The following is a 52,326-nucleotide window of genomic DNA, read 5'->3' on the forward strand; positions in this document are numbered from 1 at the left end:
GCCACATCTACCCCTTTCTTACACTTTGATGACAGGTCCCACATCTGTTTAAGCCAATGTGGAAGACTGGATATGAGAAGACAATTAGCCAAGAGTCAGGCAGGAAGGCACATGGTAACTCAGCTCCCCAAGAGTTCACAGAGGAGCCTGAAGAAGAGACCATGACAGGAAGGACCCCGGGTGACTGTCAGAACACTGAAGGTCAGTCGGAACACATGAAAGAATACTCCAGTGGGCAGATGCCCGTTCAGTAGAGCCATGCTGACAGCAGGGTTGCAGCAGCTGCTGTGTGCACTATGAGGTATTGAGTGTGTCCACTCAGTGCAGGCTTCCTGGGGCCATGGACGGTGCAAAGCCGGGCTTCTAGAAAGCAGCTCCAACTGCAGAGGCCTGAGGCCTTGGGTCCTTCCTTCCTGAATTATCACCAGCACACTCAATGCCCACAGGGGAGGAGACGCCTCGGGGGCAGGACTCTGAGTTAGTGGGTATGCTGTTACTTTTCTTGAGGTGAGACCCTTTGAGGGTGCTGCTCTTGGGTGCACACAGCTGGCCACCATCACACTCAATGTTCAGCAAGGTGGATCGCTCACCAGAACAGACACAAAGGCACAGAGAAGCACAAAGTGCAGGGGTTCATGGTCATTATTTTTCCAGGAAATTCAAGTTTCAAAATAAAACCATCATTTTAAAAGTCAGTCAACAAACTAAGAGGGTATCTGTGATGGTTGTGTGTGTGTGCGAGTGCATGTGAGTGTGCATGTGTGTGAAGGTTCACCTTTCACCAGCATCAGATGTGCTTCAAAAGACTCCAGAGCTGGCATGGTGTCGCATGCCCTTAATCCCAGCACTCAGGAGATGGAGGCAGGAGATCAGTTCACAGTCATTCTTGAAATCATAGTGAGTTTGAAGCCAGCCTGGGCTTGGAAACAACCGTTATTCTAGAGACTGGCTTTCGTGACTTGGTGCACAATGAACGGTGAGACTCACTGAAGACCCCTGAAGGACTGTAGAAACACCCAACATGCAACAGTAGAGGATTGTTCTTGCAGACAGCATCCATCCTGAAGACAGGAGGTCACAGATGGTAAACCATGCTTGAATTTTGGTTAAGATGATCATTCCAAACCTCAGGTCCCTTCTTGTTCTGATACCTCCTCGGCTCCCTGTTGCCTCCCGAAGTTGCTGAAACCCAGGCTCCACCCTGCACCCCATTTTCTACCTGAGGATTCCATACATTTTCCTGGGGCCCACCCTTGTTCCTCTTTATGCTCTGCCTTGAATACCAACCCAGAGGCCACACCCTATGTGCGCTTCCTGCCTCTCCCTCCTCTGTGCCCTCCTGTGCCCATGCTGCCTGTTAAAGGGTCCCTCTGAGGAGTATTGATCTCTTCAGTGCCACCCCTGAGCCTGCAGGCAGATGGGTCGTGCAACAGTCAACTTATGGGAAGGAGGGACAGCTGGGAGCCCAGCTCACAGTGTTCCTACAGCGGAGCCCTCAGGCCCATTGAAGCAGCGAGGCTGGGTATGTTTGCCCCAAGTCACAGCAGGGTGAGCCCAACTTGTGGGGTGAATAACGGAGGTTCTGGAGGGGTTTGTGATCACGTGGGATGAGGCTCACACTCCTAAAAATATGCCTCTTCAATCACCAAGCTTCCTAAGTGGCTCCCAGCACCTGCCACTCTGGACTGCTTCCCTACAGCCTGTGTCCCGCTGCGGGAACCTCTGAGTTCCTAGGCTACACGGGCTACCTACACCTCCTCTTCTCTCAGCACTGCAGAGAACTTGGCTGGATTCTCTCTACTCAGCAGGTGACCTCAGTCGGTTAATTGGTGGCTTTCTATCGCCACCAGCCGTAGCTGCCACCTGGCTCTAGATACCCCAAGCGTTTGGGAATCAGTCCCCCACCCCAATCCTAGGCCAGCCTAGCCACTCTTCTGAGGATCTCAGTCCGTTGCAAAATGATAGGTAGCCATAACTTCGCTGAAGTTATGAATTGAATTCGGGGTTATAGCCATTGGAGGGAATCTTGGCAGGGACTCCAGTCCTCATTGAAGGGATCCTCCACCTCTCCAGTTTTCAGCAGCGCAACACAGGCCTGAGACAGCCCACGAATCCTTTCCAACAGCACCCCAGCCTCGCCAGGTATGCACTGGGCCGGGGGCGGACCCTGGAGCGCAGTCCGTTGGGCCCGCCAGAACAAGCTCAAGGACCGCGCTCCACAAAGGCGCATTCCGCCGCACCCCTCCTCCCCGCCCCAAGCTGTCGGTGTCCTGCCTGATTCTCTGGGCCCCTCCTCCCTCTTGTTGGGGGTGTGTCGCGATCAGGGTCCCCTCCTCTCCGCCCTGCCCCCAACCTGGGCGCACCTGGCGGGTGGCGCGCAGGCGCATGCTTGTCTGACCCCCCTTGCTGGAATCTGCCTGTGGCCCTATCCCACTCCCTCTATTCCATCCTGTCAGAGACCTCGCAGAACCTGGATGGCTCAAGGGCTCAGTCGCCACACAGTCTTTCCATTTCCTGGGAAACGTCCTGCACCTAGTGGATCCTTCCAGGCTCCCTTCTTCTCTCTGTCTGTGAGCCCTTGTGCCCTTCTCACCCCTAACCTGAGAACCAAAGGACCCTGAGGAGTTCCTCTCCTCTTCTGAGTTTCCACAAGAAGACATTCTGTTGTGAACATAGGACTCTGACACTCGGTGGTCAGGCAGAAATTGGCAGTAATGAACACCCAGTAGTAATGGGGACCCACTTGGCAGGTAGCCCACAAAAGAAACCAGGACTACCTAGGCCTAGCCCTCCAAGGCTCCAGGCAATGCCAGATGGCTCTGTGTCCGCCAGTATAGCAAAGTCGGGCCATTCAGAAGGATGAAGAAGTCCTAGGCCTACCTCAAGCACCAACAGTGTGGAAATGGGGTGCTCATTACGGTCATTAGAGCCAGCACATGGGGACACTGAGGCAAGTGAACTCTCTAGATGCCCGCGCCATCTCAGGAGCTTCCATAACCTCTGGGGATCACCTCTGGGGAGTCTGAAACTACTGCCCTTGCCTTCCTGGTGCCCCTCGTTCTAGTTAATCGATCCCAGGTTCCAGAATTGGTTGTTGAGGGCGAATGGAGGCAATAGGCAAACTACCACCCGGCTCACAGAGACTACTCGAGACCCGGAGCTAGCCGAGTCTCGGATCTTCTTGTCCAGCTGCAACCCGGCCCAGCACCAGACTGCACACTACGTAGTAAGGGATTACTGTTGGTGATAGAACTCCTGGGTAGATTCAGAACCCGCGGCTCCGGGAACCGGAGTTCGAGAGCCTCGGGAGCTGAGCTAGCCCCGCCCCTAGCTTACTTCTGGGTCAGGCTGGCAGGGTTGGGGCGTGGCCCGCTAGTTTGAGTTGGCCGGGATCAAAGGGCGGAAAGCGGGCCTCCGCCCTCGCCCACTGAGACAGGAATCCGTGGCCCCGGGGGACAGAATCTTTAGGCACATTCCAGGTGCCCCGGGCCTAGCAGTCGAGGGTGGGGCGGAGCTGGAGTGACAAGACTGGCATCACGGAGCGTGGGAACGACCGTGCTACCAGCGCTCAGCCCCAGCTGCCTGGGAGGCAGGCGCCTTTGCCAAGCCCAGTCCGCGGCCTTGCCCCTTCTGGTTGCTAAAGGGGCTCCACATTGCTTGGCCGCTGCAGGGAGAACTTGAAGAAGTTCGATAGGCATTTCCGATGCTGGCAGGGCTATAGTAGGGAGAGGGTGGGCATTCTACAGATCATGGACACAGGATCCTGGTACACTAGGATCTGCTCAGAGGTGCCCACAGCCTACGACAAATTGTTGCCAATATGGAGGTGATTTCATGAAAGCAGCGTCCACCACCACCACCACCACCACCACCACCACCACCACCATTTTGCAGGTAGGAAAGAGGACCAGGCAAGGTCAATTGGCATTCTGACTCACACAGCAAGCTGGAAGAAAACAGCAGGTTCAAGGTGGACTTGGAAAAAAATCTTAGAGACCCAAATCTTCCACTCCTAAGTGTCAGGATCAGTGTGTCTCTTTCACTGTCATGTGTCCTGGGCGGGAGAATGGGATCACAATACTACCTCCCTGAGTTGTGATGCTGGAGACCAGAGCCCTTTCTGACTCTAGGGACCCAACCTTGTCTCTGGATCTGGACGCCCCCTGGTGGCACAGTGTTGACTTGGGTTTTAGGTCTGCTTTCCCTGGCTCTGTCCATGTGCCGGGGGAGGTGGATGGATGAATGAACACATGTACCAATGCCCTACTTTGTCCACACTCTCTGCTGGACACCCTCTGCCCTCAGAGCCCGGAGCATCATGGGGAAGCAGTTGAGCAGGTGCTGAGGGGGCTAGGAACGGGAACTCTGTAAGGTGGCTCCTGTGGACCTTAGGTTTGCTCCCAGAAGCTGAGACTAAGGCAGTTATCAGGCACTATCCAGATCTAGGAACCGTCCTGACATGGAAATAAAACCTTTTGCAGAGATAGGGAGACGCAGACCATTCGGTAAAGTGCCCATGGTAGCTGCCATTCAAGCCCAGGGTCTTGAGGTAAGAGGTGGGCCAGACCTGCCTGTGGCTTTCTCTGGTGACTGTGGGTGAGGTTTAGTAATCCCCACCTGGCATCTTGGCATAGATGAATGCCCTGTTCAGTGAGCACAGGGACTCTGAGGAAACTGGCCCAGGAGAAGGGAAAAGGTTTGTGTACATCTCTTCAGGGCCCCAACCGCCCCCTCCACATGGCAATTCAAGCCGCCTATGCAAACGTGCTCAGAGGGTCTCCAATGAGACCAATGACTTGACAGGCAGAGTTGGATTCCTAGGAGGGAGAGAGTCAAGGCTGCTTCCTGGATCTGGTTGGGTTAAGGGCGTCAGGCTTATCTTTATTCCATCAGAACCCCTTAGCAGGCTCTTCTTTCTTAGGGAGGGGATGGAGAGCCAGTCCCTTGGCGAGTCAATCGGGAATCTCACCTCTTCTTGGTCTTGTTCTGCCCTCTCCTTGCTGCAGATCGGTGAGAACGGACTCTACAGTCTCCAAGGTTACGAAGAACTCGCTTCCTTGCAAAACCCTATGTTGCGAGAGGTGAGAAAGTGTTACATCTGGATTTCTGAATCTGCGAAGTGGGAACAATAGCAATCCGTATTTCGTCGGGTTCCTGGGCAAATACTACTTAGGGAAAGGCTTTGCACGCTCGTGGCAGTCCTGCCTAGATAACTAGCTGCGGTCTGCCAGTCGCGCGCGTGCAGGAACCGCAGGAAGCCAGAGCGGGAAGCGCAGGAAGCCAGAGCGGGTCACGCAGGTTCGCTCCAGACGGCGAAGGCGGAGGCAAGGCTCTGCCCCTACCTGCTGAGGCTCGCTCCAAGGATGCGGACTCCCCCGCTGCCGCCTTGGCAGGCCCCGGCGCGCTCCACTCCCCGCAGGGTGTGGGTGGGAGCGGGGCTCTGGCCCCAGGCTGCCAGACAGCGGCCAAGAGCCTGCCCATGGGGCGGAGGAGGCGAGGAGGTACCAAGCCCGGGGACCTGCCGCATGTGGAGCAGGGAGGAAGTGCGGGAGGGTCGTGAAGCGGACTGTGAAATTCCCAGTGAGAGGGGACTGAACTGTAAGCTCCAGCTCAAAAGGAGGCGTGGGGACGTGGGAGGGGGTGAGTTAAGGTCTCTCTGGATCCGGGCCAGAAGAGGCAGTGAATTTCAGTTCCGGGACTGGAAAGAAAGTGTCCCGAACCGCGGAAGCCTGAAGAGTCCTTTTTATCTGCAAGAAAAAAATTATCCAGGTTATCCAGGTCTGCGTGTGTCTGGTGGGGGATGTTGTGATCCTACGGAAGAGCTGATAGGGGAGCACTGACGTACTGGGTACAGAAGCAAACCTTGGAAGCTGGGTGAGCAGATGTGGGGGCGGGCATAGCTCGCTTCCGGCCCCGCACAAAAGTGCTTCTTACCACTCTTCCTGAGGCCCGCACAGGCTTGGGCAACTAGACGAGCCAATCGGGAACCCTCGGCTAGTCCATGGGGAGATGCAAGGACTGTCGTAGCCACTAGGTGGCAGGCTGGCAGGCCAAGGTTGGAAATCTAAACAGATTAAGTCGTCTGTCCTTTCTGCACCACACCAGCCTCTCGGGATCACAAATGAGGACACAGAGAGTGCTCTGTGGCCGAGGAGCTTCCTGGAGTTGGCGAGGCTGTGTAGCCGACTAGGAGAACAGTTAGTTAATGGAAGACTCTCTGTGTTGTGTCATCAGGCCGGAAAGACCTTTATTACCCAAAGTTCAAACAGTTCCGTCAGAATACTTGCACCTAAGGCTTCAAGACTGAGTTCAGAGTGCCCTTGGCAGGGTCTCTTGGAATCACCTTCCCAGTGTGTGATGTTGAGGATCAAGAGAAGCGGAGACCGCTGAGGCGCTCCCACACCCACGTGACCGCGGGACTGATGGTGGTGTCTGCGGTGGACTTGCAGAGACTGAGTGGCTAGAGGAAACTGAGATGAGACTACACTGCATCAGCAAAGCCTCCAGGGAGTGCTGGTGCTGGCGAACAAGCAGGGCTTGGTAGAGCAAAGGCCGTCTACTCAAGAGCTGGCCGCTACAGTGTTCACTCATGTACAGGGATGCAGAGCTGTGGGTGGGGTGAATCTTCAATCAGACCTGGAGCGTCTGTGTGAAGTGACCCTCTAGAGGAGAAGGCCAGGAGCAACGGTGACCCTGGGACCTCCATACCTATTAGGGGTCAGCACATGTGGATAAGCAGGCAGGATCTGTGACCTCCCAGGCTAAGTTCTGGACCTGTCCCCCTGAAAGAACAGGTGTCACATGAGAGAGGAAGGAAGAGGAGGTGTCCTCATAGCTCTTTCTTGTCCCCTCCAGAGAAGTAGGAGTTACTAGATGAGAGACATACATGCAAATGCTCTCTCCTCTTCCACCCTGGCCTTCCTTTTCCTCCTCTGCCATGCTGGTCCTCCTTTCCCTCCTCCCCACCCTGGTCCTCCTTTTCCTCCTCTGCCATGCTGGTCCTCCTTTTCCTCCTCCATCCTGATCCTCCTTTTCCTCCTCCTCCATCCTGATCCTCCTTTTCCTCCTCCTCCATCCTGATCCTCCTTTCCCTCCTCCCCACCCTGGTCCTCCTTTCCCTCCTCTTTACCCTGGTCCTCCTTTTCCTTCTATGGTGTTTTATTTGGATTTCTCCCCCCAGGATTTGGTGAAGGCATATAGAAAGTTGCTCAGAAGCCGAGTGGTGGTGGCACATGCTTTTAATCCCAGCACTCAGGAGGCAGAGGTAGGTTGATCTCTGTGAGTTCGAGGCTAGCCTGGTATACAGAGCTAGTTCTAGGACAGGCTCCAAAGATACAGAGAAACTTTGTCTTGACAAAACAAACAAGCAAAAGAAAGAAAAGAAAAAAAAAGAAAGAAAGTTACTCAGAAGCCAGGCCTTGTGGCTCATGGCTTTAGTCCCAGGGAGGTAGAGGCAGGTAGATCTCTGTGAGTTTGAGGCCAGCTTGGTCTACACAGTGAATTTCAGGACAGCTAGGGTTATATATTGAAACTCTCTTTAAAGAAATAGTTATTCGAGTGCTGAGGAGTTTCATCCAGACGGAACCTTCATCTGGTGATGGATGGAGATAGAGACAGAGACCCACATTGGGGCACTGGACTGAGCTCCCCAGGTCCTAATGAGGAGCAGAAGGAGGGAGAACATGAGCAAGGAAGTCAGGACCGCGAGGGGTGCGTTCACCCACTGAGGCGGTGGGACAGATCTAATGGGAGATCACCAAGGTCAGTTGGAATGGGCGTGATGGAGCATGTGATCAAACTGGACACTCTGAATGTGGCTGACGGTGGAGGCTGACTGAGAAGCCAAGGACAGTAGCACTGGGCTTTGATTCTACTGCATGGGCAGGCTTTGTGGGAGCCTTGTCTGTTTGGATGCTCACCTTCCTGGACCTGGGGGGAGCGGGGAGGACCTTGGACTTCCCATAGGGTAGGGAACCCTGACTGTTCTTTGGCCTGGAGAAGAAGGGGAAGGGGGAGTAGAGGGAGAGGAGGGAAGGGAAATGGAAGGAGGGGAGGAGGTGGAAATTTTTAATAAAAAAAATAAAACTTAAAAAAAATAAAAAAGAAATAATTTTTGCAGGCTGCATTTAGGATGAATGAGAGATCTTTCCCCATTGTGGTGTGTTGGGGGAGGGCAAGGTAGTGACCCTGCTCTCCTAGGACCCCAGTCACCACAATCTTCATTTGGTGCCTGTGTGAAAGTACCAAAACCCTCTGCAATTTTCAGAAGCCTTGTGGCCTCCATATTATTGATGTGTATTAGCCTTTTCCTGTAAGTTATTAAAGTTGGACGATTCTAGCTCTGAAGATAACACCAAGTATACAGGCAGAGTGGCAAGTGCTCCCCGGCTGCTCACCCTCCTCGTCCCTGGGAGAAGGTGGCAGCCGAAGAAGCTGGCAAGTCTGGACCGAAGAAGAGCTGGCTCGTGGTTGGCCCAGGAAGAAGTTGCATGAGACCAGAGCTCCCCGAGCAAGGGTTGTGGGTATCTCAGCCAGTCAAAGGTCTTTGTGGGCTAAACACTGACTGAGAGGCTACATCCCCCAGCAGGACCTGTTAGGCTTCAGGAATCCCACTGAGCATGCTCAAACAACCATGCCCGGCCGGCAGTCACTCCTATGGATGGGATGTGTCTCCTTGTTCAGGTGCTAGGGCTTGTCAGGAGAGTGGACCAAGAGGTGACCCTGGAGGGATGGGGCAGGAAGCCCAAAGCACAGTGACTGAATATCTCCCTGTACCGGTGGGAAAGGTTTGAACAGAGGGTGTCCAGTCCCTTCTGGCTGCCTTCCTACCCTTGTTGGACACATAAGCCAGGAGCTCTGACACGCCCAGGGGCCTAGAACATGCCAGCTTGGGTTTGGGAGAATTTTTGCCACCATGGCCTGAGAGGCTTTCTGGTTGAGGTCTCTGGTGTCTCTGTATCAAGAAACTATACTAGCCTTGCATGGTGGCATATGCCTATAATGCCAGCACCTGGGAGGTAGAATCAGGAAGATCCTGTGTTCAAAGCCAGCCTGGGCTGCATAGAAAGACCTTCGCTTAAACAAGTGAACAAACAGACCCCCCCACCTACCTCAGGCAGAACCCACATACCTCAGGCTGTTTACCATTTACTAGGGAGAGGGCAAACCAGTATGCCTTTTGCCTCCTCTTTCATGCTGGTTTCCAAGGTTCAGCAGTGAACATTAGCCAAAGTGGGTGCTGCCAGCTACCTGCCTCATTTTCTTCAGCCTGGCAGCACACCCGAACTTAACTCAGGGAGCACAAAATCCTACACAAATGAATGAACTCATCCATGTCAGGGCCCTGGGCACATTCAATGCACTTCAGCATGATCCTGTCCCTCTTCCTGCTGCTGCTGTTGCGGTGGGGGTGGGGTGGGTAGTTTGAGGCAAAGGGTGTGGGAAACAAGGCCTAGAGCCCAGAAGATTGGACAGCTGTTGAGGTCTGGAGGGTTATCAGGCCTGTGTCCTTAGGAAGCTTCCACTCCCTCCTGACTCTCTCCCAGCTTTACTTGCTGAGAAATGGCGGAGTGAGACCAGAGGCCTTGCTTAGCACCAGACACTGAGGTTGCCTTGGGGTTTAATAAATAGAGACAGATGGGACGGGTGGGTGGATGGAGAGAAGGAGTAATAAATATAGAGAGATGTAGGTGGGCAAATAAGAAGAGAGGATAAATATGTGGCTAGAAGGATGCAGGGAGGGAAGGTAGATGGATGTCGAGAGGGATGGGTGGCAGGGTAGGAGGGACAGAGACGTGGGATAGAGAGAGAAAGAGAAGGGCAGAAAATAGACAGAGGGACAGAAGAAGGGTGGATGGTGGAGAGGGGTAAGCGGTGTGCAGAGGAACAGATGGACTAATGGAGAAGGGCTGGAGGGCAAGCATTGTAAGTGGGTACATACAGAACACGAGTGGTCACACTGCACGGTCCTGCACTGACATGTGGTCACACTGCATGGTCCTGCACGGACATGTGGTCACACTGCATGGTCCTGCACGGGCATGTGGTCACACTGCATGGTTCTACACAGACATGTGGTCACACTGCATGGTCCTGCACGGGCATGTGGTCACACTGCATGGTTCTACATGGACATGTGGTCACACTGCACGGTCCTGAACGGGGGTCCTGCACGGGCATGTGGTCACACTGCATGGTCCTGAACGGGCATGTGGTCACACTGCATGGTCCTACACGGACATGTGGTCACACTGCATGGTCCTGCACGGACATGTGGTCACACTGCATGGTCCTGCACGGGCATGTGGTCACACTGCATGGTTCTACACAGACATGTGGTCACACTGCATGGTCCTGCACGGGCATGTGGTCACACTGCATGGTTCTACACAGACATGTGGTCACACTGCACGGTCCTGCACGGGCATGTGGTCACACTGCATGGTCCTGAACGGGCATGTGGTCACACTGCACGGTCCTGCACGGACATGTGGTCACACTGCATGGTCCTGCACGGACATGTGGTCACACTGCATGGTCCTCCACGGACATGCGGTCACACTACATGGTCCTGCACGGGCATGTAGTCACACTGCGTGGTCCTGCACAGGCATGTGGTCACACTACATGGTCTTACATTGGCATGTGGTCACACTGCATGGTCCTGCACGGGCATGTGGTACTGCATGGTCCTGAACGGGCATGTGGTCACACTGCATGGTCCTGCACGGTCATGTGGTCACACTGCATGGCCCTGTTACCATTGCTTCATGTTTGAAAACGCAGACACACTTGTAACATGAGGGCCAGCTTGTTGGGGTTTCTGTCCTGCCCGGTACCCCATAGCCGGCAAGTCCCAAAGAAAATCACACAAAAGACTCCATTAGATTATAAACTGATTGGCCCATTAGCTCAGTCTTCTTATTAACTAATTCTTACATTTTACGGTAACCCTTAATTCTTGTCTGTGTTAGCCATATGGCTTGGTACCTTTTTCAGCTGACAGCTCACATGTTGCTTCTTCAGTGATCTGGGCAGGAATGGTGGAGGGAGTTTCCTGCTTCCCAGAATTCTCCTGTTCTCATTGCATCACTTCTATTTCCTGTCTGGTTTTCCCACCTATACTTCCTGCCTGGCCAATCAGCATTTATTTAAAACATGATTGACAGATTACAGACAATTCTCCCACACCACTTCCCCCTCTTTTTTTTTTTTAACAAAGGAAAATATCCATAGTCCATATTTTGGGAATATGGGCGTAGTTTTCCAGGCTACTTCCTGCTGATTGGGGGTGCTGATAATCTTATGGGGACCTAAAGAAAATTTAGAGTTATAATCAAGTCCTGACTAGAGTATCCTGTGATTCTCGATCATCTCAGGCAACAGTCTTGGATCTGTTCTGGATGTAGAACTCAGACATCCGGGCCATCTGTTCCTACTGGGGATTTCTTGGGTGGTCTTCCTTCATCAAATCTGATTTTTCTTAGCTCAGAATGAATCCACAGCCTCTCATTTCCTGTGGAAACAAAAGCACAATCTCTTCTCCAAAGTAACATACCTTTTGACTTAAATTTTGAAGCCAAGGTATTTTCAAAATACCTATCTTGGGTTAGTTCAGTAGCATTTATAAGCAAATATCTTTTAGAAGCTGTTGCTCCTTCCTCAGCAATCAAACAATTCAAAGAGAGCATAAGAGCAAACAGTATCAAGATTCTCTGTGTATTTTCCATCTTTATTTTAACCTCTATTTTTTTTATTTTTACTTTTACTTTTTGAGGCAGGTTCTCTGTATATCTTTGTCCTGGAATAACTCTGTAGACCAGGCTGTCCTTGAACTCACAGAGATCCTTCTGTCTCTGCCTCCCCAGTGCTGGGATTAAAGGTGTGTGCTACCACACCTTGAACTCAGAGATCTGTCTGTCTCTGCCTCCCAGGCATTGGGATTAAAGGTGCATGCTACCACACCTTGAAGTCTCAGAGGTCAATCTATCTCTGCCTCCCTTGTGTTGGGATTAAAGGTGTGTACCACCACACCCAACTACTCTTTTTCTTTCTTTTTAACTTTAAGAACTTTAACTTTTAGCTTGCATATATTTTTAACACACTGTAAAACATTTAGAGATTTTTCTCATCTTTGAATCTCTCTTTACTGTATCTCTCTCTCTTTTTCTGATCACATGAGTCTAAAACCGTGGCTTTGACGGCTGGATCCAGCCAATTCCTTAGCTTTCCAGCCTCATGGCAGAGGTACTGCTGGAGCCATTTTTTGCCACAACTCTGTGGCTGGTCCCTGCCAGCAAGCAAGCTTCAGCATTCTGCTCACAGACCACACTCAGTTGGACTGCCTGCCTGAAAGAGTTAGAGATTGCCCTGGCGGGACTGCCCAGAAAGCTGTCATTTTAAAACAGCGCAGCATTTTTCCCGCTACAGCTGCAAACCAAAAAGCATGCGTCCAGCTTTTCATCAACATCGTTTAAGTATTTTGTGGCAGGACCTCTTAATGAGCTGCAGGGTTTTGCAGCTAAATCTGAGTCAGGAAGCCTCTCTTAGATGAGAGTGCTTGCTTGCCTCTAGCAAGCAGCGCAGACCTGAGAAACTGCTGCCACCAAGAAAACATGCTTTACTCTATTCTTTCCCAAGCTTTCTCAGGCTTTCTGTGGATGCAATTATCCACGTGGTTGCCATTTGTAACTTGATGGCAGGCTTGTTGGGTGCAGCAAAGACACCGCCTCAGGACTTTGAAGTGTAGTCTCTGCCTTAGGTCTCAAGGGCTGGTGTGGGGGTGGGCTAGAAACTGAATGCATGCCTAGGGCATTTATTCAGCACTGGATGCCTGAAAGGGCTGAACTCCACTATTTAAATTATGCTTCAATCTTTGAAAATCACTTATAGGTCAAAGAAGTAGGTTAGGTCCCAAGAATGTTGAAAAACAAAGATAAAAATCAAGAGTTGAAAAAAAAAAACTTGAAATAAAATGTAGTAGAGATCGGTGTAGTGATTGAAGATTTAAAAGACAATAAGCCACAGTGACAGGGATGGACCTTTATCAGATAAAGGAGTGTTATTCAGGATATGTAAAGGACTCTCAGAACTCAACCATAAACAAATAACCCAATTTTAAAATAGGCTAAAGATCTGAACAAACACAGCACGGAAGAGTGTGCACAGGTGACAAGTGGCAGGAAGCCATCATCACTTACCATCAAGCCAACGCAGGTGGAAACCCCAGGTTTTCCAACTGCACACCCACGAGAATGGCTAAGCCGTTACTAACCAAGCCAACAGACATGTCACATCCAGGCAAACGTGCAGCAAAGAGTGCGCAAATATTGCTGGGGAGACTACGACGCCTCTGGGAAAGAGCACGGAACTGTTTGTGCTGAAAAATCTCACAGCAGTTAACCTTTGCAACCCCGAGTGTGTGTGGGGGGGGGGGGTGGGGAGGTTTGCTAACAGCTCACAGCCATGGGCAGATCTCAAATGTAGTTCTCTTACACAAGAAGCCAGAACCAACAGGCGTCTGGAAAGGCAAAGCCAGAGAGAAGAAAAAATGGCTGGGGTTGGGGAAGCACTGAGCACGTAGAAGGGCTTGGGGCCTGTGGAACTCTTCTGATGGTGGGTGGTAGGGAAGGCACAGCATGTCACCGTTAGATCTGTAGCCATGAGTATTGGAGGGTGTGCCAATAAAACAATGCAAGACAACCGGCAGTGAGAGGACTTCGCACGGTACGCACCTGCTGCCAAACCTGGGCACCACGCAAAGGAGAGAACCGCCTCCTGCAAGTGGTCCTCTGACCTCTCGACAAGCTCCGTGGTGTGCACACACACACAATAAATAAATAAATAAATAAATAAATAAATAAATAAATAAATAAATGCAAAATGCAGCCCTGGAGAGGTGGCGTAGCTGGGAGGAGCACCCACAGCCCACCCAGATAAGCACCCATTTACTCTGTCCACAGGGAGCCAGCCTAAGGAAATAAGACAGATTGCCTGAAGTCACAGGGCAGCAAGGGCAACAAGGGCAGCCCAGGTTTGTATTCTGAGCACTGTGTACATACAGTCCCAGTTGGCCTGGAGACACAGGGGGCTTCTGCAGGTCACTGTGCTGTGGATGTGAGTGACAGGTATGTGTCTGTTTATGCTCACATGTGCATCCGTCACTGTCTTGATCTTGTGGGCAAGTGAGGAAGCAGCTGGGGTCTTAATGGGAGTCAGGGAGGAAGGTGTGACTTTGGAATGCATGGCTTACTCACCGGAAGGAAGCCTCAGAGCCTGGCTATCTGTAAGGGGGGTGGGGGGAGCAGGAAGCAGAGGTGGCTCACCTGATCAGTTTTCCCCCTTGGTGGCAGATGTATCCTTTGCTGCCTCAAAGCCCATGTGTCCCTGAAGTAAGGATTGCTTCACAAGCCAATGATTCAAGGCTGGGGGCTTCATGCAGGACAGAGAGCTGAGTTCATCAACGCCAGAAGCTGCCGTGGTTGGGGTACTTGGTGACGTCAGCTCTAGCCCTCCCCTGCTAGTTACAGGTGAGGCGACCCCACAAGACAGCAGACAACAAGCTGGTGTGATCCCCAGTCTTTGGGAGCTGAGGTGGCTACAGCCCCAACAACCTGTTTCTGGTGAGTACAGAGAGGTTACGCCACTGGGGTGTTTTTCTTTTCTTTTCTTTTTTTCTTTTTTATTTTTCGAGACAGGGTTTCTCTGTAGTTTTTGGTGCCTGTCCTGGAACTAGCTCTTGTGGACCAGGCTGGCCTCGAACTCACAGGGATTCGCCTGCCTCTGCCTCCCGAGTGCTGGGATTAAAGGCGTGCACCACCACCACCCGGCTGGGGTGTTTTTCTTTCTGGGCTGTCTCACTACCATGTCTGCATGTCTTAGATAGTGTCATGGGTATGTGGTGTAGAGAAGAGCCCAAACCACAGTACTACAGCAGGGCAACCCTAGGCCTTGTAGTTCCCCAACCCAGGTCACTTCTGCTTTCACCGGCAAAGGGAGAGAAAGGGACACTGTCCCAGGTTTGCTGGGCCTTCCCCTCTCTGTGTTCCTATGGCTGTTTTGGTCTCAACTGCTAGCCTAGGTTCCCCAGCTTTGTGGATTCCTCTGACTGGGTGTGGTAAGGAGGCAGGATGTGATGTAAGCACCTCCTGAGTCTCATCATCTTACCTGGGTCATCGCTGGAGCCCGCTCTAGACTTTGTGCCATCCATCAACAGCCGTTGGGCTTCACACCCAACATTGCGGACATTTGGGGTACTGGTGGGACTTCCTGTACTGGGCATTCAGCAGTACCCCTGTTCTCCACCCACTACCAGCAGCACCTCCGCTTGTTGGCTCTCCAGAGATGCTACATGTTCCCTTGGTAGTAGAGGTGATGGTGGTCACCCCATGTTGGGTGAAGGTCACCAGCTGTGCTCTCAGGTGAGGGTTGGATGGCTACGGTGTTGGGGGACAGAGGGAAGTTCCCAGGGCATAGAAGGACCGGCTGAAGAAGGTCTGGCTGTCCATGCCTCCAGTTTTTGAATTCTTGTTTGCCTCGGGCCTTTGGCGTGACTGATACCCAAATGACACAGAAATTGAATCTTCAATCTGGACTGTGGCCAGATTACTCCACTGACAGAGGGATGCTGAAGGTTTTCTCTGTGTGCTAATTCCAGGTGGCTTGGGATTGGGTAAACAGGAGTGGGCCCACGCTCTGGCGTGTACTTCTGCATTTCAGTACAGGCTTCAAGCTGACTCATAGGAAAGACCCTTGGAGCAGGCAGTCCCAACGACTGGGGGTGGCCTTTGTGTTAGGGTTCTTTCTGCCTCAGGGAACCTTTAGGCAGTTCCTGGAACTCACTCAGGGGACCTTTAAGCAGTTCCCCGAAGCTGCTGAGAATGGATTTGGGGCTGAGGGTATCCAGAGCACAGAGGCCAGAGATGGGCTTTGGTGGAAAGGGCAGTGGTCTTTCCAGCGGCGAAGTAAGAACATGTGTCTTGCTTGGCCTGGCACGTAGTAGATAGATGGCCACTGATTAGGCCTCTCCTTGGGGGCTGGTCATCGAAAGGTGCTCTGCTCACTCCTCCCTGAGTCCAGGGAGCTGTCCTGCGAGGCACCCACTAGCTCCAAACAGATTTTGGTCTCAGGCTGGGGTGCCTCAGAGTGCCCCAAAGGCTGACTTCAGGAGCGTCCTTGCAGTTACTCCCTCTACCAGAGAGCATGAAGGATGGTCAAGAGATGGAATTAGGGACAGAAAAGATGCGTGGAGGATAGTGGAGAGGACCCAGATGAGGGAGCCATGGAGCCAGGGCTCTAGTCCTGAAGGAGAGTTCCTGTTGCCTCCAATCCTCCCAAGGGCTTGTATCCAGCAGATGGGAACTGAGTTCCACAGCTATGGGCCCTGGACCATAACTGTGTTACTTCCAATTCTCAGGGTCAGGCTGACTCCTTCGAGAAACAGAGAAAAGGAGAAAGTCGAGAGCAGGGCCCATGAGAGGTGTGGACACGGGGTGACCAGAAGATGTCGGAGGTCAAGTGTGATGCAGGAAGGAAGAGCAGATGCTAGGCAGGGCCGGAGCCTAGGCTGGGGTATTCCTCCTTTCCCAGCTAAGGGCCTAGCTGGTCCCTACCCTCCAGGGTTCTCATAGCCAGCCCTGGCTTTGCAGGTGTGGAATTGGGTTCTGGACCCTGACTGGGCCAACCTGAAATCTTGGGTTTTTCCAGAGGCGGAGGGTAAGGGACTGTTCCCAATTCCCGCACCGTGGAGTGTAGTTGGCCAGGACACTGCTTCTAAGATGCCCTAAGGCAGGTTCTCACATCTAGTCCCAGCTGCCCTAAATCCTTCTGAGTGTCCTGGGGCTCTGCAGAACTTGGAGTTCCTCATCCTGCTCAGACCCCTGCCCCGGGAAAGCATGTGCTTGGACGCAGGCGGTAGGGTTCCTATACCTCTCTGGCTTTGCAGTAGCCCTCCATGGCCTTGGATTCTTCCTCTGGCCCCTCTCCATTGATCCCCTAACCTCTCTGTTGTGGAGCCAGAAGAAGAGCTTCTGAGTGATTCGGGCTAACTCAAAGGGAAGGGGCCTTACTGTCCTCTCCTCCCTCTCTGACTGGCGCTTGCAACACAGCTTCTAAGGCCATAACTCAAAGCTGTCTTTGATTCTGAGATAAAGACCTGGGGTTGGTTTCTGAGGGTCTTGGAAGCTACCAGGTCAGCACTGGGGAGAAAACCCCTGTGGGTTAGGTGCAGCTGCCAGAGTTTTCAGGGATAGCGCAGCCTGGGCCCAGCTGGGACCCGGCCAATGTTGTCGAAAGCACAGTAGCTTGTGATTCAGAATTAGAGTGCTCCCCTCTCAAAGGAAACAGGGCGTTGAGAATTGGAGTGCTCCCCTCTCAAAGGAAACAGGGCGTTGAGAATTGGCAAGCCCTTGGGGTTGACATGTCTCTGAAGCGCCTTTCCTTCCCCTTCCTCTTCTGTTTTGGGCGGGTCCCTTCAACACTTCCCTTGCTGAGAAAGGAGGCCTCTCGTCCCTCTCTTGTGTATGAGAGGGCCAACTTCACAGAAAACTTCGTTTCCCTTCGCCCCTCGGCATCCGTAAGGCCCCAAAGGTGAAAAAGGCAAGGGCAGAACCGTTCTCGGAGGGACAGATGGTGCCAAGAGCAAGGCAGAGGTGCTGAGGCCCGACCTTGGGGACTCCTATCTCTACTGCGGGATCAGATGCCCTGGTAGCTCACAACAAACCCAACGGACAGCCAGGTGTCTGGAGGATGAATACGAGGACAAACCTAAGAGACCGACCGTGTGATCATCAGCACAGATGCAGCTTGTCAAGTGTGGGGCAACTCTAGTGGCGTCAAGAATAACGACTGCCGGAACTGGAGCCATGGATCAGCGGCTCCCAGCACTGACTGCTCTTGCAGAGGACCTGGGTTCGATTCCCAGCATCCACACTGTGGCCCGCGGCCTCCCGAACTCCAGTTCCGGAAGATCCATCTGTCACTTCAGTTCCAGCAGATCCAGTGCCCTCTTCTGACCTCTATGGGTACCAGGAATGCACACGGTACACAGACATACATGAAAGCAAAACACTCACATTAACAAAGAAGGAGGAGGAGGAGGGGGACTGAGAAGGACTGTTTGACAAGAATATACTAAGGGCGTAAAAATCCATAAATCCCGCACTCCTGTTAAGAGGCTGTCCTGCCTGGTTTTAAGTCAGCTCGACACAGACTTGAGTCATCTGGAAGGAGGGAACCTCCACTGAGAAAACGCCTCCATAAGATCCCGCTGAAAAGCATTTTCTTAATTAGCGATTGATGGGGGAGGGCCCAGTCCATTACGGGTGGTGCCATTCCTGGGCGGGTGGTCCTGGATTCTAAAAGGAAGCAGGCTGAGCAAGCCACGAGGAACACGCCAGCAAAGAACCCTCCTCCTTTGGCCTCTGCATCAGCGCCTGCCTCCAGGATCCTGCCCTGCTTGAATTCCTGTCCTGACTTCCTTCGATGACGCACTACGATGTGGAAGAGTAAGCCAAATGCACCAACTTGCTTGTGGGTCACGGTGTTTTATCCCAGCAATAGAAACCCTAACGAAGACAGAGGCCTCCGGGGAGAAGTGGCCCATGTGTCCATTCATGGATGACTCGTGTTCATCTATAGAGAGCAGATACGCAGCGTGTGTTCATCTTATCGTGGAGTGACACCCAGCCATAAGGAAGAAGTATTCCCACACCTGCTCTAGCTGGGTGAATCCCGAAGACAGCGTAATGAACAACACGAGCTTGGCACACAGGGCAAATAGTGTCTGGTGCTATTGACACGGAGGTCCCTAGGTCGGTGACCTTGTAGACTCAGAAGGTTGAAGAGTGGTGGCCACCACTGGGTAGGGTGATGTCTTAGTTAGGGGTTATATTGCTGCGGAGAGACACCACGAGTACAGCAACTCTTACAAAGAAAACATTTAATTAGGGTGGCCCCCCTACAGTTTCAGAGGTTCGGTCCATTCTCAGCATGGCGGGGAACATGGCAGCTGGGAGTGTGAGAGCACCCAGGCAGACGTGGTGCTGGAGTAGTAGCTGAGAGTGCTACATCTTGCAGGCTCTAGGTGGTGTCCTGAGCATAGGAAACTTCAAAGCCCGCCCCCACAGTGATTTACTGCCCCCTAAAACACTATACCCACTCCAACAAAGCCACACCTCCTAATAGTGCCACTCCCTATGAGATTATGGGGGCCAATTACATCTACACTATCACAGGTGGTGTTACTGAATGCAGACTTTCAGCTCTACCAGGTGAAAAAGTTCTGGAGATGATGGTGGACACTGGGAAGTGCTCATTAAAGAGTGGTCAAGTGGACTGGGCAGTGGTGGCACACACCTTAAATCCCAGGACTCACAGAAGCAGGTGGATCTCTGAGTTCAAGGCCTCCTTGGACTACACAAGATTGAATCTGTCTTAAGAGAAACAGAGCTCACACAAAGGTGATTCCAGCACTTGGGATCACACGCCTTTAATTCCAACACGAGTGAGGTAGAGATGGAAGTAATGTGGCAGGCAGAGAAAGGGATATAAGGGTAAGAGGCAAGCGTTCAGTGGAGTGTGTGGAGCCTGAGGTTGGTGGAGGGCATTGCAGGATCACCATTTCCGTCTGAAGATTGGGTAGAGGTGAAAGGTCTCTCTAGTGGTTGGCTGCTTTGTTTTTCTAATCTTTAGGTTGAACCTCGAACCCCAGTGTCTGTCTCTGGGTTCTCATTATTTGTGCTTCAATATAAGACAAACAAACAACAACAGAGGTCAGATGGCCATTTTGTAATGAGCTTCAACCGTGTTAAAGTTAAATGCTGTGAAATCTGTGTGCTTTGCCATGCTGAGAACTCTGGGGCAGGCAGGCAAGAGCACAGTTTACCCCAATTCACAAGAATGCATAATATGAGAAGGATGCGGACAGCTACCTAAGAATCAGAGAAGACAGCTGTCCCTCCTTGCGGGGAGTGGAAGGTGGAGCTTCCAGGAAAGACGATCAGGTCGCAGGAGGCCACACCCACTTGTGGCTCAGCCCCCAAACCCTTTTGCCCTCCAAGGAGGGGTCTGGTGTGGGTGGGGCGCAGTGGTGTCGTGGTCAGGGGATCAGGGATGACCTTGCTTGTGTCCTAGATTCCTGGGGAGGGGGTCACAGCCATGAACAGCTGCTTTCAGGAAGTTAAGATGGACTCTGTCTTCGCACACCTGCGTGTCAGCTGCCTGCCCCACAACCCCGAGGGCCAGCTTTCTAGGGACTGTGTTTCCACCCACACAGATATGCAAATGTCTGTTAGAGATGGGGTAAAAGAGAAAGAGGCCTTTAGTCGCACAGCCTCGAAGCCTAGCATGGGTGGGTGGGCAGGGAGTAAGAAGGACTCCTATCCTTAGAGTCTCCCAGGGATGTGCTGTCTGGGCCATGACCTTTCTAACTGCTCCCTAGACCAGAGCCAGCTTTGCCTTTGCTATGGAAAGAAACAAGACTGGGGACACTGGGGACACTGGGGACTGACAAGGGGTGGGGTCGATACCCCCGAGCCCAGAGCCAGCCTTTCGGGTGGAGGTTGTTTAAGTTTGTGGTGGGTCACAACAGCTGCCATCTGACATTTTCCAGAGAAAACGGGCTGCATTTGGAAGTGAGAGGTATGAGCCCACCAGGCCAGGCAGCCCTCAGGGTAGGAGGTTGCCCCTGCAATGCCACTTGCTTATTCTCTGGTTTTCATGGGGTCCTCATGAGGAAAACCACTTGCAGAGCTACTGGGTGAGGGCTTTGTCCTGAAATAGAGGCTAGTTTCTCAAACAGAGCTAGGGTGGCGATTACCCCTGCAGGGCTCTGCCCCCAGATGGTAGGGTACTTGCAGGGCACCAGATGGGCGCTGCAATAAGGAGCAGTGTGTCTGATCAGTGCTCTCCTGGCATAGGAGCACCCAATGTCGGACCCAAGAAAGGAACTGGCTATGTGACCTGCCCTGTCTGACTGAGGAGCAGGTAGGAAACAGTCCCTGCGAAACTGCCTGGCGCAGCCATTTTAGCCTCCATCTCTGGGCAAACGTGAGGTCTAGCTGAGGATATCATGAGAGCAAGATCAAACCGGTCTGGAACTATTTCCTGTCATCCCAACTCATTGTCATCACAGTGATGAAACTCTTATGCTCAGCTTGTGTTGTGGTTAGGGGAGTTTCAGAGTGAGCATGCTCAGACCCCCACTACTTCCTGAAACCTCTCAACTGGGCCTGTAGAGGGGTGCTCAGTGCTGCCTCAGGACGGGCCTGCTCAGTGCTGCCTTGGGACGGGCTTGGGTAAGTCAGTGGGTTCTAGGTCTGGGGAGTGAGCTGGGGGGGGCAGCCCCTCCACCGTGGTGTCTGAGAAAGATGTGCTTTGATGTACAATAGTGGGGCTTGGCCCGGAGTCTTTAACCAAAGTCCGTCCCCAAGAGGGAACGCAGGGCACCATGCCCTCCCACGTTAGGGCACAGGGAAAATAGCATACGTCATACTGCCCATGCCCTGATCTACCTGGATCCTTCTGGAAGATCTGAACCCCGATTGTAGGTACAGACAAGAGTGGAGGGACAGGACTTCCTCTAACAGGGAACCGAGGGCCACAAGGACCTTGGGAACGTCCTGGGCAGTATGGTTGGTAGGGTGAGGGGTCCTCTTTCTAGGAGCTGCTAGGTTTGGAGGCAGGTTCTGAGGAGCGGTGAGCAGGACAGTGGGGGCTCAGCTGGGATAGGCAGTAGTTTGTCTGGGCACGGGGTGAGATCTTGGGACCAGCCACTAGCAGACTGCTGAGGCCAGGCATTTAGAGTGCCTGGTTGAAGGGGTCTTGTAACTTCTACTGGATTTGTGAGGCCACCTGGGCAGATTTATGAGGTGTTCAGGTAAGCCACTGAGGACTGGAGGGTGAGGCGAAGAGTTAGTTGTTCACACAGGGGGTGAGGGTAGAGATAGATCCCCCGGGGGAAGGTGGGTGAGACTTGCTGGCATAGAGCTCAGTTTAGACATCAGTCACACTAAACATTGGCATTTTTTTTAACATATCAAATTGGGAAGCATGGTGTGGGGGATGGGCCACCAGCTCCACATGACGCAATATAACCATTCCTGCCCTAAGGGCATTCTGAATTTGAGGATGGAAGTGAGGTTGAAGATACAAAAATGAGGTTAATTTTTTTTTTTTGCCTTCTTCTGTGTGTGTGTTTCCATGTGTGTGGACACATATGCACATGAGTGTGAAGGACAGAGACTGATGTCCAAAATCATCCTCAACTTCTTTTCCACCTTCCTCACGGAGGCAGGGTCTCTCAGTCAAGCCCAGAGTCTGCAGATACAGCTAGTCTTGCTAGCTGGTTTGCTCTGGGGATCTCATCTCTGTCTTCTAAGGACAAATTTGCAGGTGGACTGCTGCACTCACCAGACATTTATGTGGGTTCTGGGAATCCAAATAAAGGTCCTCATACGACAAGCACTTTTACCACTGAGCTGTCTCCCCGGGAGAGTCTGGTAGGAGGATGGAAAAGAGAAAGACCAAAACAGCCAGAAACGCCTGCAGCAAAGAAATGGGGCACAGCATGCTGGTGACTCCACAGGACAGTCCAGTGGCCCTCAGTTACAGTCCATCTCACACGACCCAAATGGAACAGACAGGTAGAAGCAGCAAGTGACAGAGACAAGGGTGTGCTTCCTTCATACTTTCCTATCTACTTGCAAAGATCCGTAACCCAAAGGTGGCCAACGTGCTTCAGAAGCCTGGCGGGACAGTCATCTGTGCAGGCAGAGTACAGGGCTCGAGGGCTGTGCACATCACACGTGACATGTTGCCCATATGTGCCCTGGGGACTCCCAGCATGCCTCTTCCCAGAAGGTGGGTCTATTTAAGGGGCTGTGCAGCTGCAGGGGCTGTGTGGGATACGAATGCCTCTGGAGGAGACTGGAGACAGGAAAGTGGAAGTGGGAAGGATGATGAGAGCTAGGTGGCCAGGAGGAAGGTGTGGTTTGAAAACAGGCTGGATAGCATCAGCGTTAGCGTGAGTGCACACAAGGGGAAGTAGGGGCGTGGCTAGGACTCAGGGCAGATAGAAAGGGACATCCGGGTGACATGGGCCCATTCATCGCATAGCCTGCTGGGTACAATACAAGTGACACATCAAGGCCATCGTGCCAGCTGTGTTGCAGACTCTTGATGGGTGTCAGCCTGTTACAGGTCCCTTTGAGTATATACCAAGGAGGGGGAGTGAGTCCACCAGGGTCAAGCAGCCAGCATGAGCATGGTAAACTATGTGGGCATGTCTTTGTGGATGTGGTGGACCTTGTGCATAAGATAGACCATCCTCTGCTAGATTCTCAGGTTTGGGAGCACACGGTTGCTGAGTCCTGATGAAAGTCTGCCGTGATCTTCTCCCATCAGGGGTCAGCCATTCCCAACTATCTCACAGATGAGATACAGCCCTAAAGATGATCCAGGATGTCAAGAGAAAAAAAAAATCCCTACCCACAGCCGGGCCAGACCCCCACAGCAAGCGGAGAGGGCAGTGTCTACTTGGTAGACAGGCACTGGGATCCTTCTTTCCCTAGTCTTTCATGTTAGCACTCAGCTGGGGTTCATAAGAGGGCCTGGCCCAGCCACTTTCTCTGAGAGAACCGTGGAGCATGGAACTATTGAGCCATGCCCCTCCCATGGAAGAAATAGCCCAGGTATTGCAAGATGTCCACAACAACTGATCTAGCTAGGTTAGGGATCCTCAGAGGTTAGGCAGGAAAGGGGCCCTGAGTGTCCTGAGACAGGAAGACTGAGTACAGAGAGGGGAATAGCATGTAGCCTAGCTGCGTGGGAAGAGGCAACCCCAAGCCATGATGTGCTCAGAGAGCACAAAATAATGCCTGGAGCGCAAGGCCAAGAACCGTGTCAGGGCTAGGGGTACCCAAAGCCAGCTGTGGTGAGGAGGCCGCATCATAGCGTGTCCCGGTGCTGGCTGCTCCTTCCTGAGACTCATGGTTGACCTTCTTTGATATGGGTGTTGATGCCCTGGGATTTAGGGATGTGACCCAGATGTGGATTTCAGAGCCTGTGTTTCCCTGTTTAGGGTGAGCAGACAGGCCCTACGGCCCACCCTATCTTCCTGGCCAACCTCTGCTCACAGGTGACAGGGACTTGTCCTGCAGTTGGAGCTGTCTCTGGGCTATGTCCACCAGTGCATCCTTGCAGCAGGAGGGAAGTGTCTGTCACGTTTTCTTTTGAGCTTTCACTTCCTCTGACTTCTGCAAAGTGGCTTAAAACAGAACATTACCCTCTTCCTCATCCTCAGGGCTGCCAGGTGCTTAGAATAAACACAGTGCAGTCCTTGCTGGGGACAGAGCTGTCCTTCTAGGCTGGCTCTGCTTGGCTTTCCAGAACTCTAATTCTCCTTGTAAGGAAGGCAGGTGCCACATGACCCCCACTGCTCTGACTCTGGGGCTCAGGCTCGGTACCATGTAATCACGTGCTCATTCACTAGAAAGGGGTCACCTGTGGAAGGAGAGGGCAGCTCGCTGTGCCACGTGTAGGCCCCTAAGGTCCCCAGCTGCTCAGGGGCTGGGAAGGAAGCAGACTCCAGGTAAAGTGGTACCTGGGTGGGTGATCCTAAGCGGAGTGATACATCAGACAAGGTAACGCCCCAGACGGGATGGTGCCCAGGCGACTGCACTGATCCCAGGTAGGACTGGATCCCTTTCAGCGCCTCCCTTGAGGGCCCTGGCCCACGCTGCTCTCATCAATATCTGGGGATTCCTTAAGTGCATCTCAATTCTCCCTCACCCTGGAACTCCAGTTTCGGGAGTAGCCAGAGAGCCTCAAATCTCTAACGAGAGTTAGGATGGGTAGACTTCTCTACATAGTGCTCATCTAGGGCGGCTTCTGCCACAGCACCTGAAGTTCAGGGTGAGGGCCTTGGCCGGGTCCTCGAACTGCACCTCACAGGGAGCAGGCCTGAGACCCAGAGGGACAGACAGACATCTGCCCTGTGTTCAGCGGGTCAAGGTGTGTTGGGGGGATGCAAGGAGCCTGTTGAGGACAATGCCTGGCAATGGCTCTTCCTGGCCTTGCCTCTCTGTAACGATGCTGAGGTGTGACTTCAGATTTCGGCAGAGGCTGGTGAACTACTGTAATCTCAGGTGAACGGTTTGGCTTCTTGCTTTCTCCAGTTTTCAGAAATAGTGGAGAAGGAAGCAGGGAAGGCTCCAGGGCTTGGTGTGGATGCCTCTGGGCTCACTTGGGCTGGCTGTCAGAGAATTCCAATAGAGAATTCCAATGGCCACTCCTGAAAACCCAAAGTACTTTGGGCAAATAGTGTGATTATCTGTCTGGCTGAGGGGCAGCCATGGTCTGTGTTGTGGGAGCAGGTAGGTAGGTGGGCAGACAGGCTGGATCCAGTGAGGAACTCCTCTCTGCAGGCCTGGGGAACACAAGGGTCCTGACAGACCTGAGTCATCCCTTGGCTTTATGGGCTCTGGATGAGGCTTCCCTAACACTTCCCTCTCAGGAAGATGCCCTGAGAGCCTCCTATCGAAACCTCTTCACCTAGGGCACCTAGGGCCTGTCCAGAAACACCACCATCAGCCAGAGAAGGAAAGGACCTGCTGGATTGCCCAGTCTACAGCTCTGTGTGCTTCCCAGAGGGTTCTAGAGGGGTCCTTGTTCCCTTCATGTAGGTGATGAGCTTAAATATAGATTTTGGGTCATCAGAGAAAATCAGAGAAAAAATTTTCTTTGGAAGAATTTTAACAAGTTGAAAGTTAAGCTTTCTTTCTTTCTTTCTTCCTTTCTTTCTTTCTTTTGTTTTGTTTTTGTTTTTGAGACAGGGTTTCTCTGTAGCTTTGGAGCCTGTCCTAGAACTCTCTCTGTAGACCAGGTTGTCCTCGAACTCACAGAGATCCGCCTGCCTCTGCCTCCCGAGTGCTGGGATTGAAAGTTAAGCTTTCTTAAGGTTGTTGGATGTGGGATTTCTTTTAGGCATCCTTCCACATTTGTAAGGCTTCCTACAGCAGTTGGAAACTGACTACCAAATTGGGCTCTAAAATATTTGTGCCCACCGACCATTCCACCATGTAGCTTCAGGTCACCACGCCTTCAGTCTCCAGAACTGAACCTGATAGGGAGAAACAAAACAAAACAAAACAAAAAGCAAAAACCCTCATTCTCATGTTTATTTTTGTATTTCTTGACCTTTTAGGAGCTTTTGCTAATTTTTTCTGTGGAAACTCATGTGTTGTCTGGCTTTGCCAATGATGATAAACAACAGTTTTAACTATGGTACCCAGGGTGATGCACTCATGTGCACTGGCTTCCCGGGCACAGGCTCTCTCTACTGGGCTACCTCTTGTTGACCATGGGATGCACTAGAGTCTTTGTGAAATGAGTCAACCTGTGTGATTTAATCTGAAGTGCTGGGATTACAGGCATGCAGCACCATGCCTGAATGGATGGTTGGTTTGTTTGTTTGTATGCTTGTTTGTTGCATTTTTACCTAAATCCATTTCAACTTGCCTTTCTCCAGGTTTTTTTAAGCCACCTTCATAAGGGGCACAAAGCCTACATTGGAGCCAACATGAAATCAGAGCCCACCAGGGCAGCAGGTGAGACAGTCTTGTTTGACTTTAACACATAAAAAGGTCGCAGGAATTTCTCTGTGGTACAGCTGGTCTCAACATTCAAAAATCAACATGCAGATTTCTATAGTAAAAACTGACTCAGAAATGCTCCATCAAGAGCTCAAGACGGGCAGTGGTGGCACACGCCTTTAATCCCAGCACTCAGGAGGCAGAGGCAGGCGGATCTATAGAGTGAGTTCCAGGACAGCCAGAGCTACACAAAGAAACCTTGTCTTGCTAAAACAACAACAACAACAAAACCCTCAAGATGCAGGTAGGCGGTGGTGGCACATACCTTTAATCTCAGTACTTGGGAGGCAGAGGCAGGTGAATCTCTGAATTCCAGGCCAGCCTGGTCTGCAAGTGAGTTTCAAGACAGCCAGGGATACACAGAAAAACCCTATACTCAAGATTCAGTGGACTGGGGATGTGGCTCAGCTGGGTAAAGTGCTTGTTGAACATGCATGAAGCCTTGTGTTCAATCTCCACTATCACATAAAACTATGTAAGTGGCACATGCTAAATAGTACATGTAAAGCCAGCCTGGTCCAGAGGCCATCTCAATCAATCAGTCAATCAATCAATCAATCAATCTGTCAGTCCTTCAATACATAGAGCTCAAGACACACCCACTTCATAAATTGTTTTGACAAGTGCTAAAAAAAGCCAAGTACAGGAGTGGGGGAACATTTGGTACTCTGAATGTCCACTTCCTGTACCATGACTATTAAAAACTCAGAGGAGAAATTGGGGCTCAACCTGAAGATCCGTAAAGCAAAGCAGTCAGACAGTGGCTCTTATCTCTACCTCAGTCCGAAATGGCCTTCCTGCCTCCAGGAATCTCAGAATGAGACTGTGTTTGAGAGCTGTCTCCTCCCATTTTATAATCCTTTCTAGGGCTGGGATTAAAGGCGTGCATCACCTGGTTTCTATGGTAACTAGTGTGGCTACAGTGTGGGAGGGTTAAAGGTGTTTGTTACCACTGCCTGGTCTGTAAGGCTGACCAGGGGGGCTGTTTCACTCTCTGACCTTCAGGCGAGCTTTAGTTATTAACATACAAAAGGAATGCCACTACAACTTCCTATGAGAGTGACCAGCGGCAAATCGTGAGCCATCTGGTAGCCCAAGAGAGCCATCAGGAAGTCCCAGTAAGCAGTTGACAAGGAGTTTCCCGTGCCCCTTCCCTGATGCCACTGTCCTGTTTACCAAGGTTACCCGCAGGGGTGTGGGTGTATGTGACAGGGCCTAGTGTCCAGTAGGGAAGACCTATAGGCTTCTGTGGGCCTGAGCTGGTGGCAGGGGGCGGATCTGTGACTGGACAGTGCAGTGTTGTGAAAGGCCAGGGCCCAGGTTGGCCCCAGACTGTGTTTACTGTAGGTTTCAGTAAGACTGCAGGGTGTGTGGGTAGGGGTGGGGACAGAGATGGAGTGTCTGAACAGAAGGACACAAGGACCGAGGGGCGCCTGAACCGGGGAGTGGGAACGGACTCGCATACATGGCTGAGGGTACTTTCACGGTGGTAAGAGAGCCGTCCAGGTAAGAAGTACTCTAAAGACCTGTGGCTGCCTGCAGCACATCCCTCACTGCCTGCTGGCCACACACAGGTTCTGATGCCAAGATTTGGCACTGGGGTTCAAGGCGGCTCACCATCTTTGGAACCTCAATCTCAGTTTCTCTATCTCTGTGTGCTGAGTAAGGGCACCCAGACTGGGAGAGGACAGCATCTCACTCCCACTGTCAAAAAGGAATTTTAAAAAGACAGATGTTGGCTAGCCCTGAGCTCTGTGGGTAGGAATGCGAAACAGAGCAGACACTGTGGGAAGTAGCACAGGATTCCTCAGGAGGAAACACAGAGTGGCCATGCGAGCCAGGCCAGCTTGCTTTGGAGCATACTCGAAAAGGGGATAACGGGGCAGAAATCAGAGTACAGCCAGGCTCACAGAAGCACTGTTCATAGTAGTCCTGTGGTGGTGAGCAGCCTAGTGTCCATGGACACACGAGAGATAGCGAAGTGTGTGTGTGTGTGTGTGTGTGTGTGTGTGTGTGTGGTGTGTGTAACAGGCATGCATTTGCCACAGTGCACATGTGAAGACCAGAGAACAACTTTCAGGAGTTGCTTCTCTCCTTCTGCTGTGGAATCCTGGGAACAAACTTCAGGCCGTCAGGTTGGCGGCCCATGCGTTTCACCTGCTGAGTCCCCTCTCCACGCCCACCCCACTGCCTTCTAGTAGCTTACTTGTTCTTGGTATGATAAATCTCCCTGCGGAGTTTCCATAGACTCCCATCCACCTTGTCATTTCTGTCCCACAGGAAACACCACGCTGGGGGTCACCTCTGAGACCTGCCACACACCCTATGAGGAGAGCAGAGTGGTCCTGGTGGTGGTGTACAGTGCAGTGTGCATGCTGGGCCTACCGGCCAACTGCCTGACGGCATGGCTGACATTGCTGCAGGTGCTGCAGAGGAACGTGGTGGCCGTCTACCTGTTCTGCCTGTCCCTCAGCGAGCTGCTCTACATTAGCACGCTGCCACTGTGGGTCATCTATATCCAGAACAAGCACAGCTGGAACCTGGGCCCGCAGGCCTGCAAAGTGACTGCTTACATCTTCTTCTGCAACATCTACATCAGCATCCTTTTGCTGTGCTGCATTTCCTGCGACCGCTACTTGGCAGTGGTCTACGCCCTGGAGAGCCGAGGCCACCGCCAGCAGAAGACTGCCATCCTCATTTCTGCGTGTGTGTTTGCTTTTGTTGGGCTCGTTAACTACCCAGTGTTCGACATCACGCTGGAGAAGAACTCCTGCTTCGAGCCCCAGAGGATGAGCAGCAGGATAGCCAGCTACCACTACGTGCGTTTCACCTTCGGGTTTGTCGTCCCTCTTGGGACCATCACGTTCACCAACCGCCAGATTTTCAGGAGCATCAAGCTGAGCACGAGCCTGAACGCTGCCCAGAAAGCCAGGGTGAAGCACTCCACCATCGCGGTCGTCACCATCTTCCTGGTCTGCTTCGCCCCCTACCACCTGGTGCTCCTTATCAAAGCTGTTGGCTTCTCCTACTACCACGCAGATGGAGCTGCCGTGTGTGACTTTGAAGACAGACTGTACACAGTCTCTGTGGTGTTCCTGTGTCTGTCCACGGTTAACAGTGTGGCTGACCCCATCATCTATGTGCTCGTTACAGACCATTCTCGGCAAGAAGTGTCCAGGATCCACACAGGGTGGAAAAAGTGGTCCACAAAGACAGATGTTATAGACTTAAAGGACTCCGAGGAGGCAGGCTCACCCACAGCAAAGCCCTACACCTTCCCCAAGCCTGCGTACCCTCCAGGGTCAGAGCCGGAGGAGCTGGGCTTACAGTGCTCCCCAGAAAGACTGTCTGAGGAATTCTGCTAAACCCATTATACCTCAGTGGAGGATGCTAAGCCTTGAAACCAGCACCGGCCACGTATTTGTGGTCCTTTGAGCCGCCATCTAGGGTGTCCGCAGCACTGTAGATACTTTTCTGGAAGGCATACTGCTGATCTTTCTTCATAACGCCACTCAGCTCTGTAAATATCTCTTCCTTGGATGTCCAGAACCTCCGGGCTCTCCTGTATGGGAAGAGGCGGTGTTTTGAGAGCACCAATCATACCTGTAGGCTGCCAGAGACTCAGGGAGCACGTGGCTGGCAGGAGAGCTCGTCATCAGCAGCTTGCTCTGCAGGGCTCCCAACAACCATCAGCAGGGTACTCGGTAGAGCCCTGGACAATGACTTTATTTTCTATGCGTTTCCTGCATTGTCCAGTGGCTACTGTGGTGTATATTGGGGCTTTCCACAGAGGGAGACATGGCCTGCAACTGGGGTTACTATCATGGTGCCTAGAGCCGTGACATAGCCAAAGAGCCAGAGGGCAATAGGAGTCCAACCCCGAGGGCTCCCATTGGGAGTTGGTTCTACGTTGACATAATTGTCTATTAGAGGAGCCATGGGGCATGGTGGCATTTACTCTAGCTCCTGGTAGCACCATATATCCTCCCTAGGGACCCCTCTGCCACTTACATTAGGAAGTGCTAGTGGGTACCTCCAGAAAGAGATTGGCATAGCTGCTACCGGGTAAGGGGGTGTCTGGCATCTGGCATGCCTTTCTTTACCTTGCAGCTTCTGGCCTTGGTGCCACAGGGGAAGTGGGCTGGGGCTCCTGAAAGGACAAGTCAGGGGCAAGACTCTCTGGCCCATTGGATCGGAGATGGAGACCTCAGGGCTCTGAGTCAAACCCCAGCGCCTCCATAAGAGCCTCGTCTCGGTTCAGTCAGACCCACGCTTTTGTTGGTTACCTCACCAGGTTACTCACCGCTGGACTGAGCCCCTCCCCAACTCGGAGGCAAGGGCTGGAGACAAGGAGTGCAGCAGGCTTTGGGGCCAGCTCCTCTGAAGCTCACACATTACAGAGGCTGCTCAGAGACAGATAAACGACATCCGCGGTTACCTTTTGCTCTTCTCTGGAAGTAGCGTGAAAACCTGAGAATAAGAAAAACAAAAAAGAAACTCGATCCTAACTTCCTTTTTCTATTTTTGATTACCTTTTATTGTTTTGAGACACGGTTCCTTGCAGCTCACTAAGGAACAGAAGATGACCTATACTCCTGATTTTCTTGTCACGCCCACCCAGAGGGCTGGGATCACAAGCACACAACCAGCAGCTTCTAACTTCCCCTTTAGTGGCTTTCTGTTTGTTTGCTTGGGCGTGTGTGTGTGTGTGTGTGTGTGTGTGTGTGTGTATCTGCAACCTGTATGGAGGTCAAAGGTTAACACTGATATCTTCCTCGATTGCTTTCTGCTTTATTTATTGAGACAGGGTCTCATGCTGACCCCAGAGCTCACTAGTTAGCTAGACGATTAGTTGGCTATACTAGTTAGCCTGCTTGCTCCAGGACCCCCATCTCTGCCTGGCAAGCAGAAATGCAGTCCAGACAGGCCACCACGCTTGCCCTCGTGTCTCAGCTTTTTGTTTTTATGTTTTTGAGACAGGATTTCTCTGTGTAGCCCCAGCTGTACTGGAGCTCTCTCTGTAGACCAGGCTGCCCTCAAACTCACAGAGATCCACCTTCTTCTGCCTCCCCAGTGCTGGGATTAAAGGAGTGTGCCCCCATGCCTGGCCCCGTGTCTCAGCTTTTCTGTGGGTGCTGGGGTCCCAACTCTGGTCCTCATCTGTGAAGCAAACAGTTTACCAACGGACTCATGTTCCCAGCCTCTGTTTCCTTTTTAAAACGTGGTAACGGTGAAGGGCAGGCAGGTGGAGCAGGCCTGGGGAACTTACAGTTTGTACTACCCTAGGCAAAGTGAAGCCGAACCATCTCTCATTCCCGTGGCCACCCAAAGCACAGCACGACTGGGGATGGACGCCTGTTTTCTTTGATACACTGGTCTGCCCTCTCTCTGGGCGCTCCATCCTTCCTCCACAGGCCCCAGATGCCCTCTCCAGCAGCTTCTTCCCGCCTTAGTCCCTCTCCTCTCTTCAGGCTTAAGGCTCTGGCATCACCCCTGGGTCATCCTCTCCAGCACCCCAGAGAAACTTTATCATTGGACTCTTCCATGGACCATGTGGGCTGGCCTGAGCAGTCTCTGAGGGAAAGGCAGGTGACCAGATTCCTGAGTGGCTTCTACCCTTTTGGTTCCTCCTCATTATGATCCCCTGAGGTCAGGAAAAATACACGTGGTAGGGAGGGGCTAAACAAAACGTCAGTGGGGTTTATTCTACTTTTAACAAAAGCACATGTTCTTGAATGACTAGGATCAGAAAATGTTCCCACTGGAGACACCCTGGCTACCGGCTGTGTGGGTGATTGCCCATATACTCCACCTCAGGGATTTCCCAGTAGACCCATGGCAACCTCCTCGACCAGGCTGGGAATCCCCACTTTTGTATGAGACAGCACGTGTGTGTGTGTGTGTGTGTGTGTGTGAGTGACTGAACACAGACATTTTATCTTTTACCACTGAGCTAAATTCCCCAACTGGGAATCCCCACTTTTCAGGGAAGCAACTGAAGTTGACAGCGAGGGAGGCTGGAGACAGACAGTGGATGGGGCCAAGAGGGCAACCTTGAGGGGCCTGGAGTGGGCGTGTCTCTGAAGGTTCCTGTGGGTGATGCCCTTGCACAGACCAGCTGGCTTGGGCTTCCTCAGCTTGGAGGACAAAAGCTAGCAGGAAGGGTGGTGCTTACCCAAAGGGGCAGTAACCAGCACAACCTCCCTCCTTTCATGGACCTGGTCCTTACAGGAATGCACCAGACTACAAGCCAAGCGCCTGTTACATGCTGAGCTGTGGAGTACCTGGCTCTATCTTCTCAACAGATGGGACAACACCAAAGCCCTGGCCCTGCTGGCATGGGGAGTGGACAGCTGAAGAGGTGGTGGGAGGGGCTGGTGGGGAGTACGAGTTCAACCCATCCCCCTAACCTCTGACTATTGCTCTTTCCAAAGGTCAAGTCAGGGCTTTGTCGTCACTGACCACAAACTTCAAACATCTTCATCTGGTCGCGGAAACTTCCTGAGTTAGCTTGGGGTTAATAAGCCCTAGTGAGTGGGTCAGATACCCACTTTCTCCATCCTTCCAGCCGTATCCATTGTGCACACATTCACTTGTTCACTATTCACTTACACACTCACTCCCCACTCACACACAAACACACTCCCTCACTGATTCATCCCCCCTCCCCTCCTCCCCGTCTCACACACCAAATCTCTCTCCATTCCTCCATTTCCTGCTCACTCTTTCCCTTGTTCAACACTCCCTCAATCTGCACACCTCTCCTCTTCCTTCTCCCCTTTCCTCCTTCCTCTTTGGTCTATGTACTCCACAAAGATCCCAGCAGTCCAGTAGTGAGGGAGGTGGGCCACGATGAAGCTCATCATGAAGAAGGGATGGACAATGGGGAGTATCTTAGGGTTGTTGAAGTAAAACACCATGGTCAAAAGTAACTTGGGGAGGAAAGGGTTTGTTTCAGCTTGTATGTCCTGATCACAGTCTACCATGAAGGGAAGTCAGGGCAGGAACTTAGAGGTAGAACCTGAAGCAGAGGCCATGGAGACAAGCTGCTTACTGTCTTCCTCTTATTAACCCATGTTCACTGTTCCTTCCTTTCTCTCTTTCTTCTTTCTTTCATCCATCCATCTATGTATGTATGTATGTGTCTGCCTATCTATCTATCTATCTATCTATCTATCTATCTATCTATCTATCTATCTATCTATCATCTATCTATTGGTTTTTCCAGACAGGATTTTTCTGTGTAGCGTTGGTTGTCCTGAAACTTGCTTTGTAAACCAGGCTGGTCTTGAACTCAGAGACCTTCCTGCCTCTACCTCCCAAGGCCTGAGATTAAAGGCATGTGACATCATGTCTGGCAACTCCTTAGGGTCAGCACACAGAAGCTGCAATCCATTGGGGGCCAAGGCCACATCTTGTGCTGGCAACAGAATTTGGTAATGTGTAAATCTCCCAGGAGGAACTGGTTTTGAAGACATGAAGAAGTAATGGAGAGCAGCTGAGGCTTGGTACCATCAGGTCTAGAGTCTCCAAAGAGAGGCCTGGACAGGCTATTGGTGAAGATGCAGGCCAGGTGCAGAAGAAACCCCATTTTGGAGATGGATTTCAGCACTATGGGATGACCTCCAAGGGCAGAAGCAGATGTGGACTGAAGCTGACCTGAGCCTAGGAGATTTGTGTCCTGTCGAAAACCTAGAATATTGTGAGTCTCAGAAGCCCGACTCACAATATTGGACTTTGGTTCTGCTTTGAATATAACTGTGTCCTGGTTTTTCCTTCTTTGAGGAGAGAGTGTTTAAGTGCTTCATCATCATCATGATCTTCTTCTTACCATCATCACCAACATCACCATCATTACCATTATCATTATCATCACCATCACAATCATCACCACCACCACCACCACCACCACCATCATCATCATCATCATCACAATCATCATCACCACCACCACCACCACCACCACCACCACCATCATCATCATCATCACAATCATCATCACCATCACCACCACCACCACCACCACCACCACCATCATCACCACCACCACCACCATCATCATCATCATCATCACAATCATCATCACCATCATCACCACCACCACCATCATCATCATCACAATCACCACCACCACCACCACCATCATCATCACCATCATCACCATCACCACCACTACCACCATCATCATCACCATCATCATCACCACCACCCACCACCATCATCATCATCATCACAATCATCATCACCATCATCATCATCTAAATCACCACCACCACCATCATCATCATCCTATTAAAACAGGGTTTCTCTGTGTAGTTTTGGCTATCCTGGAAGTTACTACATAGACCAGGCTGACCTAGAACTCAGTTCCTGCCTCCAGAGTGGAGGGATTAAAGGCATGCTCTACCATGCCCTCCTATTTAACTTATTTTTGTTTTACAGGAGCCACAGTTTAGAGATTTTGAAGTTTTAAGGAGACTTCAAAATTTTACAGAGACTTTGGAGTTTTAGAGAGTCTATAGATATTTTAAAGAGCTTAAACTTCGAGAGGGATTTTGGCTGTTTTAAAGAGACTGAACTGTTAAAGACTATAGGACTTTTAAAGTTATTTGTGACACACACACACACACACACACACACACTAATATTAACATGCCATCCTGGGGACAAATGAGAAAGGAATAATAGTTCTAGTTGAATAATGATGTGTCTGTGTACCAAATTACAATTGTGCTGGTTAGTTCTATGCCAATTGAATACAAACTAGAACCATTTTGGAAGATGGAACCTCAACTGAGAACTCCCCCACCAGATTCGCCTGTGGATAAGTCTGGGGTGTGTTTTCTTGACTGATGGTTGATGTGAGGCAGCCCAGTTTACTGTGGGTAATGTCACCCCTGGGCTGGTGGTCATGGATGTTATTGAGAAAGCAGGTTGAGCAAACCATGAAGAACAAGCCAGTAGGCATGCTTCATGGTCTCTGTGACAGCTCCTGACTCCAGGTTCCTGCCTTGAGGTCCTGATTTGATTTCACTTGATAATGGACTACAAGTTATAAGATGAAATAAACCTTTTCCTTCCCAAGTTTCTTTTGGTCTTGCAGCTTTATCAAAACAATAGAAACCCTAAGGCACCAGTCCTGCCAGAGCCACCAGGGGGCAGCATTACCAAGCCAGAGCGGGTGCTGTCAGCGTGAAAACAAGACTGAAGGTGCCTGACCCACCCCAATGTCTTTTCTTCCTGGGACAATCCTTTGAAACATTCTCTAAACAATTACCTGCCTTAGGTATCGTGCAGTCATGGAGCCTTGCTTTACAAATAATTTTATGCATACAAATGTATTATTTGATTTATTATTATTATTTTGCCTCGGCATAGTGTGGAAACCCTGACAATTCCCCTGCCTCAGTCTCTTGAATGCTGGGTTTACAGGTGTGAGCCTCCATGCCTGACTTTTTTATTAAATTTATTTAACTGGGGTAGTGCACATGGCATGTATGCGGAAGTCAGAGGAGAACCCCAAGTGTCCCTGACCTTTGCTTTGCTTGAGACAAGTTCTCTTGTTTTCCACCGTGTATACCAGACTAGTTGGCCCAAGCACTTCTAGAAAGTCTCCCTCTCAGCCTTCCACCCTGGCATGGGAGCATTGAGATCACAGACGCCCTGCCACATCAGGTTTTTCATGGTTCTGAGGATCCAAACGTAGGTCTTCACACTTGTATAGTAAGTACTCTACCCATAAACCCATCTTGCAAGCCCCTACAATTCAGCCTTAATTGACTCTATAACTGATTGTATATACACAGGTCCTGGCGGAGAGTCCTACTGGATATGCCACTAGGGATTAGGTCAGTGGGCTGAAAACCTTCATCTCCCAGAACTTACCCTTCTGCGCTCGTGCAAACTCCATGCTCCTCTCCTTGGGTCTCGTAGGATTTGTGGCAGGTTCTCTCCAAGGCTCACACCTTGTGTCTTGGCTCTGTTCTCCTTCCTGCCCTCATCCAGCGACCACTCTTCTGCCCTCTGCAGATCAGTTGTTTTTACCCACGTTTGTATTTCCAAATCGTAGAAAAGCTCCACGCAGGTTGCACAGGTGCCGCTAGCTCCTAACACCTACATCAACTTTCCTGCATTTGTCCTAATATCACTCTCCCTGCCCCATCCCCTCACGGCTATTTTGTTTTCATGCACCTTCAGAGAAAAAGAGGCAAGCAACATGCTGCTTCTAAGACCTCTAACAGTACTTTGAGGGCTGGGAGTGGTGGTGCATACCTTTAATCCCAGTCAGGAGGCAGAGACAGGCAAATCTCTGTGAGTTTGAAGCCAGCCTGGTCTACAGAGCATATTCCAGGACAGCCAGGGTTGCACAGAGAAACCCTGACTCAAAAAAGAAAAAAAAAGTACTTTGAAGCTGGGCCATGGTGGTACACGCCTTTAATCCCAGCACTCGGGAGGCAGAGGTAGGCAGATCTCTGTGAGTTCGAGGCCAACATGGTCTACAAGAGCTAATTCTAGGACAGGCTCCAAAACTACAGAGAGACCCTGTCTCATAAAAAAAAGTACTTTGAAAGTAAGTGATACTCAGTAACCACAGTCAAACTTAACCAGGAAGAAAGGACGTCCATAGAGCTCCTGCCATGGACAGAAGAACATGTCCATCTTCAGTGTTGCAGGTTCTCTCCCTTCAGTGTTGCAGGTTCTCTCCCTTCAGTGTTGCAGGTTCTCTCCCTTCAGTGTTGCAGGTTCTCCCCCTTTAGGGTTGCAGACTCTCTCCCTTCAGTGTTGCAGGTTCTCGCCCTTCAGTGTTGCAGGTTCTCTCCCTTTAGTGTTGCAGGTTCTCCCCCTTCAGTGTTGCAGGTTCTCTCCCTTCAGTGTTGCAGGTTTCCTGTGACTTCCACACTTCAGTGATGTTTCAAAGCCATGGTACCAGTGGACTTATAGTGATGACAGCTGTCGCTTGGGTGAGGTGAGTCAGCTAAGATCTCACTGTCAGATTAATCAGGAAACTTTGGCATTCAATAACTAATGTTCTTCTTAAGCAGTTTCTAAGAAGAATCTGTGTAGTGATTCTTTGTTTGTGTTCTAACAAATAAAGCTTTTCTGAAGATCAGAGTGCAGAGATAGCTACTAGTTAATCATGGTTAGTGGTCTGGAGGTCTGACAGGAAGTAATATGGCTGGGCAGAGAGAGGACTATAAGGCGGGAGGAGACAGGCGCTCTGCCCTTTATTGGTTGAGGAGTTAGCAAGGTAAGAGTTGACTGTGTTTTGCTCCTTCATCTCTCTGATCTTTTAGCATTTACCCCAATATCTGGCTCCGAGTTTTTATTATTAAGACCAAGTAGAACTCATGCAACGAATCTGAGATATTCTCTTGAGGTCAAAGCTCCCCCTCTGCCTCCTGCATCCATGCATGTCCTCTATTGTGTATATCTAATCAGACTCACCTGAGGTTCTGTCACCTGTGTGGGTGTCTATGTTTCCGGTCTAACCTGACATTACTTCCCTTCCTGCATACAATGCTGGGTTTTCTCAGCTATAGACTGGGTATTTGCTCTCAGGAGGAATGGTCTTTTCAGTAAGCAAGTGGGTCGAGACCTTGATCTGGGCTCTAGTGTGCCTCCCTTCCCACGGTAGTGTCATTTCCATAGCAGAAATATACTTGGATATATTTCTGTATCTTTCTGTATTGAAACGGAGACTTTGCTCTAACATCTCCAACCTCAATCCAACAACCCAAATGAGTTCAACCTTTTTCCTTTCCTCATCTTTGACTATGTGGTGGTTTGAATTAAAGGTTCCCATGGGCTCATATATTTGAACACTACTCACCCGGGAGTGGGCACTCTTTGTAATGATTAGAAAGACTAGGAGAGGTGGCCTTGTTGGAGGAAGTGTGCTACTCGGAGAGGGCTTTGAGGTTTCAAAAGCCCATGTCAAGCCCAGTGTCATTCAGGCTGCAGATCAGGCTCTCTCTCAGCTACTGCTCTGATACCGTGTATGTGGCCTTGCTCCCTGCCATACTGATAATGGACGAAGCCTCTGAAATTGTAAGCAAGCTCAATCAAATGCTTTCTTTATATGAGTTGTCTTAGTTTGGGTTTCTGTTGCTGTGAAGAGATACCAAGACCACAGCAACTCTGGCTTACAGACTCAGAGGTTTGGTCCATTATCACCATGGCAGGACATGGCAGTATTCAGGCAGACACGGTTCTGGAGTAGGAACTGACAGTTCTAGATCTTGATTGGCAGGCAACAGGAAGTGAACTGTGACCTACACTGGGTATAACTTGAGCATACGAGACCTCAAAGCTCTTCCCCACAGTGACACACTTCCTCCAACAAGGTCACACAATAGTGCAACAAGACCATACCTCTTAACAGTGCCACTTCCTTTCTTTCAAACCAACACATAAGTTGCCTGGACATGGTGTCTCCTAACAACAATAGAACAGTAACTAAGGCAGAAGTTGGTGTCAGGAGTAGGGTCTTGCATTTAGCATCAGGCTTTCCTTTAAACTTTTCATCTCCTTGAATACAGACTTAACTCCATTATGCTACCTGATGGTTCTTTTCTCCTCAAACTGTACATTTTGTATTTCTTTTTGTCTAGCTCTCTCCTTATCATTATATATCTGCATAAGCTTGATTACTAACAACCACATGACATGATCAATACTAGGCTGATTTGAAATCTCTTCTGCCAAGATCATTAATCTAAAACTCTTCAGTTTAGACTCGGGTAGAATTTTTGTACAAGAAAGCAGTCAGATTACTTTTCAAAATATCAGGAGAATTGTGTCTAGGCTGCTTACTAATCTTCAACTCCACAGAAGGCCTGAGGAGGGAGATAATATTACTTGAGTAGGCAGAAAGTGCAATCAAGCAGTGCCCAAAATATGCAGTAGGTGACAGAGACAGCTGGCTACCTGAACGATCACCCAAAATCTCATTTGCAATGTTGAAGCAACCAACTTTGTCTAAAGCCTAGATTAACTTACAGACCATTTTCAGAGGCAGGAAAATTTTCAGAACTGTCTTACCCTGTCTTGGTAATATTTACAGTCTTTTCTTTAAAATTATTTATTTATTTATTTATTATGTATACAAGATTCTGCCTGTGTGTATGTCTGCAAGCCAGAAGACGGCACCAGACCTCATTACAGATGGTTGTGAGCCACCATGTGGTTGCCAGGAATTGAACTCAGGACCTTTGGAAGAGCAGGCAATGCTCTTAACCACTGAGCCATCTCTCCAGCCCCCTACAGTCTTTTTTCTTGTATCCTGTTTGTCCAGTCTTGACATCATGTACTTTGTCAGTGGTTGATGCATGGGCAGTTCCTTGCCCAAAGGCCAGTTTTGCCAAGAAGAAAACAAACTCCAAGTAGAGTGTCTTTAATGCTCAACACTCTGTCAGGAATAGATTGGTGTTGCCAGGAGCAATCATGTCTTATGTCAACAGAATCCTAAATTATTTAAATGCCATGGTCTACAGATCTTTGAAGTGGTTGAAGATTACCTATCTATGCAGAATAGAATCCCTATGTATCTAAAGAACCTAATTAGTTGGACTAAAAGTATAACAAACATGAATGACTATTGATCTATAATATTTAATACCTATATAACTTAAGACTAAGACTTCATATCAGAATAGTTAACAATCTTTAAAAAACTGTGCAGTAAAGAAAGGACAATGACCTCAAAATGTAAACAAAGTATAAATAACTTGATCAGAGGTAGAAATATATAATACAATGTGATAAATATATCCTAAAATTGTATCAACATACAAAATGTCTTAAACAGAGACAGAAACATGCATGCATGCAATCTGACAAAATAGCTTTGCATAGGTATACAAATATTGTAAATGGAAATAGGAGCATATTCAATATAACAAATATCATTTGAACTTGTGTCAATATACAAAAATCTATACCAATGTAAATTGTCCATAAATAAATAATAGATCACAAGTATCCACTCTATTACTCATTATTATTATTATTATTGTTGTTGTTGTTAGTGTGAGTAAGATCACACTAATCTACCTATTGTCCCATTCAGTTTTCCCTCTTTCTTTTTTGAGATCTCTGGGCCTACATAATTTCCACCCCAACCCCCAACCCTATACGAGTGATAATTAACCCCAAAATGGTGCCCCTAACCCTGAGGACAAACTTTGTTGGGAAAGGAGACGTCGTCTTCTAGAGTTGCTTTCAGTTGTCATAGGGGTGATGGTTTTTATATGGAATCCTATAAAAGTAAAATGATGGTTAAGTTTCAAGATTACTGTCTGGTATAATTGTAAATAGTCTCTGAGTATTTGGTAGGGTTTTTCTGAGGTTCCTATTTGGATTTCTGGCCAGAATGTTGTAAGAAGGTGCACCATTTCAGCTAACCAAGTTGGAACCATCTTGAGCAGCTGGTACCCAAAACAAGTCTTATAGTAGCACTATCAGTATGATGGTGTCATATCAACCAGGTGGAGTCGTTGTTGCGGGGCCCCATCTTCTTCCTGGAGGCTTCAAAGATTACTACAGGAAAATCTACTATTCATTGTGGAGAACTTAAGCATTATTTATATAGACATATATTCAACAAAAGATACAAGACTGATAAAATGGGCATGGAGAAAAGTAAAATATTTCCTTAAAATCTATCTTCTTTCTGTCCCATACCAGATGGTTCCTGACATGAGACAGAAATTCTGAATTTTTCTTTTAACAACAGGCTTGGATTTAGAGAAGGATAGCCATTGTCCAGCTCCAAAGCCAGCTCTTATTTTTAAGTAGAGATGTAAACATGTCCAGATAATCAAATTTTACCATGCAGATAATACAGCATCATAAGTCAGATTTCTCTTTGCTTGTTGATTCTCTCTGGATAGCTATCTTTTTATTTTTAGGTATCTAGATGTCCAAGGTCTCTCAACTCTTTGAAGATGAATATTTTGCTGCAAAGACAAGAATAGAATCCTTCCCCAACCCTTATGAGGTCTTTTTACCACCTGTATGGTTGTCACCTCTGTGGATGAGCTGTCATTTCTTTCTCAAGAATTTTCTCTTTTTCAAACCAAACCTTTATTAATTTTGATGGTATCCATTGTTTTTCTTCTCCTGTGGAAACAAGAGCAAAACCCCTCCCCCAACATAGCACATCTCCTGGTTTCCATTGTGAGGTCAACACATCCTTGAAATATACTGGCTGATTTAATTCAGAAGTTTTCCCCATTATCCAATGTCTCTCTGCTGCTGTTGTCCCTTTCTCATTAGTGTTAAGAAAATTCAAGGTAAATAAAGCTTTATGCAATCTATTTCTAGGGATATTTTCCATCCCTTTCTGTTTGTTTAGCATATTCTTTATAGTTTGATTTGATCTTTCTATAACTGCCTGACCTGTAGGATTGTTTGGTATACCAGTAATTTGCTTTATATTGTAATAGGCAAAACAGTTTCATTTTCTTAGAGACATATACCGGACCATTGTCTGTTTTTATTTGTGCAGGTATGTCCATGTTGGCCATAACTTCTAATAAATGTGTGATTGCTAAATAAACCTTTTCTGAGCTCAAGGCAGTTGCCCATTGAAAATCTGAATAAGTGTCAATAGTGTGGTGTACATATTTTAATTTTCCAAATTCTGTAAAGTGGAACACACCCATCTGCAAGATTTCATTCCTTTGCGTACCCTTTGGGTTACTTCCTTTGGTGTTTGGTTATAGAAAGAGCAAGTAGGACATCTCTTTACAATCTCCTTAGCTTGTTGCCACGTAATAGAAAACTCTTTTTTTAAACCTTTGCTGTTGACATGATGTTTCTTATGAAATTCTGAAGCCTTCAGCATGCTTCCAATCAATAATCAGTCAATTTCTGCATTACCTTGTACTAGAAGACCTGGTAGACCCATATGGGATTGGATGTGTGTTATGTATATGGGACAAAGCCTATTCCTGATTATATCTTGAACCTGTATGAATAATGAGGTTAGTTCTGTATCATCTGGTATAAATTCAGCAGTTTCAATATGCAAAACAACTCTTTCTGCAAATTGTGAATCAGTAACTATATTGAGAGATTCTTTAAAATCCCTTAATACCATTAGAATAGCATAGAATTCTGTCTTTTGGACAGAATTATAAGGACTTTGTTTCACCTTACTTAATTCTTCTAATTTGTAACCTGCCTTTCCTTATTTACTTGAATCAGTATAAAATGTATGGGCTCCAGTTATTGGTGCATCATGTACAATTCAGGGACAAACCCAAGGGTTAAGTTGATAACTTTTGGGATAATTGCTATTAATTTCTCCCAAGAAATTAGTGCTAGCTCTTTACCAAGGTTCATTGTCTTCCCACAGTTTTTTAATTTCATCAGCAGTAAAAAGGAACTACACTCTCTGCTGGGTGTAAACCTGCTTGTTGACTCTGTGTAAGTCATCCCATGGTCTGGCACATACCGATGAAGCTAAATCCTGCCCTTGTACCTCCTGTCCCTGCTCATCAATTTCAATAAATTCCTCAATCTTTTCAAATCTTTTTACTACTGCGTTTTGTAAAGTCAGAATCTCCTGTCCAGTGTTCTGTTCTAATGCCCTCACTGAGGATTCCAAGATATGAAACTTGTCCAGTAAAGATAACGTCTCATCCTTGGACATAATTTTGATTGTGTGCATATTACCTTCCTGGAGAGATATCTTACTCATTAATCTATCACAACTTTTCAACAGATTCCAGTAGTTAGATTCAACAGCACAAATTCTTTCAGATATTTTTGTCAAATTGATGTTATCTATCTCCACAGTATCGAACCATTTTTTAATGAGATAATATTGAAAACAAAACTAATTCCTAGAATCCAATAAAGTGATATAGGAGACTTGCATTAGCCTTGCATAATACCTTTCATAGTATAAGCAAAATTATTGAACTCTTGGATGTTATCAGTCATTTTTTGAAGTTTTTCAGATCTTACCAGTCATAAGGTAATTACAATGAATTGGAATAGGTGTAATGATCGTTATTGGCCAGAAGGTGTCGCAGTTTCAGCTACATGGCCCAGAGATGCTAGCAGCATCAAACAGCATGTGTTGCTTATTTAGGTACTGAAAAAACGCTTTGTTGAACAAATTAAGAGCAGTTATTAAGGCGATCAAATGATTAAAAGAGTTGGGACCCAGGATAAAGAGAAAACCCAAAGTTTTCCATCCGTGTGAGTTGTAGACTGTGTGCACCGCAGGGATCCTAAGTTGTGTGGGCTGGCGTGTAATGCACAGAGAGGCGGCTTGTGGGCTTGAGCTGGGGAGTGCTGAGCAGCAGACTGCTGCATCTGAGAGCTTGCTAGAGCCCCAAGCAAGAGAGTCAGTGCCCAATAGGCCATGCGACTGGCGGATCAATTCTAAAAAGTGTGGACTGGTCCTCACATTCAGGTACCAGATGATGGCAGAAGATACAAAATAATCCTACACCAATTCAGAATTACGTATAATACAGAGTTATTTATTTAGGGGAGACCCATAGATCACGGTCCTAGATCACAGTCCTCTGCACGAACAGGGAACAGGAACTGATTCTAGTAGATGGAAGTGAAAACTGGAAGCAAGAGAGTGAGCACAGGCTTGACAGCTGCATTTATAACATAAGAGACCACGCCCAAGTGGGCTGGTATCTTAAAGGCTCCTGGCCAAACCTGGAGGCAGGAGCACAGGCTGTGGAGGGATGCTGCTTACTGGCTTGCTCAGTCTGCTTTCTTATAGAACCCAGGGCCACCAGCCCAAGGATGGCACCACTCAGCATGGGCTGGGCCCCCACCCTTACTGATCACTAAGAAGATGTCTTACAGCTGAATCTCATGGAGGCATTTCCGCAACTGAGGTTCCTTCCTCTCTGATGACTCCTGCTTGTGTCAAGTTGGCACACAAATCCAGCCAGTACAACCAGCGCAGCATTTGTAGAGCCTAACGTGGATGCACCGTGACCAGTTCCCTCAGGCTCCAGTGCTGAGACTTCCTTGACATGACCGGCAAGTGAGATAAGGTTATCCCTTTTCTCTTGTCTTGTCTTTTTTTTTTTGTATTTTATAGTAACAGCAGTAAAAGAAACCAAGATAGTTGCCATATAGAATAATGGTTTTCATTATGACTTTTTAAAATATGTATTTGCTTCTTTGTTTGGCAGCACAGTTAGTTCATGTCATCGCGTGCCTGTGGAGGTCGGAGGACAACTCAAGAGAATTAGTTCTATCCTGTCAGCATATGGGTTTCATGACTCAAACTCAGACCACCAAGTGCAAGGAACCAGGAAGCTGCCCTGGCCTAGCTGCTTTGAGAGGCACACAGACCCAGTCCTTCTTAATTATACAAAAAGGGGGAAATGGTGTGGGAATTCTGTTGCAGGTCTGCTAGCCAATGGAAAGGAGCAGTTTGTCCAATAGGTGGAGTTTTTATTGGGAAGGATGTGACCCAAAGATAAGGTGGAGCAGAGGGATGGGAGAGGGAGCAGCAGCAGTGGTGGAGCAGCTGGTGACCCATTTTGGATTCTCCATTCTCTTTTGTGATTACTGTGTACGAATTTTGCTTGGTGACCCATTTTGGATTCCCCATTCTCTTTTGTGATTACTGTGTACGGATTTTGCTTGGTAAAAAATGGTAACACAATCCTTTGGCTCCCTTCATTACACATCATAGGTTTTTCAGGTTAGAGTTCATGGTTCCTGGGGTGCTGTGTGCCATTCAGTTCCTGAGAACTCAAGGCACCTCCCCTCCCAGGCCGTGAAGCATTCATGCCAAACTGTGCTTATCTGTATGTTCCTTTTTACCCCATGGCTGGCTGTGTGGCTGTGTGGCTGCCCTGGCACCCTCCTTCCTTCTCCCTTTCTTGTTCTTCCCTTTCTTCTGTTTTTCTCTTATTTATTCTCCGCCCACCAGCCCTGCCTATTTCTCTCTCCTGCCTTGCTATTGGCAGTTCAGCTCACTAGACCAATCAGGTGTCTTAGAAAGGTAGAGTAACACAGCTTGAGAGTTAAACAAATGCAACATAAAAGAATGCAGCACATCTTTGCATCATTAAACAAATATTTCACAGTATTAAAGAATGTAACACATCTTCAGCTAATGTTTCACAACAGCAATGTTTAAATCTAGATCCTGCGTGATAGAAAACATGTTTCTCAAGTCTGGCTTCCTCGGAAACTGACACAATTTCATTCTTTTCCCACACCTGAGCCTGACTACATTTTCAATCTGTAATAGATTACATGTTTTTTCTTTCTCTTTCAGCTTGATGGGCAGAAGGCAGCAGCATCTGTCTTGGTCAGTTTGCCTTGCCCATTCTGACAAGGAAAGCCTCTCCGGAGACTGCTTTGTGTGTTTTATTTCATTTGCCACCCCCATCTGTTTGTGGATATTGTTTCCGAGTGCAGGACAGTCGTATTGGGAATGGGATCTGTCACTGACTATTTTACACGCTCAGGTGTAAATTTTCATGTAGTTCTCTCTCTCTCACCAAGCCTTTTGTCTTTCACCTACCGTATTGCAACTGTCAACTTTGCTGTTTCCAGCTGGGTTCTTACCTTGTCCTCTCCAAGAATGAAGTGGGAAGACAGAAAAGAGCGAAGAAATGAGGTTTGATTTGTGTAACAACAGACACTGGAGAGGTGCCAAGGAGGAGCAACCCAAGCAGGACAAATTAGAAGATCCAATCTTCTTGGTGATGGGGGGTATCAACTGAGAGATTACCAGTGAAAGTTACAGCCTCAGGATGTCGACTGTACTTCTGGACCAAGTCTCAAAAACAGTGGATCTTCAAGGGCAGGAACCTGAAGGTTGGTTCCTGGCCTGACTCTGACTCTCGAGTGCTGGGATTAAAGGTGTTCACAACCACTGCCTGGCCTGTCTCAGTTCTTAAAAGCCAGAACAGTCTTTATCCTCGTTTTTCTCTGAGAAGTGTTCCAATCTACCAAGAACCAGCCAGTATGCTGGGTTATATAGATCCAGTGGGTTTGGACTGGCTGAGTGTATGTATGTCAACGATATGAAGAATGAAGACAAATTAATCCCAGCACTTGGGAGGCAGAGGTAGACAGATCTTTGTGAGTTCGAGACCAGCCTGGTCTACAAGAGCTCGCTCCAGGACAGAACAGGCTCCAAAGCTACGGAGAAACCCTGTCTCGAAAACTCCCCCAAAAGAAACAGTTGTCAAACTTTCAGGAAAGGAGAGTGTCAAGCCCACCAAAAGGGTTTGGGTATTTGTCTTCTTGGCTCAGCAGTGACAGGGAAGAAGACAGGCTGTCAGAAGAGCATTTCAAAAACAGCTTGTGCCTGGAGTTGGAATCAGTTTCCAGTTATTGCAGCATTATTTAGATTTTCTTTGTACTGGGGGTTGCTGGGGGCTCCCAGCTCTGAAAACTCTGGGATCTTCATGCTAATTCCCACCCAAAAAGGTGGAGAGATGGGGATGTTTTGTGTTTGCCTCCTGGCTTTTTGTTCCTGAGGCTTGAGCTCCTGTACTTGCCAGGTGGTGGTGGTACATACCACCTAGCACTTGGGAGGCAGAGGCAGGCAGATCTTGGAGTTTAAGATCAGCCTGGTCTACGAAACAAGTTCCAGGACAGCCAGGGCTACACAGAGAAACCCTGACTCAATCCCAACCTCCCAGAAAAAAAAAACAATCCCCCCCCCCCCCGCAAAATCCCAAAACCAGGTCTTGCCTGAAAAAAATTTCATAAGATTATGAATCCCATTTAAAACATGTCTTGGCCTTCTTGTGACCTATAGTAAGAATCCCTTTGACTTTATTTGACCGAATTTTGTTTTTAAAATTATCAGCTCTTACTGGTATTAACCAAGCATGGAATGTGCGCCATGCACACATCAGCTAAAGATGATTTGTTTTATGTCTGAGCAGGTAAAAGGCATCTGCTAACTTTATAAGTTTGTTTGGACTGTATAACCAAACTGTTATGAGGACTCTCTAGTCAGTAAGATTTATCAAGTCTCATCCTGTCTTAGAGCTATTCCCATGTACAGGGATCAGTATGCATGTCCTCTGGTCCTGTTCTCTTTCCTGATGTCCTCCCTCACATCTGCAGCCAAGATCTTCAGGTCTCTGCTGTCAAATCTGAGCTTTATTAATTTTGAAGGAATCCATAGTTCTTTGTTTCATGTGGAAACAAAAGCACAAACCTCTCCTCAACGTAATACATTTTATTTCCATTTTAAAGTTAAGGCATCCCTAAAATATACAGGCTGGTTTAATTCAGCAATGCCTTCCACAATCCAATGTTTCTCAGCAGCTCTTCTCTGTTCACTAGCATTCAAAAATTCGAAATTAACAAAGCATTTGAGGTTCAAACTTGTGTAGATTTCCCATTCTTATGTGACTTATTCTTTTTTAGTTTTATTACTTTAATTTTTTTTAAAGACTTTACTATTTTTATGACTGTCTATACCCTTTTTCTTAAGCATACTCACTGTTAAACACACTGTGACCTGTTTAGAGGTTCTTTAGAACCTGTTTTACAGCATATCTGTAACCTTTTCTGATGAGTAAAACCTTTAACCTCCACGCAGCTTAGCTCATTATGCACTGGTGACTCAAGCCTGCAGGCAGTGCCCAGGAGATGCATCTCTGTACTGTGGCCTGCATGAGAGACTGCGGGACTAGAAACCACGACTGGCTCCATTTTTGTGTCTCTAGAACCCTTTTTTAAGCTTTCTTGGGTCTTGTGTGGAAATATGTGCCCCCTCGTTGGACACCATTTGTAGTCGGACTTTTTCCTAGGAACCGTTGGTTCCCCAATAATGACACGGAGACTCATTAATTATGAAAGCTCAGCCAATAGCTTAGGCTTGTTTCTAACTAGCTCTTATAACTTAAATTAACCCATTTCTATTAATTTACTTTCTGCCCTGTGGCTTTATTACCACATCTCCGCATTGCCCATCCTGCTTGCTCTGCATCTCTTGGTGTCTCCCTTCTTCCCAGTGTCCTCTCTGCCCTGGACGTGCTGACTAGCTATTGGCCATTCAGCTTTTCATTAAACTAGAGTGACACATTGTCACAGTATATAAAAGATTATTCCATAAGACTGATGGTCCATTTTAAAAATAAAACTATCTTGAGTCATCTTAAGTCTAATTATGGATAAACAGAAAGCACTGGATCCCTGGTAACAGTCTAAGTTATTTACCCCCACCCATTAGTTGTGGAATATTATTTTAAGATGTGTTACATTTTTTATGCTGTGGAACATTTGTTTAATGATGGAAAAATGTGTACAATTCTTTTATGTTGCATTTGTTTAACTCTGTAAAGCTGTGTATTTTGCCTGTATAAAATACCTGACTGGTCTAATAAAGAACTGAATGGCCAATAATAAGGCAGGAGAAAGGATAGGCAGGCAGGGAGAATAAACAGGAGAAATCTAGGGGGGAAGGGAATTCATGAGAGAGAGAACAGGGACAGGATGACTCCAGAGGCCAGCCACCCAGCCAGCCATGAAGTAAAAGTGAAAGTAAGATATACAGAAGTAAGGAAAGGATAAAGCCTGGAGGCAACAGGTAGATGGGATATTAAGTTAGAAAAGCCGGCTGGAAAGAAGCCAAGCTAAGGCCGGCATTAGTAAGTAAGAATAAGACTCTGCGTGTGATTTATTTGGGAGCTGGGTGGCAGGTCCCCCCAGAGTCAAAAGAGCCCAAAAAGTTAAAAAAAAAGGCAACAACACAAATTCTGTTAGTATTACCTCATTACCTCCTACCCAAACTAGAAGTTTAGAGTAGAAAACAGTAATAACCAAGCTAGCCTGAAGACTTGCAGACATAACAAGGTCATGTCCCTGATAAGATGGGTGAACTTGTTAGGTCTCAGTAGTGCCTGCGTCCAGAAATGACAGTCTTGGTCCAATTCAAGCTGGACTATAGAAGGATTTCTGGTGGTTACACAAAAGCCAGGATTCCTCAGGAACTTGTGGAACGGGTTTCTGTTCACCAGAATTTCCCTTGCCTCTTCTGGGGAAGAGACAAACGGCTCTTCATTGACATGGACCTCTGGTTTCCTATCAGATTCCATGCTGGCCTCCAGGTTCCTTCAGTTCCCGTGCACAAGTACCCAGTGTGTATTCCAAAGTCCCCTTCTTACCTCCCCTACTCCTCCTTCACTATGCTAGCCCCTGCTATTCCAGGACCACCCCACCCTGCTCTCTTGATAATGGCAAGGTTTTTCTCCCTACTGCCACTATCTCCCTTCTCTTGAAGATAGCCCTAGTCATGCCCAGCCTGCTTCTTTTCCTCTCTGCTCCTGACTCTTCCAAATGTCCTTGGGTATTTCCTTTTTTTAATCCACAATAAAAACTGTCCACCTATGAAACGGCCATTTCAGTGGTTTCTTTACTGCCCTCGAATACAGAACCCACTCACCATTTTTGTTGAGAATAAAGGCAAACATCAGAGACAAGAGCAGCAGAGGGAGGGATCAGACCCAGGTGACATAACAGATTGTACCCTCCTGACTAACCAGTCACAAGGAAAGCGAACAAGGGGCTTGTATGAGGGCTATGAAAACCATTCTCTGTATTCAATCAGAAAGCCTGCCAGTCTAGACTAACAGCAGGCTCTGCAAGGCTGTAAAATAAACTGCCACCTGTGCTCCTCCGCATCTGCGGTGCTCCTCCGCATCTGCGGTGCTCTTGCATGAAGTGAGGGTCTTTGTTTTTCATACACCTCATACTCTTTATAATCTCACTTTAAAAGAAAAACCTTAGGGTCTGGAGAGATGGCTCAGTGGTTAAGAGTACTTACTGATCTTGCAGAGAGCATGTGCGTTTAGTTCCCAGCACCCACCCACATTATTAGTTCACAATTCCGACTTCCAAGGGCACCAAGCACAAACATGGTGCACTTACAGACATGCAAGCAAAACTCAAACAGAAAATAAAATAGTCTTAAAATTAAAAAAAAATTCTTAGGTGTTTGTAGTGCATACCTTTAATCCCAGCACTCAGGAAGAAGAGGCAGGCAGATCTCTGTGAGTTCAAGGCCAACCTGGTCTACAGAGCTAGTTCTAGGAAAGTTAGGGCTGTTAAACAGACAAACCCTGTCTTTAGAAACGAAACAAACAAACAAACAAAAAACAAAACAAAAACCCAACCTCTTTATACTGGGTGTGGTGGTGTGACAGCCCTTGGGAAACAGAGGCAGGTGCATCTTTGTTAATTCGAAGCCAGCCCAGTCTACAGAGCAAGTACCAGGTCAGCTAAGGGCTACATAGTTAGATACTGTCTCACAAACAAACAATCCCACCGAGTCAACTAACCAAAACCCTTTTGACAAAATAAGTATAGCAAAAACATTCTTTTAAAATTTTTATTTGTAAAGAAGTTTTACCTGCATGCATGTCGGCACCATTTTCATGCGTGGTTGTGAATCATCATGTGGGTGTTAGAAATCAAATCCCGATCCTCTGGAAGAACAGCCAGGACTCTTAACCACTGAGCCATCTCTCCAGTACCCACAACAATGTTGTTGTTGAGTCAGGGTCTCACTATGTAGCCCTGGCTGTCCTGGAACTCTTGATATAGATTCACAGAAATCTACTGGCCTTTGCCTCTTGAGTGCTAGGATTAAAATCCTGAACTTCCATTTCAGGATACCTTATTAATCTTTTAGAGTATATCTTTTAAACAAAGTAACTTCAAAAGCCACCAAAATTATGTACAGCTGTTAAAATGTTCAAGTAGGACTCTCTTGAGCTACACACACACACGCACACACACACACACACACACACACGCACACCTTTGGGTGTGCACTCCCTCTCCAATCTAGCTTCACAGATTGCTGAAATCTTCCTGCAGTGTACATTAAGATCCTGGGCTGAGCTCCTCAGGCTGCGATGTTCAGTTTAGCTCTCATTGCCAGTAACATCTACAAACACACTGAGATCTTCCCTTCCTCTGTTGTCCAATTCCTCGCAGGACGCAAATGTCCCTCTGAGAGCTTATGGTGCAGAGATCTCGAAGCAGCTGTGCTTTCCAGCCTTGCTCTCCTTGGCCGAGGCCCTGCCAAATGCCTCAGTTTCATTCAGGGATCAGTTCAACTAGTTTCCTTTGGCTCAGGGATAAGAGCACTTGCTGTTCTGACAGAAGACCCGGGTGTGGTTCATGCACCTGATATACATTCATACCTGCAGGCCAACACTAACGCACATAAAAGAAGTAAATCCAAAAAATAATAGAGATTTAAAAGGAAAAGCATAGTCTAAATTCAGAAGGCATTCCTTTCCAGCTGATTAAGAAAGGGAAAGTATGCCCAAGAATTGGGAATGGGTTAGTGAGCTGAGGAGAGCGCCCACAGAACATAGGGTAACGCTGAGTATAGGACATTCATATTTTTTCTCGTTTGACATTGGTTTTTCTCTCATTATTAGCCCGGGTGGGGAGGTTTCCAGTCTTTCCCCGCAAATAAGCTTGTTTCATGCCTTAATGTGGCATCTTCCCTTCAGCCAACTACTGGACATTCAGCACCCACTCAGCACCCCTAATCAACAGAGTTGGGGCTTGGTGTCCTCTTTCACGAACTCGTGCTCTACCAGGACCTGTGCAGGGAGTCCACCACCGAGACTTGTTCAGCCCTTCTATATTTCGCAGGAGGTGCGGAGTAGAGCCGCTCACAGCGCCGCCAATG

General features: G+C 48.7%; 1 protein-coding gene across 1 annotated transcript; it reads left to right on the forward strand.

Moving 5' to 3' along the window:
- Positions 1-21,165: 21,165 nt before the first annotated feature.
- On the forward strand, positions 21,166-35,732 carry Gpr132 (G protein-coupled receptor 132). The gene is made up of 3 exons (XM_085698020.2): positions 21,166-21,293; positions 26,525-26,603; positions 28,929-35,732. Exons 2-3 carry the CDS (start codon positions 26,576-26,578, stop codon positions 30,011-30,013), a joined length of 1,113 nt encoding a protein of 370 aa, XP_085554146.1. The 5' UTR covers positions 21,166-21,293; positions 26,525-26,575; the 3' UTR covers positions 30,014-35,732.
- Positions 35,733-52,326: the final 16,594 nt, after the last annotated feature.

This window comes from Myodes glareolus, chromosome 11 (genome assembly GCF_982192425.1).
Source record: "Myodes glareolus chromosome 11, mMyoGla1.1, whole genome shotgun sequence".
Lineage (NCBI taxonomy): Eukaryota > Metazoa > Chordata > Mammalia > Rodentia > Cricetidae > Myodes > Myodes glareolus.

What these genes read in the sequence shown, in the direction of transcription:
- Gpr132 (XM_085698020.2), top strand. Translation starts at nt 26,576, where the DNA reads ATGAAATCAGAGCCCACCAGGGCAGCAG. An exon ending in AGAGCCCACCAGGGCAGCAG is followed by an intron (nt 26,604 to 28,928) that starts GTGAGACAGTCT and finishes TCTGTCCCACAG; the next exon opens with GAAACACCACGCTGGGGGTC.